The 72089-nt window shown below is 41.1% G+C and overlaps 1 protein-coding gene and 2 long non-coding RNA genes across 14 annotated transcripts in view; all 3 read right to left on the bottom strand.

Moving 5' to 3' along the window:
• Positions 1–1686, bottom strand: part of LOC113573802 (uncharacterized) — a 3374-nt gene extending 1688 nt beyond the window's left edge. Inside the window, exons 1-2 of the long non-coding RNA XR_003410243.3 lie at positions 1575–1686; positions 673–907 (exon numbers count right to left, since the gene is read on the bottom strand). This is a non-coding gene — a long non-coding RNA (uncharacterized LOC113573802). The remainder of the gene's footprint in view (positions 1–672; positions 908–1574) is intronic.
• A 27634-nt stretch (positions 1687–29320) lies between these two features.
• On the bottom strand, positions 29321–65394 carry LOC113573800 (uncharacterized). Of its 11 annotated transcripts, none has more exons than XR_014124772.1 (6): positions 65251–65392; positions 39076–39208; positions 38760–38922; positions 31612–31692; positions 30435–31223; positions 29372–30334 (listed from the first exon to the last, which is right to left on the bottom strand). It is a non-coding gene; the product is annotated as an uncharacterized LOC113573800 (long non-coding RNA). The 11 variants fall into 11 exon arrangements; XR_014124769.1 differs by having other exon boundaries at positions 29373–30334; positions 39117–39208; XR_014124779.1 differs by lacking the exon at positions 39076–39208 and adding an exon at positions 35878–35968 and having other exon boundaries at positions 29373–30334; positions 65251–65391.
• A 1017-nt stretch (positions 65395–66411) lies between these two features.
• myca (MYC proto-oncogene, bHLH transcription factor a) lies at positions 66412–69481 on the bottom strand. Of its 2 annotated transcripts, none has more exons than XM_027004387.3 (3): positions 69212–69481; positions 67992–68635; positions 66412–67460 (listed from the first exon to the last, which is right to left on the bottom strand). In XM_027004387.3, the coding sequence occupies exons 2-3, from the start codon at positions 68626–68628 to the stop codon at positions 66886–66888; spliced, it is 1212 nt and encodes a 403-aa protein (XP_026860188.2). In that variant the 5' UTR covers positions 68629–68635; positions 69212–69481; the 3' UTR covers positions 66412–66885. The 2 variants fall into 2 exon arrangements, with proteins under 2 accessions (XP_026860188.2, XP_081574826.1); XM_081718700.1 differs by lacking the exon at positions 69212–69481 and adding an exon at positions 68726–69197.
• Between the last annotated feature and the right edge of the window lie 2608 nt (positions 69482–72089).

Below are 72089 nucleotides of genomic sequence, written 5' to 3'. Positions count from 1 at the left end.
ATGTTGAACAACAAAAACTAGCTTTGGAAGGTGAGCATTCATCTGAAGCATGGGTGAGGGAGTCAAGTAGTAGTTTAAAATTATGAATTTATCAGACAATTCACTAATTTTGCTGTTCAAGCGATAAACTTTGTTATGCAATAAGTGGGAATTTTGCTTTTAGTTTCATTACAGAAAGTTCTTTGGAAGTGCAGAGATATGCTGCCATTCTTTGTGACTGTGGGTAATTGACAACATCCGTAAGTAACTCAGAGTGTGCTCCAAGGCAGGTGGCCTGGTTTATTTCATTTAAAATTCTGAAAGTGCCAGTATTATTATTATGATTTTTATTATTACTTATTATTTATTATTATTTATTAAGTGATAGTATTATTATTGTGTTATTTGTCTATTGTCTATCTGGAGCAAAACGTAAGATAAAATTGATAACAATGAAAAGCAATAGCGTAACACATGGTGCTCATCATAAAGGGAAAATGTCTCAGTGCTCCATGAGTATTATTATATTATTATGATGTTAAATAACACCCATCCCCCATTAGCCTTTCCCCTAACACTGACTGTCTACAGAGGAAGAGATCCATCAGCTCTCGGCAGGCTCTGACTACTGTGTGAGCGTGGGGGGTTGGGGGTGGGGTATTTCCACTCCTCTCTGTCCATCTGTCCACTCACCTCTTTAGGGGGCGTGCAAGTGCCTTGTTCCTGCTGTTCGACTTCGCAGGTTGGACCCTGGAGGTTAACTGAGGGGCACACGGTGATTTAGGAGGGGAGAGCCCCCTCTCTTTACCCCTCAACTCTGGAGCTCCACATCTCACAAGAGGCCTGCAGAGGGGTGTAGGTTTATTGAGGGTATGGCGAAAGCTTGGCTTCCCTGGTCTTGATTTCGGGGCTTATTTCGAGTCCCAGTCTGAAGCAAGAAGAGACATATGACGATTGAAGGATTTGTGTTATAACTGCCTCATTTGTGTGGATTATAGTTGTGTTAATATGATGAGAAGCATTTTGAGGCCGTGCACGCATGATCCTCTTAGTCCCTTTGTGAGCACTGAGGTTTGATAACTCCATTTGCTAATGTTACATTGCTTTTCATTGTTTTTTCCCAGAACAAACAAGAACAAGTCAGATTTTGAACATCTTAATCCTGTTGAAATGAAAATCAAATTCATCTTAAATCTCAGATGTAAATTTATCTCTTTTAACACCATATTCCTCTTCAAATGTGGGTAAATGAAGCCCCTGAAAATTTGTGGGTTTCCTATTAAACTTTCAAAGCAGCATCACTGTTTCCATGTCCATTTAACTCGTCCATGTCCACATTTATGCCCTATATACCAGCGCAAAATAAATTTATTTCTCCTTCCTGAAGAGTCTGAGAGCCGATCGGTGTGAAATCCACGCCGTGACAGTTGCAGGCCCATCCCCTCAGCATTTCTTTCCCATCTTCCCCATGCTTATCAGAATTAGCCTCGCTGCACCGAGCCCGACGCTTAATCGGGCCTCCGTTACCAGGAAACAATAAATCTCAGCCTAAGTGCTGGCTAAGTGGGAATTAGTCTCTTTTAAGGCTGTCTCACCCTCCGACGTTCCTATTTGCAGTCAGAGCAGCTGGGGAGCATTAAAAAGGAGGGAAGGGGGTCCGAGTTTCCTTCCTTAGGAAGACGCTGTCTGCAGCAAAGCCCCAGGGCACGGCTATTTTGGCTCTCTGGCAGACCACTCACATGTGGTGGTTTACATGTGACTACTGTGGTTCATTAATAATGCACTGCCTCACTGCCAGCTGTTGGTCTACTATGGTGAAGAGGGCTGCACTGAGAAACTTGAACGAGAAGATGTTTGGGTGCGGCAATCAGGAGGAGCTACTGCTCTGCAGCTCACCAGTGTAGAAAATGCAGACTTGAGCCTTTTCAAACAGATTCCACCATTTTTAAGATGAAAATGGCGAGATTAATATGCTGACTGGTATAAGCAAGGATACTTAACTAATAGGCTGCAAAAACAAACTGCCATTTTGTATACGGCATATGCTTCTACAGTATGTGAAGGAAAGCCTTCACTGAGAAATAAAAGATACTTTTGCTGAATATGCAATTCAACATCAAAGTAAAAAAAACAAATGTGGAAGTGTATTGAGCCCTAAAATTATCAAATTACAATTACCTTTCTAAATTTCCCTTGCAGTTTTCAACCATGAAATGTATTTTTGGAAGTGTTTTTGTATGGTAATCTACAAAGCTTTTAATATGTAATATTTCACAAACCCAGCATGCCTGCCTGTTGATATGGTTTTCACATAGAGACGTAGAATCGGTGATTGATCTGCTATTCTCTAACATTTTGTAACTGTTCTGCTGTAAGTAAAAAATTCACTAACACTTGGTAGCAAATGGGCATCTACTATCAGACATTTGAATAGGTAGAAAAACAGACACCCCACAACAACATTCTAAGAAATCTATTTCTAATGTTGTAAACAGCCTTTGCGATCTTGTGGTCATTGCAAGCAGCAGCGACCTTTTAATTTGGCCAGCAGATATAGACCCCATGCAAGCTTTAAACAGTGCATTGGTTTATTGGTCTGGCTGTAATGCAGTTCAGTTAGTGTGCAGTTGACCTTTTATGCATTTCTGAACTGGCGTGGTCTGAGTGGAAAATATATTCTGGTTCTCATGTCTTTATAGTTATGATGTCACATACTGCGCCCCCAGCACTTCACCTCCCACCTCCCAAAGGTTAGGAAGTGTTAGGGACTGGAACAGCTGGAACAACAGTATTACTTTAAGTGTCAGATTCTCATAAATAATTGATAGAAATTGTGGACAACCATGACCAATTTTGTTAGGTTTCTTATGAAAGAAAGTGTAAGAAAGATTGTGACTGCTAAACCTGACTGTAGCTAAAACGTGAAACATTCATCAAAGTTGACTTGAGCAGATTTGTATGAATTTGCACTTGGGAGGCAGTGTTGGTTTGTCAGTCTCTTTATGTGGTTCAAAACATGAAATGCAGGTCAGTTGAACAGTTCATCCTAACTCCCAATGTTTTAGCACCATATTTGGGAACAAATGTGTGTTTTGGAATAGAGAATTACTGACATAATGTGTGAAATGGTCCAAGTCCTTTAAAAAGGAATTTCTGAGAGGAATTATGCTTTTTGGAGACCAAAACGTTATCAACTACCACTGCCCCTGCAAGTCAGCAGATTAGATAATGGAAATGTTTGGTTGTATAAGAGGGACAGAAAGCTGTTCAAACGAAAGTGCTTTTCTAGAGGAAAATGTCATTGATGTGAGATTTCAGATATCGCTTGGCTTCAAGACAGACAGTTTAGGCAGGTTTATCTGTTTTATTATGTCTCCTGTCATAAATCTTTGAGAAAATGAGGCCCAGAATTGAACTTGCAGAATTTAACAGGATTTAACTAATTTTAGGTTATTAGCTATGGAGCTTTTTCATGTAGGTTAGTGTGCTTAGTCTGTGGTAATATGTGATTTGTGTCAAATCACTTTTTTATAATTTGTGCCTTCAAGTGCATGGTCCTTTAAATGACCCACTTAGGTAAAATGCTCTCAAGGTCAGCCAGAATTCATATCCATAAAAAAAGGCTATGGTTCAGGCCAGGTTCTCAACTGTTGTAGGCCTTCTGTGATGTCAGTCTGTTCTCGTCATGGAATTACTTAGGTCTTCTGCCTAAGTACGCTCCACATAAGCACATATCACCTGGTTTCTAGGGCAACAGAACCACGGTGGCTGCTTCCTTCCTGTGTGCGTTTTCATGTTACATGTCACGCGTGTCTCACTGCATTTGCTCCAGAGTGAGCCACTGCAGTTTTGAAAAGTCACGGATTCAAATGCTACAGTTAAAAGGAAAGTTATGATTAAAGATGGAAGTTTGGTATGAATTCATTTATAGAGAGATTCTCATGCTTTTGTTTTACTCGTCATGTGCCACTAACAAAGGCCCTGTGGTCCAGATCCAAACCAGTAGCAGAAATTGGTCCATTTACCAAATATGCCATTGGGTTGAGAAAGACCTGTTACTTCAAGAGGTTATTGCTTGTATCCCTAGAAGAGAAAAATTGAGTAAAAAATATATGACGAAACCTTTGTATTTATTTAAAGAAATATTACTATTATGAGATACCCAGTTGGCAGCATCAGTAATATTCCTCTCTGCTAAATTATATTGTTTATTTAACTGACAATAATAGCTTATGAGAAACATAGAACCCTTTGCTTACATAGAATTTTTGAAGTAATGCTCAATCAGTTCCAGAAATCCTTTAAAACACACACACACACACACACACACACACACACACACATGCACGTGCTCTAAACCACTTGTAAGACTTGGCTGTGATTTTAGAACAGCTGGTTAGGGCCGTTTATGGACTGGCGGCTTGGCTGAGGGTGTAGGTCATCTCTTTCTTACTGAGCCAGTAGTGGAAAAAGCTGAAAAACACACTGCGGTGGGGGCAGTGGCCTTGGCCCCGTGCTCCACCAAACACACACACACCTCTGCTCTCTCCACATATGTACACAAACATGTACACATATACAGACAGACACATGCATATTCAACATGAATGTGAACAGTCACACACCTGTTCTGAAAACAGCAAGAAATCAAATACACACATGTAGAAACACCTGTACCCTGCAACACACTTTCATATATAAAAATCCAAACCAACTGACACTCACTCACACGTTGTCGTGGCGATGTGCCAGACCTTATGCCCAACCAAGCTTGAGTGAGTATCTCCATGGCAACAGAAACGCCGGTGTTGCCAAGGGAGCAGCTGGTGCATGGTGGCAGATTAGCCACCAAACAGATTTACTGGCAGAGAGAAAGAGAGAGAGAGGGGAATAGAGGAATAAAGAATCATTTAACTAAAAACAAAGAATTTTCACTCACAAATAAAAACTTGTATTGTCAGTCCATCTGCTTGTGAAATTGAATTTTGTTCTTGACTGTGTGTACCAAGAATACTTGTAATATTAATAACAGGAAGTTAGAATCTAATAAAAATGTTTTTGCTTGGGGCAGGGGGTGGGGTCTGGGGGGAGCTCAATGAATGAATTATTCTATGAGGCCCTAGTAGGGTATCTTGATCAGGGATGTTCTGTTTGCTATTATGACTCACTGCAAAATGAACTTGAAATGAATTCATACTCAGCCTATTTTCCACTCACGGTGACGTCTCTAGTGCACCCATGACGTCCATGGCCAGATAACAGCATGATCCTGGCTGTCTGCTTTCGTCTTCCCTCACATCAGGGATGCAATGCATCACCAAGGACAAAATCCATGGCCAATGATCGACGCTCCAGGCACATGGGCTAAGAAACTCATCTCCTGCCCTGCATGGGTCTGGTCAGTGAATGTGAAGATGCCATATAACAGGCCCACGTTAATTATTTCATTATGGGTCTTGGAGTTATGTTCACACTAGCGGCATGGCCGGATCGACAAGCGGAGGAGAGGAGTAGCCTACTTTCACTCGTACATCCCTGGCCGTCTATCCACTGGTCGACACAGACAGCAAAAATAATGCAGCACTACTATGAATGTGTGAATAAATCAATTAGATGACACATTGACAATTACATGAAAACCACAAAAATTCTTGCATGTGCAGAACAAGCTGAGCATTTTGTTTTGCATTCAAACTGACTCCTGTCACAAAAAGACTGGAAGGGCATGAAATCCGTCTGTATGTCCCAGCTGAAAGATGAAATTCCCATCCAAAAATATGCTCTTGTTTAAGCTCACGTATGATCACATACTGCATGTTAATGGTAAACCACTTTTGTCACCTGCAGAGGCTTCCTCTCTCATGAAATGTTCTGTCTCTATGAACAATGGGAACGATTTCTGAGATTTACTTGAGTTTTATAGCACACTAAAACAAACAAAGCAAATTATGGATGTGCATTCTTTTCATTGCCAGTAACAGACACACATGCTGCTATAGGAGCTGATGACATCAATGGGTAGGCGTGAAGACAAGGGGTTTGTCTGCACTTTAAAAACCCTCCTTAATTCAGTTTACACAAATGGTTTGCAGCAAATGAGTATTATGGCTTGTTTGAGTTGTCTTATTTAATTGACTATAACCTTATAAGTAACAAATACACAATTAGACAGTGAAGCTGAGCTGAGCACTTGCTGTCTAAATGATTCAATGCGCTTAAAACATTTTAGTAAACACAACAACTGCATAAAACGAATGTTTGTTTTTTTTTCAGCCAAGGAACGTCTTGATCATGTCTGGAATGTCCTCAGACGTATATTTAGCCAGTGCACTTTTGTGTTATGGGCTTTTTAAGTGCCTGCAGTTAAATCACTTTAGTAGTTCACCGCTGGACGGAAAACTGCAGGAACACTCAGATGCTTTTTTCATTGCACTGTTACCTTAGTTAAGAAAGTAATAAAGGCAAGTCAGATTATATTTGGTAAACAGGGAGGTCTATAAAAAGTAAGGATTAGTTTCTTCCATTTTGTCCTAATGCAGGATAGCCATGTTCCTATGCAATCACATTATTCAGATATGCTGCATCTCTGAGACTGAAAAGCATTGTTTTACAGTCATTTTCTCACAGCAGATAAAACTCACGACAAAGCTGAATGTAAAACTGAGCCACACATACTTTTATCTGGAATGCTGCATGTAACCAATCAAGATATGGTTCTTTCAATCATGCTTAGTTGCATGGGCCAAGCCTACACCGAATGCAGATGTCATGAAGACTAGCTGTAGGAAGCACATGGCGGGGCATGGCTAGAGACTGACCTGTGTGAACTCCCACCAAAGGCACACAACCAAGAGAGAGCACAGCTGGGAATCCTGTGTCTGTGCACATGTGCGTGCAAGTGTGTGCACGTGTGCACCATTCATTCATATTCATGAAGCCCATAGATGCTGAGTATAGACAACAAACTGATTTATGTGTCAGGCAGAAGCTTCGTTTTGTGTGATGTTAAGCACTGAGTTAATGAAGCTTCTCAAGCAGTATATATATATATATATATATATATATATATATATATATATATATATATGAAAAGCTGCTTTAGAAATGGAAGCTGCAGTAATAAATGTTGTTTGGTGGTACTCTTGCAATGATTTCAGTTAATTTGCTGCAAGCTTTTCATGCTTTTTTTGGACATAAAAACCCCTCCCCCTGCACCTTTAACCTCTCTCTAAACAACTCTGTGACCTGTTTGCCACTAATGACTGTTGCTGGCTTTACATCCTTAATTTCATTGACTACTTCAATCTGTTTCCATGGCCAAAGGCTAACATAATTGCACTTTGATTGCTACATTTATCACCCCTAAGGAATGACTTGCTTCGCCTTTGCATGAAGTAGCCAAAAAAAAAACAAAAACAAAAACCATTTCGCTCTATATGAATAGTTGTATCGTTTGTTATTTTCAATCAAAACCACTAACACAGTCACATAATTGCATGAAAGGCAGTTAAGAAAACAGTGAGGGGCCACACGGATTCTCTTTTAATACAATATACTGCAGCCAGCTACCTAGTAGCTAGCTACCTGCCAATACCATTAGCCATACATGTGTATTCCATACTTGGCATGAGTAATAACCCGTATTTTTACAGTTTTGCATATGCTTATCTCCCCATTTCAGGGGACCATGTGTAATTAGAAAACATGTCGTAGGTTCTTGTCCAGATGTGTCATTGTATCATTCATTCATACCCACCTAAGCTAACAGGGAAGCTGTAGTAGTTATTCTAGAAGTGGCATTGGCACTGCACTTCTCCGTCAATATGAGGAGCAAAGGAGAGTCGGTCCACTAAAGGAGGCTGCATAAGACCAAAAAAATCTGGCTAAATCAAACAAAACATATGCTGAACTTTCAGTGGGTTAGAGTCAGTTGTCTGATAATAAGGACTCAGCTTGCCCAGTGACATGTGATCCCCTGAAGTGGGAGAACTTTGTTTAAAAAGGGCTGTGATTGATGTATGGCTCACCCAGTGGGCTATGATAAATTATAGTTTTATACCAAAATCCCCTACTGTCCTTTTTGCTTACAGGCTGCTATGTAAAACCTAGGCTAGAACTGGGGCAGAGTCTGACATCACAGGATAACCTTTGACCCTATGTCCTGCTATCAGTGTCTCCTCCTTGTCCCCCCTGGGATGGCTCACAGCTGTTGCTGCCATGTTGACTGTAGAGGTGCCATCATCTCGGGTGGAAAGCAATTAACCTGTGCACTAACCTTTCAGTGGCAACCACGTCATATAGCTCTTACCCAGACTCTTGGCTTTTGTTTTACTGGTTCCTTCCTCTGTCTGTGACAAAGATTGCTCTGCCACGTCCACGTCCCTGACATGACTTCTGAGGTCAGACAAAAGCACCGTCCGCCATCTCTGGTGCATGTCCAGGCTTTATGATTGATTAATATTGACCCTGATGGGCAGGAAGCGCATCTGTCAGGTCCGACAGGTTCACGTGAGTTCATGGAGCAGCATTCATGCCGAAATGTCTGGAAGCAATGAGTGGTAATGAGCAGGGCCAGCTTCTTGGATGTCATCGCTGTTATTTTCTAAGTTAGTGCAAAGCCTTAATCAGCTTTACGAAATATCATGTAGACGCCAGCTTAACACAGCATGGCATTTCTGAGCGAAATAAAAGACAAAAAAAAAGTCAATCTCATGTCTGGTGTGCTTGTAAAGATGGCGACTCCGACCCCGACTGGTTGGTGCCCCGCTGCGGCTGCCTCTCCCCTACCATGCAGTGATGGTGGTGATTTAGAGGCCTGCTTAGTGAAAGGAAGCTTTCTTCCCAGCGTGCTGGCCACGCGAGCAGGCTCTTTATCGGTCATATGTGTCAGGCTGAGGGGATAGGAACGCACTGCTGGCATACCACACCTACATTTCCAGGCCACATCTCCCTTCCCTGATGACTGGGCTTTGGCACACTGTGCCATTTATCAACAGCCCTAAAACATTGGAGAGTGAGGACTGCATGTGTCAGAATGGAAGAGACGTGCTCCTGATGCATATCTAGCCATCTGGGTACCAAGACAGGGGGTGTCTTTTGTATGAGGTCAAAAATAGCTTGAGGCTTCCTCAGAGACTATTAAGATTTTATTGTGGTCGCAAGTACGCCGTATTTGTATAACAGCACAAGGTACTTCCTTTTCGTGTGCCACATTAAAATGTATCACAGAAGATGCATCCTCTTTTCAGAATGCTGTCCATATACTCTCCATTTTAAAGCGGCCGTTTCCTTTCCTAAAGGGCACAGTAGTAGGAGTTATGTTCTTTTTAATTTTTTTACAGTTCCTCGGGGTTGTGTGGTTTTTGCCCAAAACAGCGGTGGGATTTCTGGAAGCGCATGGCCTGTGCTGTGCTGAGTGCTGTGGCCTCCTCTGTTCAAGCGGCACCGTGTTATATAATCGCGGTGGGGGCTTCGGCTGCCTCTTGGCACACGGCCCTGGGCAGAGGTGGGTACACCTGGCGCCGCTCCAGGCCAGACTGAAAACCCTCTGTTCTCCAGGCCTACTCTTGGCACCAGCTGTTCGGCCTGACGCCTCAGCAGCTGACACCTTTGTTACGCTAGCGGGTTTTTCCCGCATTTTTCCTTTTCTTGTATTCTTTGCCTTAGGTTCTCATTATGAACTTACAATGACTTAACCAGTTTTTGTTTTTTCTCTTCACTCTGCTTGTTTTGACTTTATTTTCCTTTGTAGTTATCTTAAATTATTATGTAGGTTTTTTTTAAAACAAATTCGTTTTTAATGTTCTTAACTTTCTAGTAATCCACCCCTCACCCCCACCCTGTCGCTCTCTCGCTCCTCTCCCCTCCTCCCTCTCTCTTTCTCTTTGGCGGCTGTTAGGGAAGTTGATCAATGTATTGCAGCTGACATGCACCTGCTCTCTTCAGTTTGTGTGTGTTTGTGTGTGTGTGTCTTACTATAGCCTTTCTACTGATTCACTGAAACTCTCCCACCTGTTCCATCTTGCCAGCACCCGTTATTGAATCCTCTTCTCTCTTTCTCTCTCTCTCTCTCTCTCTCTCTCTCTCTCTCTCTCTCTCTCTCTCTCTCTCTCTCTCCCCCCCTCCCCTTCTCTCTGACCCTCTCACACGATCTATTTCCCTGTTCTTATGTGGGCCGCTCTCCTTATGTCAACAGATGACGTAAATCCATAAGGGCTGCTGTTCTGGCTTAATGGCCCTCGTGCAAAACCTCTGGTCTTTTGTGAGTTTTGTTTTGAGCGCTATCTTTGTGTTTAACAGGCCTTGCTGTAAGATTTGTAGTAATCAACCAGTTAATAAGGAATTAAGTCATGATTAACTGATTAATGAACAAAATCTGTATACAGTGTTTAAATATCACAAATCCAAAGTCTGAAGGACCTCCGTCATTGTGTGGATAATGAACTATAGATGGTGCCAACAATTTATCACTGGCCAAGTTCATGCTGATTAATGTGTATTACACTGTAATTATAATAAGGTCCTTGTACAAGTGGTGCCATCTGTGGTGTGGAAAAATCTAAACTCAAAATATGCAAAGCCTACACAACTTAACATGGAAACATAAACAGTATAGTCATATGTTGCAAAATAATTGCATATTTGTTTTATAAATTATGCCTTAAATAACATCCCAAATACACTAATAAATTTACACCAATTGTAACAACAAAATAGACATTAAATAGATCAACGGTAAAGTTACAGTAAAAACTTTCATGAACGCAGTGTTAATTCTGCTCCCCAACTCTCTCTCTCTCTCTCTCTCTCTCTCTCTCTCTCTCTCTCTCTCTCGCACACACACACACACACACACACACACACACACAAACATCCATTACACCTTTTCCATGAAGTTCACTACACAGAGGAGACATGCACTCATTCTCTCCACAGCTGACTTTCATGTGCCCATGTCTCACTTTATTTTTCCTTTTTCTTTTTCCGCTCAATTTCTGTTATCTAAATTTTTTTTTTCTTACAGTCTCTACTTCCCTTTTCTCTTTGTCCAGCTTTTAAAAATGGTCTCTACTTTGTCTCTGTGCATCACATCAGGTCAGTTCAATTCAGTTTAGTTCAACTCAACTCATCTGAACTCAGATGAACTTAAATGTAATAATATAGCACTTTTTACAATCACAGCATTACACAAATCCCCATCTAGACCGCTAATGAAAAAAGCTCCCTTGAAGAAGAAACCTTGAGACTCTAAAGGGGAATCAAAACTCTTCAGGGCAGCACTGGATCACCAAGTTGTTATAACAGATGAACTTTACTTAAGCAGGATTAAAGCAAAGGAAAAGAACCTTGAGCTAATCCAGTGTGCACACAGTGAAATCCCCAGTGCTGAATGAAGGCTTACAGTGTTCATTTGTACACAGCAGGACTTAATTGAATGTTTTTATAATGTTTTCTTATTAATTACATCATTCAACACTGTGGGTGTTAATTGAATGCAAGTAATCTTGCTGTTGAAGGGAAATGCCTGCTATGTGTCAGGGACTACAGACTGTGTTGGGTGTATGTACTGAGATGTGAGAACTTGGTAGGTAGGCTATAGTAGACACACACCTTTCCTTTCCCAACCTCATCCTCTCTCTCTGTTTGTGAAGAATAAAGGAAGATGCTTCAGAGAAGCCCCATTATCACAACTGTACAAAACTGTGATAGTCAACGACAACTTTAAACGTTTCCTTTTGTCTTAATATCACATAATCGCTAGATGTGTTTAACTTCCAGAATATAGTGGTAAATTATGGTACAGGCATAGTCCACAGAGTTCATTTAGCAATGCAGGTCGCTTTGTTTATGCCAGCTAGTGTTCACTTTTAGCACCAAGGAAGGAATTAATACATGATGGTTCCTGACATGTTGTCTTGCCCTCAGAAGAAGAGGCTCTGCGCCTCTGCGACTCAGGTGACCTGTGAAGCGAGATGTTCTGCATCTTAAGACTGCTTTCGTGGTGAATCAGGGTGGGGTATAGATCAATATGTCTCTGTTCTACAGGGCTCCCACGAACCATCGTCCGACCCGCAGAACTATCTATCAATAATGCACATGGGCACATTGCCACTAGCTGCTAAGCTTGACCTTGGTGCATAATGTTGATGGGCTAGCACTGCGGCAGGAGAATAAGCCCCGCCCTCTCTGCAGGTGGGGCCCTGCTATTCTTTCTCATCGCATTTATATCACAGTAAAGGAGGGAGAGATATTAATGGGCCTAATTGCCATGGTTACAGTCCAGCCAGACATAGAAGCAGCTTTATGCTCTTGATGTGCAGCAGTGTATTCACTCTGAACTTTTTAATAAGCAGCAGTGTTTGCTGAATCAGGTCCGGGCGCGGGACGGAGCAATGCTAGGAATGAAGCGTGGCGTACCCATCCTGAGCGGAGGGCGGAGCAGGCCATGAGGCTGACCAGCTGGGCTGCAATGACACTTCCAGCCAAGAGATAATTACGGAGTGGCTGAGGGTTTGAAGAATTCAGCTGACATTTGTCACACAAAACTCCAAGCCGGAAACCTAAAAGACTTCAGTTAAGTTCAGTTTTATTTGATATTTTTAATTATAAAAAATGCATACATTCAAAACAATAGAATTCATTTCAGTGCAGTGGAACTCACTTAGAAACTAGAAATTTTTAAGAGAAACAGACAACCACACATACAACAGGACACTAATCTCACACTAGGAAAATAGCTATGTCTGTCTCATTGTTCTTGATGCAACAGACATATATCATCTACCATCTAAGGGTAGAAGATTAAGATTTTCCTTTGCTGGATGGTATCTATCTCCAACAGTGTTTAGCACAAGCAAAAGGATGCAGTCTGTACAGAGATTCTGAATAAGGAAGAGCACCACATATAATCCTCTCCGGTGAGCATACAACCAGAACAATTCAAAAAGCCATACCAAACTGATAGATGTTAAAATATAAGTATTATAAAAGCATGTGTTAAAATACTTTATATAATACAACTGCATTAGTATATGAAATTAAGTATCAATTTAAATTTTGATCAATTTAAATCTCTCTAAAGATTTTTTGGTATGTATTATTTTTCTATTTCTACTTTGTCAGACTCACTTGGACACGAGTCTGAGTGAGTGGTCAGCTGTGCTCCGATCTCTCGCTCTATCTCTCCTTCTCTTTTTTATTTTATTTATTTTTTATTACAAAATGCACCCTTTAATATAAAATGCAACTTTTATTTGAAAAACTTTGTGTGCTGATCAACTGATCAAACACAGAAATAGATGCCCTCCCACACATTTATGTTAACACAAAGCGTTTTTGTGAATCAGAGATTTTATCCTCCTCAGCTTCACAGAATGCCACGTGTGCACCCAACAAATACTCAGAAGCATCTAGCATCCTCCTCTCCTTTCTCAGGAAGAGAGGGTCAGCTCCCTGCCCTGGCGTGAGCAGCACCTGCTTGTTGGCAACGCTTAGTGGACCAGATGACTCATTCTTTCCCTTCCGTACTCCATATCAGTTACCGAGGAAACCAGTACCCATCTACACCCAAAAACAGCTGGCTGACCCAGGCCGAGATGGATGGCGCAGTGACGTGAGGTGACTCAGAACATACCGTGGATGGCGGGCAACGAGCAGAAGATCGGTCAAGCCTCTTGACAACATTAGATCCCTGGACACCTAATCATTTGCCACACATAGTGACCTTTAGTGACATTTTACCCTCCATTGAACGCTATCTAGCCTTTTTGGTTGATGGAAGTGGAGCGTTCATGCCCATGAACACAGGGCTCATGAAGGGTGCTTGTTTAGGCTAAAAGTCACATCAGATTCTGCATGGGGACTCATTTCTGAGAAGGCAGTATCATATCTCCCTGATTTGCATTTATACAACTTTCTGTTATAACGCTTTCCAGTCTTTAGGTACACCTCCTCCAGACAGGAAGTAGCATCTATGCTTCTTAGGCCAGCTTGTCTCAGAACAAATCTGATTCTGGTTTAAACGTCGACTCCATTAATTTAATTCATAAATAACGTGTGAAGTTATATACATTGACTGAGTTCACTGATTTCTTAGAAACACCTTGGAAGCATACAGCATACAGTCCATGTAACACATGTGTTGCCATGCACAATCTGCCTCAAGCTCTTAAACTATTTCATCTATTTCTGACCACAGGACCTCTGCTGGCTGGATATTTTTAGCTGGAGGGCAAAGCTTAATACAACAGTGGTGGTGAACCTTGTAAAAACTGCAGCAACGCTACTATGCCTAATAAAGTTGTCCCAGTTTAACACCCATGACGAGGTCACATGTGGCAGTGTTATTGATAAATTGAGAATGGTTCACCACTCAGTAATATCCAGTGCTTTGCTCAGAAACTGACTAGACATGAACGAAACAGAAGACAGCTGACAAATAGTGCATACCAGCAGCAGTTGGTAATTTTGCAATTATGAAATGCATGTACAAGAGAGGGGCTTCTAGTAGCATAGCTGGTGAGTCTATATTATAAATTATATTTTTTGTGTGTGTGTGTGTGTGTGTGTGTGTGTGTATGTGTGTGTGTGTGTGTGTGTGTGTGTGTGTGTATGTGTGTGTGTGTGTGTGTGTGCGTATGTGTGCGTGTGTGTGTGTGTATGTGTTTGTGTGTGTGTGTGTGTGTGTGAGTGTGTGAGTGTATGTGTGAGTGTATGTGTGTGTGTGTGTGTGTGTGTGTGTGTGTGTGTGTGTGTGTGTGTGTGTGTATGTATTGGGCAGTCTTTCTCCCTCAAGCCCAGGTCCTCTACTTGAGGCCTGGGAGCTTGAGAGTGCTGTGTAGTATTTTAGCCGTTCCCAGGACTGCACTCTTCTGGACTGAGATCTCGGATGTTGTTCCTGGGATCTGTTGGATCCATTCTGCCAGTTTGGGGGTTACAGCCCCTAGTGCTCCAATTACCATGGGAACCACAGTTGCCTTCACCCTCCACATCTTTTCGAGCTCTTCCTTCAGCTCTTGGTATTTCTCTAATTTTTCATCTTCCTTTTTCCTGATGTTGTTATCATTTGCGATTGCCACATCTATCACACTTCTTCTGCTGTATATCTACCACTACTATGTCCGGTTGGTTAGCTGTTACCATCTTGTTTATCTGTATCGGAAAGTCCCATAGTATCTTAGCACATGTATATAAATGTATATATATTCTGCATTCCATATGCGTGTGTGTGTGTGTGTGTGTGTGTGTGTGTGTGTGTGTGTGTGTGTGTGAGTATACAATATTGTATAGTCTAATAAAAACCCTATTACAGCAGAACATTTGTAGCATCACCCTCTCTAATTTGATGTGCTTTCTTATAAACATATAAACTCATTTTCAGTGGTGTACAGTATTTAACTCCTTTCCAGACAGCTGAATCAGGGTAAGGTGTCTTAAAGTAGCTGAACTGTTTGGCTACTTTTCAAGCCTATGTTTGAACCTGAGCTCTGCTGACATAGTAGGAAACTGTACTGATGTAATCTACTTTAAAAAGCCACTTGCTATCTCAGTGTTTCTGCTTCTCTTGCTTTTCAATGTGGTGTGCATTCACATGAGCTTTACTGTCTGAGCCTTGGCAAATTTCCAGAACACTTACAAGAAACCTCCGCCACTTGATTGTAAAGCTATGCTAGAGTATAGCATATAGAGTACATATATATATATTTCTATTCTAACTTGTCAGATTGTCATTAGTACCCCATTGCAGTTCTGCATTTAACTTCCAAATTGCTGAGGGTGGCAGTGATGTATCTGTACATGTGGTGGGTTGGTTTAGGCTCTATAAACAAAGACAGGTGGTAAATGGTTGCCAGCTGTCACTGAATGTCCACAGATGAAAATTCAAATGGTGTCTCCATTAATAAGAACTGTTCATATTTTCATTAGTGAGATATTTCAACCACACTGAAGCAGAAAAAGGAGAAGACAAACAACGTAACTTGTGACAGAATTAAATAATCCATCATTAAAAAACAATCTTGATAAAGACGGGGCTTCCTGTCCATATGTCTGTGTCACTTCAGATACACTCATGTCACTGCAAATGGTCAGAATCCTTTATGTTCTGACATGCATATATCTAAATCATAAAACTGTGATGGACCCTAGTGTTAACCGCAGGGTTTTGTCATCACACCCTCTCTCTTCTTCCCAGACAGGTTAGCTCTCCCTGACAGATTTTTTAACAGCTGCAATAAAAAGGTTCTGATGCACTGGGGGAGCTTGACTGGCGAGAATGACTTCTTTTATGATTGATTCCAGAGGGCTCCTAGTCTAATGAAGGTGAGAAATAAGGCGAGCATAACGGCTCGGCATGAGACATTCTCTTTTGTGCAGTTGCTGAGGAGGTTTGTCTTTAAGGTAAAAGTAAAACTAAGAGTAGGTCAACAGAGTTGAGATCTGCAGAGAATTGCTTTATGACAGGAAATATATATGTGTGTGTGTCTCTGTCAAAGGAAGTTTAATGTGATAAATAGGGGACATATCTTGGTAAATGGAAACGGGCTAGAAAATCATTAGAAGCTTGTCAGAAGCTTAATCACTGAGCCATGTAGAATTAGTGCTGCTGTCAAGCAAGATCAATGTTCAACAAACAGATAAACAAAATAGTTACATGATATATGTCAGCTAGAATACCTCTGACAAAACCCAAACAACCTGACAACCGCTCAGCACCACTCAGATGCCTGTCTGAGTCTCTAAAGAAACAGCTCCCAGCAAAAATTACTTCCCGATGTCAAGTAAAAAACAATTATGAATAAAGAGGAAGTTGGTGCACAAAGTTCACTGTAAAGTCACACACACAAAAAAAAACCATTCACTATATTCAGAATAGGCAGACACATAACTGAAATACAGAGATGTCAGAATTGGCTGATAATGCCAAGACTGCTCAAAGAAGCTAGGCATTGTTTAGTAGCAGCACATTACCCACAGCAAAACTATCAGAGATGACAAATATGCCATTTATAATGATTGATCATCCTGAATATATCAGGAATACATATAGCGAACAACATATGTAGTTTATATGTGCAGTCATCAACACCATTCCCTGGGCTTTGAGTTCTAGGGAGGTCAGCATTTCTGTCTGGCAACTCAAAGGTGATTGTGCACATTGTGCACGTTTTATTTACTGGTTATACACCGATTTGTCTCAAGGTGTTGCATCTGTGCATTGTGGTATCTGTGTTGTGTTTTTCTATTTGTTCTCGTCTCTGAGGGTGCTTGCTCCAAAGCATGGATATATATATATATATATATATATATATATATATATATATATATATATATATATATACACACACACATACACCTCCAGAGATCTGAAAGCAGTCCTACTTACCGGTATTTCCTATTATCCATTTCAGGCCACACTTACACATGGCAAAGTAACCAAACTGTGATCAATATCACATTTCATGTATGGATTTTTAGCTCAAGTTTAATTGAGCAGTGAATGCAGGTACCCAGTGACCAAATTCACTGACCTTCATATGTGACACACCAAGTTTAAGGTTAGTTTTGGCCTTGGTCAAATATTTGCCAACCTTTGACCCCATTTAGTCTGCCTGTTTACAGTGGGCCCCTGGCGCAGGCTGATGACACGTGTGTCCCTGACTAGACGGGCATCTGATAGGCACCTTGTGGAAGAAAGGCCTCATGGGATAAGAGCAAGAGGTGAAGGAGGGGGCAACGGCAACAGATTGAATGTTCTCACACACACACACACACACACACACACACACACACACACACACACACACACACACACACAAACACACACATGCGTGCGCACACACACACACATGCGTGCCTGCACACACACACACACACATGTGCGCGCACACACACACACACACACACACACACACACGTGCGTGCGCGCACACACACACACACACACACACACACACACACACAAACACACACATGCGTGCGCACACACACACATGCGTGCCTGCACACACACACACGCACACACACACACACACACACACACACACACACACACACATACACAGAGCTTCCTGCCTGCTGGTTCTGACCTTCAGTCAGGCTGTTATTTCTTCTTTTATCTTTTACAGACTTTGTGATTAAAGCGTGTTCACGGCATGTCATTTAGAAAGTATTATAGAAATGAAAGTGAAATTAAGTGTTACTTTCAGTACTACACACTGTATGTATGGTAGAAAACTCTATTATGTCCTCATCTTTATTTCTACCTTTAGTCCATAATAATCCAACCATAATAATTCATAATTAAACCATAATCCCTAATTGTGTGGTTATTACTGATTATGCTGTGGAATTATTGTGGTATTGTGGTATTATTATTGTATGCTGTAATATTACTTATTACAGCACACAAGCCAGAACAAACTGGCTGATAAACCGTTCATACCCTCTGGCTATGCGGCTCTTAAACAGAATGTGAAGCAGCTACTCCAGTATCAGTTCACTGTGGCACTTTATTACTATTACTATTACTATATTGCAGCAGACCACAACTTGAACATTTTCACTTAGTCACTATTAATAATAATATCCAATATATAGTTTCCTTTTTTTATCCTTGTCTAATGACTACTTACTACTTTACTAGTTACATTTATATAGCGCCTTTCTCGAGCTCAATGACACTTTACGGACAGATATCAGCTTTTACAATCGCTCACACACACCGATGAGAAGCAGCAGCCAATTTGCAGACAGCGTACTCTCAGTTGGAAACCACAGGCCCCTGGGTGAATGCACAGGAAAGGGATGAGGTGAAGACCAGGACAGGGCACTGGACATGCATGCACACACATCTATACATATCTATGTATATTTACACACAGGTTGCATTCAGATATTCAAATAGCAGAAAGCTCTTCCTTAGGACCTTTCTGAAGTCATATGGTTTATTTTGTCTACTTGCTGTTGTATATTATTTATATTCTGTGTATATTTAGTTTATTGTTGTCATCTCATTATTAGTTATGTGTAACAATGCCATTACTGCTGCAGAGGAGTTACCTTTTCAATGTATGAATGTGCTTTTTATTTATGCAAATGACCAATAAACTTGACTTGGCATGATATGAACCGTGAAAATGTGATATCTGAAAGTTTCTATAAGGGAATTTATTTGGGGACATTTAATGCTATTTCCTGGATTTATAAAAATGTAGATGAAATCCCCCAACAGAATTAACTATATTCCTATCTCGATCTAAGAATGAGAAATGAAATATCAGTTTGCCTATTCAGATTAGGAATTGTTGTGCTCCTAGTAACTCATAAACACAAACGTACAAATTTTGATACCAGACAGTTGTACCTCATATTACCAAAACTGACTCATCTTCATCTTCTTATGGCAGTGTGTGTATATTCTCTCGCTTCAAACCATCTTTAAGTCGCTGGCACTCATTGTACACGTGGTACAATATTTCACAGTTCAAAAACACAGACATGTACAGTGGGTGTCTTGAGCCTTCGTTGCATGTTCTGGTGCCCATCCCATATGAGGCCTGTGGTCGGCTTTCCGAGGCAGGAGCCGGGACCGCTGCTCCAAGGTTCACAAGCAGGACCCACTCGGCTCAGAGCAGCGCCCACCACCCGGTGTTCTGAGTGAGCAGGTGCACCATGAGCCTGTTGCTCCTCCTTGGGAAGGCACCACATGTTTCCCATGGAGACTCCTGAGCAGAGTTAACTCTGTAGGCTGTTTCCACCAGGGCTCTGTGCCAATTTCTAATTTGTTGATCTGTAGATTGAGGCAACATCTTTACTCGTACTGGTGATGCCAGTAAAGCCAATGAGTGACTTACAATAACAGAAATGAAGACCCACATTAGTTGTATCATCATATGATCTTTAATGCATCTTAGGGAACTTGACTGTCTCAGTGTATGACTGTGTAAGTGTTAACTCTTTGTATTACATGATATTTAACTATTATTATAATTTGAGGACCACTGCATTTTGTTTTATGCAGTGCAAATAAATATTCTAGGACCTTTGTGTGTCCTCCTTATATGTATTTCCAAATAAATATAGATTGTATATTATTTGTGTGTGAGTGTGTGTGTGTGTGTGTGTGTGTGTGTGTGTGTGTGTATGTGTGTGTGACAGAATGCTCCCCCCCCTACGAGTCACGTGGTATGGCCCACCACATGCAGGGGACTTTATGTTTGTTGCCACGCCCTGCACGGGGTTAACGTTGATTGTATGTCTGTTTATTTAAACCTCCGTCAGTGTGAGCCTCATTGTTGGTCATTGTTAGTGTTAGTGTAATGTTAGTGTCAATGAGTGTGTAGCCACTGTTAATATAACCTGTTTATACTGTTTGTGTGTTCCTGTCTATTAGTGTTATTATGTGTGAGTGCCACGAGTGTCCTTTATGTTTTCTGTCATTAAATGTTTCATATCGTCAAGGGAGTCTGTGTGTCCTGCTCAACGCCCTGCAGCACTCGGGCCGAGACAGTGTGTGTGTGTGTGTGTGTGTGTGTGTGTGTGTGTGTGTGTGTGTGTGTGTGTGTGTGTGTGTGTGTAGTTTTCCAGCCTGACTGAAGGTGGTAGGCATGTGTGGGTTTTCTGGATAAAATTGTTTTGAACACCATGCTCTGGTGTTGGTGCTCTGAGCCTTTGTTGGCATGACCCCAAATGCACTTTTGTGAGAACTGCCTAAAAACAGGCAAGCTCAAACAGCCTGCCAACCGCATGGCTAGTCTCTCTATTCTCTTAAAGGCAGGTAACCAGTGGGAGGTAGAAAGGGCACCTGAGTTCACAAACATAAATAAGAACTCACACAGCAATCTAGATAGCCTCAGAGTCTATGTGCCAACATCACCTGAATAAGGTTTGTTCAGGCCAAAAATGATTTTAGAATAGTTGTTATTAATGATTTTCACCTCCATTGTATCATAGTAGGCCTGTTTTACTGATAAATGCTAAAAGTGATCAGATTTCACATACAGAAAATGTATGTATAAAAAGTACTGACTGTAGCTTTACAAGAGCAGAGGACAGAGAAACAATGAAATATGGGATTTTTCTGCTGTAACCTGAAAAACATCCATCCTGTCCTTCAGGACCCTGTGTTAGTCACTGAAGAAGTCATGCTAAATTAAAGCCAACATGTGCTGCACATTTCAGCTCTAAAGCTCTTCTGTCTTATTCTAATCATAAAAAGGTGATGTAAATGAATTGTGGTGGATGGTTATATTTTTATTTACCTCTGCTTTATGCTAGCATGTGCCATATGGTAGGTGAGCTAGGGGCAAATGCGGAGAAGTCATTTGTCATTGCATTACATGTCTTCTTGCAGATGACAGCAGTAAAAGAGAGATCAAGGCATGGGGTGGTCATAAATGTAACATATCCCAAAGTACAGAGGCACAGTAAAGCCAGTGTAATAATGCTACTGCTGTGGTCGAGAGCAGGCATTCAAGAGGAACGTATGGATGATATATTGCAATGCATCTTCAACATATTGAATTGTCATTGTCTGATTCAGATGTTCATAAAGATCCACCTTCAGCACCAACACATAAAAGAAAGGTTCATCTACATTATACACCAATTTATAAGAGGTTAGTTAATGTATAAAATTATGTTCATGGATATGACATGATGCATGTCTTTTTATATTATCTTATCTCTCTCTGCGTCTCTTTGTTTCTCTTTCTCATAAGCTAATAATCCTTAGCAATTTTAAGATTTGCTAATTTTAAAATTTTAATTACTAGTTAAATTAACTTAACTAACATAAGTTAGTTGACCCACTTGAGCCAGACAGTACGATTAGTTCTGTACTCTATATAGCTGTGTTTTCTCTTAACAAAGGGTTTTTTCTTCAGCTTGTCAGCTCTCCTTCCTCCTTCAGTCATGTTGCTCCTGCAACGGCATGGTAGCAGGTGCACTCTGGGCTGCACGCATGTGAGAGAATTACTGCAGACACTGTGATGGCTTTTGGGGGGGTCATTAAAATATCGAGGAGGTGTTGTAGACACAGGTGTGTTAGATTAGGGTGAGAGCAGTAGACCAGGACGAGGCCTGCGCTCTCCCACATTTAAATAGTGGGCAATGTAATGCTTTACCTTGCATCCAGAAACTGACAGGATCAAGTTTGATTGTATCAGTCATTAAAACGCATCATTCCACAACAGTCAAAATCCAACAGCATATACACTAAACCCCGTTGTATCCAAATATCTGAGGCCGTTGTTCTTCGAAAATGGTCCCAACGGTGATATTCGAGATGGCTCTAGAACACAGGGATGGCCATATGGGCCTGGGTAAGGTGGCACGTGAAGCTGAGATGCCATTTGGGACAGGCGAGAGGCAGATGGCCTGGTCTGCGCCAGGCCGCCGAAAGCGGCCATCTTGAATGACATTCACGCTCACCACGGAAGCCATTGTCACGATCAGATGCTCACTAAAGCAGGACAGCTCAGATGGACACCATAGCCCTAAGAGACTCCAACCAGTTCTCACGGAACTCAGTACCCTTTACACTTTCTGTTAGGGTGTTATTTCTATTTTTTTTTTTTCTATTAACATAACCCTGAATAATGCACAACACTTTGATTTTATGCAGTGTGCCAAAACTCAAGCATTTTACATCTGGGCTTATTTGAACTGTAGTTTTATTTACAACTTTTCTGTTATCAAAAAGTCTTCAAAGGTCCTCAAGTTCAAAATAAGAGATGGTTTAAATACCCAGAATGCAGCTCTCTCAGTTGGGATCTGACACTGGGTATGTGTCAGTCAGCCACCTCCTCACACAAGACTCACACCTGCCATTAATCCCCATTAGTTAATAACCAACCTCTGGTTAAATCTCCTCTAAGCTCTCCAGCCTCCACAGTGGAGGAGGTCCATGCCTCCAGCTATTGCACTCTAGGCTAATGTACAAATCTACTATAGATTCATATAATCTAACTATCTGGGAGCTAATATGCTGGACCCATTGATGGATTTCAGGATCAGTGTGGTCCTATATGCTCCAACATCTGCTGCTGCGCATCATGCCACTGGAGGCTCATGCTAACAGATGGCAGCTATGCTGGCAAATACATTAACACATTGTGCATTGTTTAGGCAATTTCACAGTTAATGGGTGCAGAAGCCCATGCCAGGTTTGTGGGAAAGCAGTTTAAGGGGAACTGAATTTCCTCATTTCATTGAACGATGTGAGCTGAATAAGGAAGAGTTATTCTTCTTCTAACGAAAAGACCAAAAGAAAAAAACAAGAAAAAATAAAATTTGACCTGGACTTGCCCACAGAAACTACATATCTATCTAACTATATATATATATATATATATATATATATATATATATATATATATATATATATATATATATATAAAATCGATCACCAAATCTATGCTAACTTGGGACTTTATCTAATTTAACCTATCCTAAGTCTATATCAAAGCTCTCAATTGTGGGGCATTGTGACCAAGAACAAACAGCTTTGCTGGAAGCTGAACACAGAATAAACAGAAGAAAGGTCAGAGGTCATTAAGCCTCATTATTCCATTGTCATTTGTATTGATTTCTCATTAGCTAATGTTTACTCTCACATGTTTAAAAAGGAGGGTTAAAGTGAAGTGATGGGATCAGATCCAAGGACACAATGTATCTGAAAAGATGTGAGATATGATGGAAATGTTATATATTTGCCATAAGCAATGATATGTCATTGCAAAGTTCAGTGCTACCGTGTTTGTATAGTCTACCCAGAATTCTCTGGGTATGATTAATAGGATGAGCATTTTTGAAATGTTTTTATTTATGTATTTATATATATGTGTGTGTGTGTGTGTGTGTGTGTGTGTGTGTGTGTGTGTGTGTGTGTGTGTGTGTGTGTGTGTGTGCGTGTGGTCTTTGTACCAGATGTCTTGAGTTCCAATGAATGTTTAGTTACTAGTAACATTTTTCTTTGGAATATAATATGGTGTTATCTGGTTGGTGTTTGATATCTTTGGTCTTTCAGCAGAAAGAGCGGCCTAACTGCCCAGATAACCCACTGACACAACCCCCCTTCCACCCCTGATTTTTACTATCACCCTAACCCCCCCAAAAAATCTTGTTGCAAGCAGTGTTAGCAAATCAGTTATATAGCCAAGCATTTAGCAGTGAATGTGCATTTTAAAGTTGCTAATGGCACTGAACATTAAAGAGTGAATTTAATTTTCTCAATAAAGGACATAAAAGACATATTTAGGATTCCTCACTTCCAAAAGAGACAAATGTTACAACCGACTAGCTGTACAGTGAGTAACCATTTACAAAACACTGAATTCCTGTTTGAATTCCTGTTTGAATCCCCACCTCATTTTCCATTCCTGGAAAATATATGACCAGTGTCACTCAAGAAGGAAGGTCGATTCCACACTGGTACTTCTGTGTATACAGGCTGTAATGTATCACTTGGAATATGAGGCTTGTGTGTGTTGGGAAGTTGAACTATCCTATGGAACTCATGTAAATACATATTTGAAAGGGGTTAACTGCAAATCTCCAGTTACATTTTGCACAAGAAACACTGTAAGATCCTGTGTATGTGTGTTTGTGTGTGTGTGCACAGAGCTGTGTGCTAGCCATACTCAGTAGAACCATTCATGGTGCTTGGCGTCTGGAAACCCCTGTGTGGAATACTTGGAATGTGCCACATTTCTCTCTCTCTCTCCCTTGGCCTCGTGCTACAGTTCCAGACTTCCAAGAGCATAACCTGTCAACTGTAGAGCAGCTGAGGTCACATGCATCACTCCCCAAGTCTTTAAAGCAGCAAGAGGCTATAACCACCTCCCTCATGGCCACACAGACGCGCACACATTCACACACATCAAACAGTATTACAAACCTTTTCAGCAATCTAAGTATGTTTGTTTTACTCTGGCACTCTGGTCTACAATGTATGAATGTAGGCGTGTGTGTGGGTTTGTGTGTGTGTGTGTGTGTGTGTGTGTGTGTGTGTGTGTGTGTGTGTGTGTGTGTGTGTAGTATAGTTTTCCACAATCGCAGAATGTTTCATGGAAATTAAGCTTGTCCATGGAATTTGGCTTTACCCCTGGAATACTGACTTTATTGCTGAACCTCTCTGAATTCTCACAAAGTACAAGCTGTTCCAGTGCCCCACTGTTGCCTCCAGTGCCTAAACTGAAAGCTATTATTGTAACTATTCCCTCTTGTCAAAATGATCAGTAAGCCTGTTTTTAAATGATTTTATTTTAGATTTCAAAATTCAAAATGTTTTTAAACTGTAACAACTATGACCCATAATCACACTGACATTGAATGAGTGGTGTGTTGAGAAAAAAAATGTCAATTTGAAATATGTATACACTCAGCATAGATGCATAAACGATCAATACCAACTTTTGGTGCAGTAACTTGACCACTTTGCCAGCACATGCACAGGGTGTGACCTGTGTTTGTCCAGCTGGATGGCATCTGGGGGTAAGGATCCCAGGCCTTCAGCACGAATGATCTTCGCTGATGCCTTTCACAGTGCGGCATGAAAGCCGAATGCACGTTAAGGTAAAACAAAGATTTAACAATCACGCATGCTGATTCACTGGCTTATCTGCTATAATGCAGGTCGACTTCAGACCGCTGGTTCCCTTTGATCGCCCGCCACTCTCTTATTATCTGCGTGTATTTGTTTATCTGGATTAGGACAAGGTGGGTGGAATGGAGCAGAGGTTGCTACCACTGTCGGGTTTATTGGAAATGGTGCTCTATAAGGAAGAGTAGTTTGTGTGTGTGTGGGTGTGTGAGTAAATCTTCAAATACTGAGTATGCTAACTATGTATTATGGGGCTATAGTGTGTGAGTGTTATTGTATGTGTGTATGTAGGCTAGTGTGTACAAAGTAAGTGTGTGCGTGTAAGTGAGAGGACACTGTGTAGCAGCTGTGTGTATCTGTCTGTGAGCAAAGACAGTTTCCTGCTGAGACACACAGCAAATTTACAGCATCTCAGAGAATCATTCTACAGAACTTGCAGGAAACCTTTGAGCACGCGCTCAAAGTGTGTGTGTGTTTGTGTATGTGCGTGAAGAGGTTTGTATGTTCATCCCATAAATGTGTGTGTGTGTGTGTGTGTGTGTGTGTGTGTGTGTGTGTGTGTGTGTGTGTGTGGTGTACATGAGTCCCCACATGTGCAAGTTGGCAGCTAAAATCAGTCCAGTGTAATGAGAGGTTCTGCCAGCTGTTTGATTTCCTGTTGAAAAAAAGCAGAGCATCAGCTGTTCCTCTTACTGTACCACATATTCACTGAGGGTTTTGAAATCATCACACAATGCCTCTTACACATCCTGTAATACTGTCAATGAAGAGATGCTGCCACAATGTGAGCACTAATGTGTTTCTGCTCTTGTAAATGTCAGCCTTTTTTGTCTTCTTCTGGGACTAAATTCCCTCTTTGCTTTATAAAAAGTAGAAACCCAGGCTAAGTTTTCTTAGAAATGCAAAAATGGTATATAGTTAAATTGTACTAAAATTGTACTAAAATGAAAGGTTAAGATTACCTTTGAAAGGTCATATTTTAAAAGTGGACTGTTCAACTTCAGAGCTTCAAAAATGGTCACACTGAAACTCATTTATTGTATATTTGACAATCCACAAAGAAGATCACAGGATCAAAAGTCAAGAGGTCCATCACTGGATTTCAGACGTTGTCTATGCTTTTTATAAGATCATTTTGTGTGTACTGTAAATTCACCTTTTTAAACAGTCTTTTTTCATATCATCCCCAAACCTCCCAGTGAGGAGAGATTCATGTTTAGAGGACAGACTCAAGAACATTACAGACCGCTGGTGTTCAAAGCAGCACTGCTATTATGGAGGGAAACACTGTATTTATCAAGGCCATAATTACACTGTCACCCGTCCCTGTCCCCGAGACGCGGGCGTCCAGGCAGAGGAAGGGAGAGGAAGAGAAGGAAAGAGAAAGAAAGAGGGGGAGGAAGAGAGAGAGTGAGACAGAGTGAGTTATTTCAGGGAAGAGTAAGCATTTAAGCGCCCTTTTTGCAGCAGCAGCGAGACGTTTCTCTTGTGTGGTACAGCTGAACCGATCTCTCTCTGCCTTCTGCCCTCACAGAGTGGAGCATTCATGGACAAGAGAAGCAGCCATTCAGCTGGGGCCCGTGCACGTGACAGCACCCACTGCCTTGCTAATGGCTAACACACAGAAACGCACAGACACCAGCTGCTGCCAGAGAAAACCATACACACAATCATTTACTTATGTGATCGAACACTGGCGATTCTTACTATCATTTAGAGGAGGAGGAGAGAATAAAAACGAGCCATTCAGGCATCCTGAGGCAAAAGGAAGTGACTGTGTGTGTGTGTGTGTGTGTGTGTGTGTGTGTGTGTGTGTGTGTGTGTGAGACAGTGAAGTAGATGGACAGAGATAAACTAATTTGAAATTTGAAATTGAGAAATCATTTGAGATTTGATTGACTGATTTCATTCAGGTGTTAAATTCAGACTGCTGAGGGTAGATGAACTCATTGACCTGTTTTGGGTGTGTAAAGTGCATGTGGGTGTGGTGGACATGGTTTCTCATGGCAGCAGCTTGTCATTTGTAAGTTCACATTACTGCCTTCTTTTCATGGCATCTTATGACTAGTTCATGTTCAAAGAGATTGAACGGCCCAGCAGCAGTAGCCAACTAGTGATTACAGTTAGTTTTGGTGAAGAAAAGAATTCTGTGGCATTGCTTATGTCACATGCTTGTCACTGACACTACAGTAATGTTCAATTTTCAAAGAATGTTTGGGAATCCAGTGTGCAACACACCCACCCACACACACAGCTGGCTGCACTGCATAATGTAAAAAAAAAAAAAAAAAGATCAATGCAGCGTAAAGTAAATCGTTTTTTTTTTTCTGTCCTGAATTGCATTTAAAAAAAAAAAAGAAACCTCATATAAATAACATGAAACCCCCTGGAGGAAGGGCTGCCAAGTGAGGACTCCGCTACCACTTGTCCTTAACATGTTTATATGGGCTCCGCAAATAAACGGGAGCATCCCTTGTGTTCTCATTGCTGAAACTTGAATATTCATAGTTTGCTCATGTTGGCATTGGCTCTTTGTTGAGGGGACCTGCCTTTTAAAGGACTGTGCCACCTCTGTCTGGAAGAGCAGGTCCGCTGTGGTGAATAAAGGGAAGGCTCTCAGCACAACCTCCCCCTTTTCGTCTCTGCAATCCAAACGCTCACTTTTGCCGGTGCCCCATAAAAGAGAGAGACATGGGAAGCTGGCTTAGCCGAAACAGTGAAGACCAGCAGAGGTGTGGACACATCCCACCCACAGACACAGACCCGCTCCTTCAGACACACCCTCACAGAAATAAATTATTTCAAATAATCAGGAAAAATGGATGGGTGCCTCACAAAACTTCATAATTCATGCCTAGTCCCAAGCTAATTTTTTGATTTAATAATTTTATGGGAAACTGTACAAAGAATATGATTATAAATGATAAATGTTCATGATCACCCAGTAAAACCACAGCATGGCCAGTGTTATGCTGCACATGAGTTAAATAAACTCTTTGGAATCACTGTTCTCTGTTAGTAAACCTCATGAAGCTCAAGCACTCTTTGTTTCAGTGCCAATAAAGGCACAATATGCAACTTCACTGCTGGATGTATAATAGCCATTTTAAATTCATGTCAATTCTAAAGGAGTTAACTGGAGGTTTTACACTGTGCCCTCATAGTTTGTTGTTAGTCATATGCCGTGTTACAACACCAGCCAGAGAGAACATCAAAGCGCAGGATCCATGAACTATTCATATTGTGTCACCATGCAGTGCATAAAAACCACAGGTTTAACGAGTGTTGGTTTGCAATAAATACCACAACTAGAACCATAAACTACAGTGTGAGAACAGGGGCATAAATCATGAGTCATTAAACTTCATTAAATTACCTTTGTATTGTTTAGCTATTCTTAGTAGCCTCTCTTTAATCCATTTAATCCAAGTCTCTTTTTTATTAGACTTTAAATAACATAATTCTATCAAAAACATTTTGACCTAATTTTCAGTGACTGCTGTACTTAAATCCACATTAGCAAATATTTAGGACTCCAACTGTAGATAAAATGGACTTAATAGAAAATGCAGATTAGTTCATTAAGATTTATAGATTCATAGATTCACATTATGACAGATGGAAAAAAGCAAGGGATTGTTTCAGACAGGACTGATGGCTGGGATGATTGCTGAACTAACTACCAAATGACCACAGGTGGAGCTGTCACACAGAATGTGGGTAAAGAACACTGAACTAGGGGACTAGGTGTTAGAAGGTGTGAATGAGGAAATAGAAATGTCAGAATGGAATGTTCCTTCGTTAAAGTAAAAAACAAAACAAAACTTGCCAGTCTTCATACTGATAAAGAACAACTAGAACAACTAAAACACATAAGGACACACATATCATCAAAAATGTGAGCTTCCTTCGCAAATGAGTTGGTGCATTAGAAGTGAAAAATGATTGATAAAACTTTTAAAGCTGATAAAAATATAATCTATACCATTCAGCAGACTGGAATCAGTAGTCGAAATGTATTTCACTTGCACCTCTAAAACTAGTAACACTGCAGGTAATGTTATCGTTAACATTAATCTCCAGACCTCAAAGGATGGCCTAATGCTTGCTCGTCACCGTTTCCTTTTATGAATAATCTCTGATGATGCTTTACTGTGGAAGAGTTGCACTATTTTAAGAGACACGAGACTCTTCTGAGATACATGGTTGCTCTAGATTCTTAGAAATGGCACTAAAGAACACAAAGTCGCTGCTCTGCAACGTTCTATATTGGGTGCTGTGTGCAGAAATGAGAGGTGCATATATCCAGATGACAGCAGCATGGAGCCAACATTCACTGAAATAGCCGTTTTTAATCTATAATCTCACTTCCCTTGCTTTGTGTGATACTTTCACTCATAGCTAAAAACAACCGCAGGAAGTCTTTGTCACGTTTTTTGTTTATTTATTTATTTTTTCATAGAAGGTTCCCAAGTAGTATGACGGTTATATGGCTAAGCATAAACTAAAAACTTTATTAAATTCATAGCTTGTCTATATTTTTGTTCTGTTGCTGTCTTTTTTAACTTTAAACAACAAAGATATAGCAAAAACCTTGTAATCTCCTCATGGTCAGTGATCATTAAAACTGCTGTATATAAATCCACACTATATTCTTGTAGTGAAAGGAGAGGTATCTTCCCAACTGTTCAAGCGACGACATAATCACCATCACTCATCATTATCATCACCATTTATCTGGCCTTCACCTGTCTGAACAAAAAGGACACATGCGTTAGACTGCTGTTCAATTCAGCATTCAAAATGATCATTCCTCAGGATTTGACTGAAAAGTTGGGACTGCTGGACCTACCTCTGCAACTGTATCCTGGACTTCCTGACTAGGATACCTCTATCAGTCCAGATCGGGAGCAGCACCTCCAACACCAACACACTGCTGTCCCCCACGGCTGTATGTTCAGTCCACTGTTGTTCACTCTGCTGACTCAACTGTACAGCAATACACAGCACCAGCCACATCGTCAAGTTCGCTGATGACATGACTGCTGTGGGTCTGATCAGCAGGGACGATGAGTCAGTGAACAGAGAGGAAACTAAGAGATTGGTACAACATCGACCTGTCTCCGAATGTGGACAAAACAAAAGAGATGGTGGTTGGCTCGTCTGTGGACATCATCAAATGCACCAAAGTTCCGTGGTGTTCACTTAGCAGAGAACCTCACCTGGACCTTCAACACCAGCTCCACAGCCAAGAAAGCCCAGCAGCGACTCTATTTCCTAAGGGGTCTAAGGAAAGCTCATCTCCCGCCCACCATCCTCACCATGTTCTTCAGAGAGGCCATAAAGATCATCCTGCTGGGTTTGGGAATTGCACCATCTCAGACTGCAAGACCCTGCAGCAAATAGTGAGGACAGCTTAGAAGATCATCGGGGTCGCTTTCCCCTATATCACGGACATTCACACCAGATGCCGCATCTGTAAAGCCTCCAGCATCGTGAATGATCCTACACACCTTTCACATGAACTCTTCTCTCTCCTGCCATCTGGGAAAAGGTACTGAAGCATTTGGGCCCTCACTGCTAAAGTGTGCAACAGTTTCTTCCCCCAAGCCATAAGACTGCTATACTCCCAGAGATTGGACTAAAACACACACACACACACACACTCAACTAACACCATCTCACCTTTTCACTCCCTTGCTTTGTCTGCTCATCTCTTAATTAATATCTGTTGTAAAAATTCTAGATATAACAATGCTGAATCTCACATCTCACATTTCTTCATATTTCTTAATATATGCTGCTAGAATATTGTTATATTTGTTATAATTTAACAAATGTTGTATTCTATTTAATAAATATTCTTTTTTTACTGTTGTACTGCTTCATCAGTGACTGCTGTATTCATATATGCCTTAAGCTATCGATTAAATTCTTATGTCATGATATTTTAGGCTTTACTCAGTACTATGTACTGGTCAGTGTTGTGCTGTCTTATTGTGTCTACTGTTCCTGTCTTTCATACTTACTGTATTGTTTGCACTTGTGTTTTGTGTTGCATCATGGTCCTTGAAGAATGTTATTTCACTTTTCTGTATACTTGTATATAGCTGAAATGACAATAAATCCACTTGTTTTATAACACCATTTCTAACTACAGATATTGTCTGTAAATGTCTGGTTGCAGTGATTTAGGTGTTATTCTTGACTGTGAGTTGATGCACCAGCAAATTGATATTGCCTTCTTTTTTCACAGCAGGTCATTCCACGTTATTCCTAATAATAATACAAACAAGAAAGTCCTGGGCTGCAAGCCCCTTTATAATTTGCGTGACTGACGTGTGAATTTCATGTTTTTTAATGTGTACATTAAGCAAAATATACATTTAACTAGCCAAGTTCTAGAATGTTCTCAATGTACCAAGGATGCATACTAGTTCTCTTGGCTTGGTTTTGTTATTGTTTTCTATCTGCTGATGGCGTGTGTGTCTGTCTATCTAAACTAATCTATCTATCTGTATCAGAAGAAACATCAAAACAGCACTTAGATAAAAAAGATAAAAATGAACTGAACTCAATTTAAAATAAAAAAAAATTATAAAAACTATATAATTAACTAAATTTTAAATTAAAAAAAAACTTTGACAGGGAAAAAAATATTTAAATGACAACAGGTACATATTGAGGTAAAAGCAGATTGACAGTAAAAGTTCCAGATTATTGAAAAAGGCTCACACACTTTTCTTTGGTTTTTGCATTGTCTCTTTGAATATTTATCCAGATTCAAAATGTAAAATAACATATCTCAGTTTAATAATAATTTATTTTAGTGCCATTTCCAATGAACACTGCAATTAACTAAATAAGTGAAGGAATCATTCAAATTCTTTTTTATAGGAATAATGGAAACCATGATATTTGAGTTGTGGTTAAAAAAAGTAGTGGGTTAAAAAACACTATTAAAAAACATTTTAAAAAATTCTTAAAACTGTACACTTGCAAATCATATAGTCAAATTTGTATTTTCCAAGAACTTATCCTTTAAAACACACAATCCCAAAACTGTATGATAGCAATACGCTAAGTGCCGAGACAGAACAGTTGTAATTTAATTTTAAATAAAAATTTGGTGGTTACAAATAGTTGACTATTTCCTCTTTTGTCCACTGTGGTGGTGACAGTTGATTATTTCCGCTTATCCAGTATTATGTTAACATGTTTAATATTCATTTAAATGTTAGACCTACTTACTGAAAAACACTAGCATTCAGGATACTCCTGTTGATCTTGTGTACTGGAGGGACTGGTAACCAGCATGCAACACAAACATCCTCTGGGAAGATTTCTAACAGCTGAAGCCGTGTATTTACTCTCTAGATTCGGCTGTTTTTCTCATTTGTTTCCTTTACCACTTAATGAGTCATTCCCCCACCCCCACCTTCCAACCCCCCCCCCCTTTCTTAGTGCCACTGTCAACATCTGTCTAAACAGGTAGCACCCAACCCCCACCTCCAATGATGAGAAACACCTAACATGACCCTTAAAAACAAAATAGGTTGAGCACGAGAGAGATGTGAAACCACTACACCAGGATGTGGGAAGGGCTTTGTCGTTCCTTCCTTTCAATTTGCTTTCTTTTATTTGGGTTTTATCTACTTTCCATTCCTGATCCTCTTTCTTGCTCCCTCATCCATCTAGTCTAGATTCATTTTAGCCATGCCACACTGAATCATATATTTTCAAAATAATTTTTTAAATAGTATTAGTGGAGTAAACACATGGGAATATGGAATCTTTTTCTGGTTTTGATATGCAAATTGGTACAGAAGTAGACATACCAAGTTCGTTAAGAAAAAGTCCAGAAGAACTCCCATCAGCCTACCCACAGCACTGTGATTGGTCAGATTTTGATTAATGCATCGAAGGCTGACGGTAGTTTCCTACTGCTGACACGGTATATACGTAATGTCAACCTCACATCAAAACAAGTTGTTTTTTTTTTATGAGGTTTTAAGCCCTTTGCCATCACCAACCCTCAGCCACTCGATTCAAAGTGTGCGACTTTCTATGCAGCTTTCACTACGCCAGAATTGGCTGGTGAATTTTATATTTGCTTTTCACTGAGGATAAGGTGACAGTAGCAGTCAATTGGTTAAGTGTGAAGTGCAACACCTGCGAGTGTAATATATCTGATACCCAACACATCTTTTAAAGCTACTTGCTAATTCTGAATAATAACAGTGGAATGTGAGCTTTGACCTTATGACGCCAGAATCTATACTGAGAACTCTTTTCTTTCAAGAGCTCTTAAACCAGTCATGAAATGTCTCCTTTTCATACCACGAAAGATGTGTTTTTCCCCCTCCGAATCGTAGATGACCTCCTACACTTAAACTCTGCAGCCTTGGCTACTAATGAACTTTGAGCTGTAGTAAATAACTAAACAGTAGATAACTAAAGCAAACTCAAACTTAAGCAGTTTGTTTCATTCACAGATGACCACAAAAGTCCCATGTACGACCTTCAACTGTAGTACCAGTCCCCATCTTATGCTGGTTCAACCACTAATACATCTGTATTAGCCCAATGCCAGTCCAGTGATTGCTTAGATGTGCAGATGTAGCAAGGCATATTCACACAAATAGCACTTTCTCTGAATATTTTTAGGTACTCAGCAAATGTACAAACATACTCAGCTAGAGTACTACATTTAAAAATCCTAAATTTGCATCAACTCACATTCCAATGTAAAAGCCTGCATGTAAATATCCTATAACAACATGTATTACTTTTCTTACTGCTGTGAGCTACTCAATACGCAAAAAGGATGTGCCCAGAGGATTGGTTTAATTGATTTAATTACCAGTCTCAGACACTGGTAATAAAATTAATGTTTCTTATTCAAAGGAAATACAGGATTTGGAGAATGAGGAAGGGTATGGTAGAGGAAACTAGGTATGACTCCAACAGGAGTTCCCACATACGGGTGGATCCACAGAAACTTCCAGAGCAGGTAGCGGCCTGCCGAGCTGGCAGCGAAGTGGGATTCAGGAATCTTGGAACGTTTTCTGTCCAAGCGGAACACAGCTACACGCTGCAACTGCTGCCCAGACAGAGATCCCTCCAGTAGGTCATGATGAGGTCAGCAAGGTCAAGCCATTACCTGAAGGCAGAGCTCAGAAATCTGTCTGTGACTAATGCATTTCTGTCAGTGTTTGCATTTATCTTTTTCTCACTGCTGCCTTAAGCGTAAAAAAAAAAAAAAAAAATCAAACAGGACGTCAAAATGGCAATGCTTAAGTTTGGAAAGTTTCAACAAGTAGTGCTTACATTTTTGTTTTCCACTTCAAAAGAAACCCAATTCATGACAAAGAGTTTTTGCTTTACATCAGAGAAGGAATGAGAGATTAAGTCGCTCTCTCACTAAACCAGACGCACGCAGCTGGGCTTTGGTCCATCTGATAATGAGATTAAACGACTGATGGTCTGTCCTGCCAGAGTAATTGAGGATGAGCTGATAAAGACATATTAGGGTTTAATGGGCTGGTGCTATTTTTACTGGCCTACTGAGCACAGGGCAAAAGCTACTGTTATGTAGACCAGTCTGAACTCCCTGGGAGGTCAGCCCTGAGGTTACCTCTCAGATGTCCTCTGTGACCTCTGTCACTTGTGCTGTTGTGCACACTGTATTATGCTTTAACATGAATTAGGTGACATGTCCTTCCTTTCTTTCTTTCTTTCTTGCACAAGGACCTAAGTGGTTGGTTTCTCTTTGGTTCCAGGTTCCTGCTTGCTAATTCCAGTGCTGTGTTCTCATTGGCTGCAAAGTGCATTGTTTAGGTTCAAATCTCTCTGAGGCCCACTTGCGTCCTTGGGCTGCTGTTACAGTTTGGTTAACGATGAGTGAAACCGATACTACTAAGATGAGTATTGCGGTATTGTCCTCTTGCTCGTGTGAGTGTGAACCCGCCTACATCCATTCAGAACGAGAGCAGCTGAATGAATCGTACTTGTGTATATATATAGTTTTCCAGCTTTAGACACATTTTGGGGTTTTTTTCATTCAGAACACCAAATATGTAAACTACTGACAGATTTTTTTCTTACTCTGTTTATAAGTTCAGTCTGAACTGGAAAGGATAACAACTGTATGCAGTTTTTAGATGTAACGGTGAAGTACTTGGAAGCAAGCTGTGCATACAAAATTAAAACCATATACAATTATATAGTGACTTTTCAGTTCTTGATCATTTTTCTCCTTTTATCTGAACAAGCTGCTAACAGATGGAACCCACCCTGAATGGTTAACTGAAGGCTGGACAGTCCTGATCCTGAATGTCCTCCAGAAAGGGGCAGTTCCATTCAGCTACTGGCCATAACCTGCCTCTGCAAAATATGGAAACTCCTGTCAGGCATCATTGCAGCTGAGATGAATAGGCACATAGCTCAATATATGAGCGGGACCAGAAGGGTATTGGCAAGAACATCAGAGGAGCCGAGCACTGTCTACTAGTGGATAAAGCAGTTACTTGAAACTGTAAGACCAGACGGACGAAACTGGATTGACTACAAGGACGTCTATGATTCAATGCCCCACACATGGATCCTGGAATGCTTGAGGCTATCATCAACAGGACTTTAAGAGTCTTCCTCAAGAACACAATGGGGCTGTGGAAGACAACCCTAAAGGCCAACTTTAAGGCACTACCATGAGTCACCATCAAGTGCGGGATTTACCAAGGAGATGCCCTGTCCCCGTTGCTGTTCTGCACAGGCCTAAACCCACTTGGTGAGATCATCACCAAGAGTAGCTATGAATATTGGCTATGGAATGGAGCAGCTATCCGCCATCTTCTCTATATGAATGACGTCACGCTGTATGCCAAAACTGAATAAGACATTGACTCATTAATCCATCACACCATTATATATAGCAATGACATCGGAATGTCACTTGGAATGAATAAGTGTGGTCAGATGGTTACAAGGAGCGGAAAGGTAGCCAGAACTGTGAGAATTGTACTACCAGAAGGTAACATAGCAGATGTTGAGGAGGTAGGTACAAGGTACTTGGAACCCCACAAGCAAGTCATGAAGAGGCCACAAGGAATGCAGCTACAGCCAAATACCAAGAAGAGTAAGGCAAGTCTTGAGAAGTCAGCTGAATGAGAAGAATAAGATCTCGGATTTCAACACCCTTCTCTGTCTGTCTATACCCCTCTCTCTGTCTTTATCACTCTTTCTATATATATATATATCTTTCTGTCTTTCTCTCTATTCCTTATTCCTGTGTTTCTCTCTGATTTTTCTCCATTTCCTGTTTGTTGAGAGTATCTTTACCCATGTTGCATCCTATCCCGATCCAGTATCAAATAATTTAGAGGAATTCTAATGTGTGACAGCAGTTTCAGTGGATATCACAACAAATAAGCCATGAGAAATTGCTTCCTAGTTCATTATGCAGCTGTTATGAGTAAATAGCAAACACCTTTATTGTTCAATTAAACAATAATAAATAATAAAAATGATTTAGGTTTGCTAAATAAATAATACCAAAGTTTTAGAAAATCCAGTGCTACAGCCACTGTACTGATGTGCTCACTCTGCTGCGCTGAACCGTTAGGCTTGCTCATTGTAGGTATTTTTGTATCTTCTTTTATTACTATTTCAGGGTTTTTTTCAGGCTTACAATCAGTGAGCTCATTAACTAACTGTTTAAAAGCAACTGAACACTCTAGAAAAGTAAAATTCCCCACTGGTTTCACCTTAGTCAGGTGGCAAAAAAAGAAGATTTGAATCAGAAAGCACTGAACTACTACAGGAATGAATCATAAAGCCTTTCTTAGTGTTAAAGTATAATTTCCACTGTAACACTGTCCAACTGTTTTTTTGTTTGTTTGGTTGTTTTATTTATTTATTTTTTTATTTTTTTATTTTTTTTGCTTATGTACAGTTACTAACTGCTTATGCACAGTTACTAAAAGTGAAGAATCTTCACTTCTGTCTAGACCACACATGCATAACATTTTAAAAGGGCTGAATTTCACTGGAAGTATTTAAGACATGGTTTAATAGACAACACTCAGCACTCGTCTCTAAGCATGGGTCTACTGCTCTGCTCAGTGACCAGATTTATGGTTTCTTTTGGGTGAGTGAAGTAACTTGAAAATGGGTCTTTCCAGCTGAAGGATCAAGTGTAATAAAATTAGGGAATATAATAAGTTGGGTTAAAATGAGTACTTAGCACTACTTTTGCATGTTAGATTTTTTTAATCCAAATGCTTCAGAAACATGTGAAAGATTTGCATAACTCTGTGCAGGACAGTTTTACAATTCACCTCAGTTAACGGAGACCAAATTTACTATAGGCTCTCAGTGAATTTATTAGTGCAGGAAAATAGAAACTATTTTGTATTGTGCAGCACTGACTACATCATTGTTCTTTCATGAACAAAAAGGAAGAAGATTTTTTAATCTACAATAGAATTTCTATTCATTTCTACAGGTGCTTCATAGTCTAATCCAAATGTGTGACATTCAAACATGCGAAGAGGATTTTATTACATATTGTTTGGGGAAACTAAGTTGTGGAATTCTTTGTTCATTCCTGAAACCTCATTATAATGATGTCTTTGCCACTTAGGAAGACAGAAAGAAGCCATTGGCACAGACAAGGCGTCACAGTGCTTTATCAACTTTATCAGTAAAAGCATGGTCACATGGCCTGAAAAAGGCTGGAACACAAAGCATAACAATTTCCTTTCATCACACAGGATCAAAGCTGTTAGCTGATATCCGGTTGTTCTTAATCCAACTGCTTGTTTAAGATATGTTAGCAAACACTGCTTAACCCCTGGCTAAAGCAGGTCGTTGTGTGTATTGTTTTATTGTGCGTATACGGAATCTTACTGTAGGCTCTTGTCCTGGAAATCCGTTATGTTAGGCCATATCTCCAAGTCAATGTAAACTCATGAAATATTTTTGCTTGTCATGCAGTTATACATTCTAACAGGCCTGAATAATGCACCAAGAGTATGACAGCAATAACCTTGACACCGCACTGTTCCCACGGTCAGCTTCACAAAAGCGCAGGGTTGCACCAGTCAGCACCTACAAACAAAGCATTCACCGAAACAATAATGACCAAGTGCTTGGTTAGAGGTGATGGGTTCATTACCTGACAGCTATGTTGGTGCTGGGTTACTTCTTGCAGTGGTCATTCTGAAGGATGGAAGGTGGAAGGTGAACGTGGAAGGATGTAGTCAATGCCCATCTTCTCTGCTAAGCCTGATTTTCACCACTGGTTCCAGACACTGTATTCCTGCAAGGGCTCCTTAATCCTTAAGACATAACAGAGAGAAAGAACGCATCCTGGTATCAAAGTGCATCATGATATCATAGTTCCACATCATGTCAAGTATTATTAAAATGAAAGGTTTATGACATCAAACACACACAAGGCATTTTGAAAGCAACAAATGAAGAGCTCATACTCTGCCCTAAGCATTTTCAATGTCTAGTGCCTTTATTCCACCTGTATGGTTTTGCGCAGACATGTCAGGTAGTGCAGCAGGTTCACTATGAAGGTTAATGAAGAGGGCAGGGAGGCTACTGGACAGATGTACTCTAAAAAGATATGAGTGAAAAAAGAAGAAAAAAATTAATGGAGAGAAAGAGGTACAGCTTGTAAGAATGAAAAATAAAAACATTTTTAGGAAAGTATGTGGTCAGTACCAGTATCACTGTTAATCAGAATTAGAACTATTCTCGGGAGGTATTAGGTATCATTAACCAGAGAGAGAGCGAGAGAGTATGAGAGAGCAAGCGTGAGAGAGAGCAAGAATGAGAGAGAGTATGAGAGAGCAGGTGTGAGAGAGAGCAAGAGAGAGAGGGAGAGAGAGAGAGAAAAGACCAGAGGCACTGGCACGTATTCATCAGAGTTGATCAGTGTGTCATCCACCAGTGAAAAAATGAGCACAGGTTCGAACAGTAAGAATCATGTGCAGTTGCTTCAGTGAATTCTCTCATCCACAAAACTGTCACATGACACCAAAATAATTTCAAACCAATTACTGAATTGGTTTTGAATATGCAGACCCATATTATATCCAGTCTCTTATTTACATATGCATACAATGTGGCACAATTTAGCCCTATATACATATCATTTACATAATCTACACCCTAATTCATGCAGGTGATACAACATTCAGCCAAAAAAAAGGTGGAAGAAGGAAAGGAAGTAGGCCATAAAAGGAATTTAAAAAATGGGTGAAACTGAAATAGAAGTGCTTCTGTCTGAGGTCGATGCAAATGGAGACATGCTCTGGGCAGTTTCTGAACCGGCATTAAAAATGAGACCCTCGTATAAACCATAAATCCCTCATCCTGTCTACTTATGAGTGAACTGAAAGTCTAATTAGCTAAATGTTCAAGCCTGTGAAATTCCAATTAACAATTACCCGTCAATTACCAGCATGCTGATATTCAAACTTCATTGTTTATCAGATACATCTCCAGCTAGTCCAACCACTGATAATACTGAAAATGCTGGGAATAATTGTTATGATTTAACTGTTCATTAGTCAGTTTTCAGGTTGTGAGAACACACAAAGTCTCTGACCAAGTGAGAATTTGATTCTATAAATATATCCAAAAATGACATCCAAATGAATACTGAAATTGTTGGTGAAATTTTCACATGGTCATTGGATGAGAATGAGCAATTTACGAGTACTATAAAATGAAGCACATGCATTGTTTTCATGTACAAAACTCTCACTTAAACAGGTGATTTGAGCTTTTATTTTACCATGCACACACCTTATCCTTTTGTCTTCTGCTTCGAGCTCCTATTTTTTTGCACAAACTCATCAGGTACTTCTAACATATTTTCATGAGTTAAACAGCCATTAGTGAATTCCCCTCATTACAGATTTAAATAGTAGTGTTATTTAACAGTTATAAAGCATTAATAAGATTGATATAACAGCTATTCCTTAAGTTATTACACCCATTTTAATTGATGTTGCATTTATCAGTTCTGGGACTTTGTTGTTGAGAAATCAGCACTTTAGCACTCTCAGTTAAGAGCAGTTCAGCCTCGATCTCTTAGGTCTCAGAAGGCTTCTGGGATTATCCCCACAGTAGCACCACAAAGGAAGATATGATGGTGAGATTTGAATAATCATCAATCAAACAGAGAGAAGGGAAGAGCCCTGCTTGTTTCAGCTTACTAAGAAATGACTCAGTAACTGAAAAAATAAAAAATTTAAAAAAAAAAGCTTGAGAAATGGGGCTCTGTCTGTTTGCACACCCTCCTAATGTGTCTCATGCATGGTACCAGAGTATGACCTAGTAATGAAAAAGTCATGACATGTAATTTCTTTGTCATAGCAGTGGTTATTCAAATGTATATGTGTACAGCAGAGCATGTGAGAGTGGTTATGTATGCTGGACATGTCACCCTGCATCAGTGGGGCAGCCCCACGAGCTTGAGCTGACATGGCCACACTGCAGATGTATAGAGCACTGTATTATTCCATTTTGACATATTTGCTGGGGGAACAGCAGATAAAAAAAAATGCAGGATATAGCATTTTTAAGGAGAGGGAGAAGTTAATTCTGAGAGCAGTTAAAATGTTCGTGTCCCTCCCCTGTAGGTTTTTGTTCAGAAATGAGTCAAGTGACAATTCAGAGTTCACTTTCTCTCTCTGTCCTATGCGGTAGTGTTAGATAACCTCCTGACAGCTGCGGATGTCAGCTGAGCTATGAGAAGCACTTAGGGAAATATGGGCCTCAAGGTGGCTTTCATTTTACTCGAACCCATCTGGGGTTTGGAGAAACAAACCTAAGACATGATTTTCAAACCCAGGTCAGTCAACTTTTGGGTAAACCCCAAGGTTTTGAGCATGACTCAGCCAGCGGATTACTAATTTAGTGCACTCATAAACTGCGAACTTCACAGGAAAACCAGTGTGTTTTCTTCTGGGGGAGCCCGTGTTGTGTTCACACACACATACACACATATGAACTATAAATAATGTCCTGTAAGTTCTCATCATCTCTCGATGCGATATGAGGCATATATGGCCAAACGTTTTATAATCTTTTTTCTAATCTTTGACTATCATGTTAAGTAAAGTATTTGTTGCCATGAATTTGTCGCATGTATCCAGACGGTGTTTTTAGCATGCTAACCAAGACCAATCAGCTGGTAACCATAACTTAGTATATCCCAGTAAAGTACATGCAGGTGAGTGGGAATGTGAACGACAATGGCCTCTTCCTGCATCTGCCTGTCTGACTGGGTCTAGAAGAAGTGATGCAGAAATACATTTGCATGCACTTTTGTTTTGTGCTGTGCTACAGTGTTCTGCATCCTCCTCAAGGTAGGAGGGTTGGCTCGCTCAGTCTAGTGGGAAAGGAGCATCACTTACTTACCCTGATCATTCACTTCCAGATGTTATCACCAGATCATCATACTCACACACTCACACACACTCACACACACACACACAGACACACACAGACACACACACACACACACACACACTTGCTCTCTCTCACAAACTCTTTCTCTCTCTCACTCTCTCACACACACACACACACACACACACACACACACACTTGCTCTCTCACACACTCTCTCTCTCACTTTCACACACACACACTTGCTCTCTCACACTCTTTCTCTCTCTCACTCACACACACACACACACACACACACACACTCTTATTGTACGTTAGTATGGGAAAGCAGGATAGGACACTCCTACAAAACTGCTGAACTGTGTTTTCACTGGAGAGTTGTGTGGTTTACCTGATCTGGGCTGGGGCGGAGGAAGCAAACATCAGTGGGAGAAGGGGATGTAGCAAAAGAAAGGGGGCAGGACTGATGGAGATGGAGTTGTCATACTTCAAAGACATATTTTTGATTCAGTCTTATTTGCCCACTCATCACATACATAGAATTCACAGAACAGATATAGAAAATAGAACTGTAAATGGACAATAATTTAAAATTTGCAAGGAGGCTACACCTTGTGTAAATATCCCAGAATGCAAAGTAGTATGCCATGTAAATATACAGTAAGGCTTGGGAGTTGAGTTTGCTTACGATTAATTGCATTTCGTAACCATTAAGAGTCTTTACACTCTGCGTTTTGAATCATTATTAGAATGTTGATTCATCCAGATTTAGGGAGATGAACAGATATGAAACTTGCAGAACATTCTGTTCATTTAGAGAGAGGGTGGAGCTTCTGTTCGTATGCAACATGCGCATACCAACCTATTAACATCACCAACTACATCTCTCTGTCTCTCAGACGTTAAGACACAGGAACTTTGTGATTACGCAGTCTTCTGCCTTGTGTTTAACATGCTTGGTTACTACTATGATGAAATCTTGCTTTTTTATTTTTAGGATTAACAGGAAAATAATCTTTTTTTTTTTTTCTCAACCAAGAAAAAGTCCACATTGTTCAAACAAACCATTGTTTGAATATTGAATAGATTAAGTGTACATAAATGAACTATTAATTAGATGATCAATCATGTTTAATGAATAATTTACACACACTGTGCTGTTATCATGCACGATCAACAGAAGCACCCCCACAGCACAGAAAAGTTCTTTCCTTAGTTTTCTTTAAGCAACACTGAGGCCCAAATGATGAACCAAATTGTCGTTCTTCACATTCCAGAGGATACTCTCTCTCACACCTCCTGTCAGTAGACATGGGAAAGCTTCAGATAAAATCTCTGAAGCAGTAAAAATCCTCACAGCTTTGACGCCTCAGAATGTGTTTCATAATCTTGTTCTAGAGGTCTGAAGTGCTTGCATAACACAGCACAGGCAACTGTTGGACAACTTGCCCCTCACCTATAAGTGAGTCAGCCTATTTGTTGTAATACATTAGCTAAGGAACATGCAGCAGCTTGCAAATTACCCATGCCTCAGGAGAGATTTAATCCAAGAGGCGGCAAACACAATCCACTGCTTTTATATATTTACTTTTTTATTTGCATTGCAGATTGCATTTGTGAACCTTTCACAACCTGCTCCATTTACTACAAAGCCAACCAACTGCCACGTGAGCACAGCACAGGGGCACATGCTGCTACGCTGTAGCTACTGCACAGTAGCTCCATTACAGTAGTAGTCCCACTGCCCTGCCCTGCCCTGCCGTCTTTACTTGAACCGCACTGTACCTGTTTTTTCCCCCCTGCTTGCTCTTTGTACCGGGGCCCAGTTTAATGCCTGTTTTGAGTGACCACTGTGTGGAATGCTGGAGTACTGTGGTGTACTGCTACAGAGGAGTTGTGGCATACATGCTTTTGCACTTCGTAACCCTCCGGGAAAAGCTGAGCCATAGCTAACATTTAAAACCCACAATATCAGCTCCACTTCATCTCTACATCGCTAGACCATGATCACCACGCTCTTCCCACGTCAGACCCCTCCAAGTCACCAACGAGGACGTTTTCTTTGGCTGCCATCTCGCTATACTGTCCAGGAAGTGGGATTCTGAGCTCGTCCAAAAGAACAGAAAGACTTTTGAAAGCTGCACTTTTTCCATGGCCTAGTGTTCCTTCCAGCATCATATCATGGCACATGAGATCAACGTGCCATGAAAGTTCTTTCTTTCCCTAGCTCTGGCTTGCTGGTTTTCCCCACTGCATTATAGTAAACATCAAATAAGGCAAGAACATTTTATTGATGAGACTTACTTAGAATTCATGAGTTCATTAATGAGCTTTGCTAGAAAAAAAAAACTTGGAGTTTCACTTCATACTTTTCACTTCCATTATGCTGCATGTATACATTCATGTTGCCTGTATACATGGGACTATCATGAGCATTCTGGCTGACCCTTATCGGAAAGCTTTTGAAACTCTAGGGTTGGAGTTCACAGTGTTCAAGGACTTTGGTGGAACTAAGTCGTCAGCAGTGCAACAGCTGGACAGCCTGGGAAAAAGGGAAATGAGAAGAATGTGAAACTAAAATGCGAACTCCTCATCATACGTGTCCAGTCCAACCCCTATTTGATGTTGTGCAATGTGTCATTTTACAAGGACCTGGTAACTTTTAATAGGTACACTTACATAGATCATAACTAATTATATGTAATGCAATACACCTTACCTACAGTAGTTGAAACAATTTTAAACTGTTTGAAGCTTGAGTTTTCAAGTACTAACTGCCATGTCTGCAACTCCTCAATTATTGCTTGTGAGGGTATTATCTGATATCATTCTGTTTTGATGGAGACTGGTTAGAAGAGCAGGCAGAGGTGCGTGTTATGCTGTAGTGTATAAATCTACAGAGAAAATGAAGAAAATGAAGTCTAACAATATTATATTTTTGTTAACACAGAAAAAAAAAAACACTGAGGCATGGCATATTCTCATTTCTAAGCTATTTTAAATTGCAAGAGGGTTGTCCAGTCAGTATGATGAATGACTAGTGATACTATATTTTTCCTCTCAGGTGTTTCCATTCGTCTCTTACAGAAAATCAGCTGCCACTTTCTTTGAAAAAGCAGCAGCATGTCATTTCCTTTTGATGTCTAATTACAGCAACACAGACTAAGTGAAAGAATGAGAAAGGCAGAGTCAGTCAGTCTAAGGGAAAGTTTGTCTCTGAACAATACCTAGCAAAATGTCTCTTACATGACTTATACATCACATTTACAAGTTTTTAACACAGATCTACCCAAACCTACACATACCTCCAGTTGTGTAAAATAAGTCAAGTAGACCAGTTAAGTCTTTGGTTGCATTCAATCCTCCATGCCATGGGCAATCCATGTAATATCCATGCCATCAAGAACCCATGTAACCTCCATGACATCAATGACCAACCAGCATATAAAACATGGATGCTCTTCTTCTCTGCCTTCCTCTCAGCCCAATGTATATGGAGCAGAGCTGATGGTCAGCTGTTTAGTCTACCTTGTAAACCTCTCAGTCACCACTTCCACCAGAAGCAGTAGCATGGACTCAATCAGCTGACAGCTGTTTAGGGTTACCACACTATTGTTAGCGTTAGTGAGAGCACTCACAGTGGAAAGATCCTCTGCCATAGCCATATGTGGATCATAGAGGAGGATTCTACACAGGCTCAGTCTTAATGCTGCCTGGATCTAGGTCACACCACCCATACTCCACACCACCCATACTGCATGCCACCCATACTGCATCACCAATACTCCACACCACGCATACTGCATGCCACCCATACACCACATCATCCATACTCCACATCACCCATACTCCACACCACCAGTACTCCACACTACGTATACTGCATGCCACCCATACACCACATCACCCATACTGCATCACCAATACTCCACACCACGCATACTGCATGCCACCCATACACCACATCACCCATACTCCGGCACACATACTCCCTGCTACCCATAAACCACATCACCCATACTTCATGCCACCCAACACTTTCCTACCATTTGGCTTTCGAATGTAACCAGTGATTCTCTGAATATACTATTCAAGCTTTACAAGAGACTTGATGTCTTCATGGAACACATGACTTAATATTGATGAACCTAAATTCATTGACATTCCTTAGTGACTTATCAGAAAATGGATCACTTAATACTTTGCTTCAGTCTGATTAAGTCTGATTAAGGCTTCATCTGATTAAGATAATTGCAAAAGTTAGATTATAAGTGTAAGAATGCCGTAAAATTATCTTGAAAACAATGCAGAGTAAGAAGTTTATTTGCATGTAAGACTACCTGCAAATCACAGTCATAATGCATCTCAGTGAAAACTCTGATGACCAGTACAAATGTACACATTCCTTTAAGAGTCATATTTAAGCACTCAGCTGCCACTCAGGCAGTGTGAGTGTGGCTCCTGCTCTCAGTGCATCCACTCAAGCCCTCTAGCAGCACGTTCCATCACTACTGTACAACGCTCGATATGCTTCGTAACGGGAGAGGCAGGAGCCCACGGATCACTTCCAACAGGATATTCTTGGGATGGTGATGAGGTTTTGGCAAGAACGCGTGAGAAGGGGAGAGGCTGTTTAAAAAGGGACCGGCTTGACATGTTCCCACACAAACAGGCACATGGAGACGCACTTCCCCCCCCTCTGGTGCCTGTTCTAGTTATGGTGATCCGGTGCTTAAGGGCAACGTGTCAGACGTCATCTGTGTGGCTCAGAAATGCGGGTTACACCTCAGCACACACACACACATCCCACACACCCACACACACACTCACTCTCACTTTAGAAGACAAAGACCTTGGGCACATTATTTAATAGCATAGCACACTGTCTGAACATTTTCAGAAATCCTTGAATGATGCACGAAGGAGAAATAATGCTCAGATTAAGAAAATTTTGAAAACTCTTAAAGAGACAAGCCAGCTGATATGTGGTACATTTTGGAATTTTCCTGTTCCAGGAATCAGCTGGATTTTAGTACGTATGACTACTACATAAGCTTTTCTTTCTATTTAATCTGGAGGATGGGCAGGTGACTAACTCTGACATGAAGCAGACATTTGGGGAAAAATGCAAGTGTAATTTTAGACAAGCGCTCACACACACACAGACACACAGATAAAGCACCTGTCTCGCTCTCACCGCTATAAAAAGCCAGAGTCACCATTGCTATCATATGCGCACGTTTTATATATCCTCTTTCCTTTCTGGTTTCAATGTTTTCCAGAAATAGAACACAAGTGTTTCCTAGTGGTTACTCTTTTCAGCTTCTAATCAAATCCATTATTTTCCTTTCAGTTTTATATTTTGTAGTTCTATTTTCTGACTTTGATGACAAGAGTGTTTTGGCATTTGCCCTAGATATCTTGCAAACCTTATCTTGGTGTAGATCTACACCTGTCCTTTACAAAAATACAGTTAACAATATTTTCTCAAACTAGGACATATTTAGTAATAACACCCAAATTAGCCAAATATATGAGTTGCACCTTTGTATTCCATGTAAAAGAAAGCTTTCCCATTAAAGAAACCATTTGGTGTTCTTCAGATAGTGGTGTTCTCCTATTTTTGGTGTCAGGTAGAACCATCCCTAAGATGTTCTGTAAGACAACTAATCATAAACACTCTGAAAAATAATACATAGATAAATAAAATAATTTAATCTTTGGCTAAAGAGTCCTACAATGCCTGACCTTATTGTCTTTGTTCAGAGAAAATGAGCTTCATTCATAGACAGGATATGTGAGAGTGGTATGGTGGTGGCAGATAGACCCTTCTCTGTTCAGGAGTACTGTGCAATTAAATTATTCTAATCATGAGATATATATATATATATATATATATATATATATATATATATATATATATATATATATATATATATATATATATATATATATCACAGCATGACAAAGTCTGATTTTTTTTGTCTTGCTAAACAGCCAGGAACCCAGCTGGCCAGCAGACAAGCTGATGTTAAGCGTGGAGACTTGCTTTAAATATTGCCTTTCCGCACCCTCAGGCGAGCCTTCACGCTGGCCACAGGCAACAGACAAGCCTTATCACTTAACACGAGAGGGGCCCTTCCCGTTGAAGGCTAGAGTGCATGGACTTAAGGGTTAGTAAGATGTTCTTTCCGGACAACCCTGGTGTTCGTTAGAGATGACCTGAGCCAATTACAGGCAGAGCAGCAGCTGCCCCAATGGACCTGGAGGAAATGGAAACTCTAGTGAATAATTGGAGATGGAGGAATGCTAAAACAAAAGTTTTGTTTCCGCTTAATCTCAAGATTTGAATTTCTTGAAGTGTCTGGCAACCAAAACATGATAACTGGCATTAAGTCAATATCAGCAGAAAACTGTTTATTTCCACATGCAAATTGTTTTTAAATCCAATTTGATATTTCTATCCAATACTTAATCCAATCCTATTTTTATCCAATACTTTTTCTAACAACACTTAAAGCTTTACAAACCAACACTCTTTACTGTTGCTTGAAACGCAGTCTGAAGTCAAGGCTTTTAATCCCCAAAGGCACGTCTCCCACTGCCTGCAAGTACTCTGCACTGCTGGTCTCCCAGCTCCCAGTGCACTTGACTCATTAGGCATTTAACAGGCTCTTCATTGCAGTGTTAAAACAGGGGAAAACACTAAAAAATGCAGGGCATATTCTAGATATTCTAAAGCCTGGATTGGAAAATTACCAAGATTATTCATTGCAGGTTTAAGTGAGCCTGTGCTCTTGCCTAACCGCACTGGTTCAGTCAAGCAATGTGGAATGATGGGAAGACTCAGGAGTTTTGGCCCCTGACCAATGATTTTTTTTTAGCTGCACAGCAACAATAGGCTTCTTATTCCTTTATGCAAAAGAGAAGACACTCCTAAACCTTGTAAGATACATAAAAAAACAAAGCAGAATATAAGATCATTCTAAGGAAGTAACACAGTATGACTCGATAACACAGTGATGACCAGTTAAGTCAAACTTCAGGAAAGTAAATCTCTAAACTTACAATATGAACTCTTCAGGCTGAGTAAAATAATGTTTTAATTTGTTGTGAGTAACAATGACCTCAGATTGGGATTTTTATTGCAGGTTTAAAAGTGCCTTTGTTGCTGTTAACCCTGTCGCAAGACTGCATGAGAACAGTCATCAAGAAGTAAATTAGAGATTTAGAGAGAGTAAGATGTAAACACTGAACCTCGAACCTCAGTGTCACACACAAGACTAGCCTAACCAACTGAATCATGTCTTTACATAATTCATATATTATGAATGATATATGTGTAGTTCAGAGTGATTGGCCAAAAAGCTTTGTAAAGATCTACATTTTACATTTAAGGTTTCCTGAGGTTGCAAGCTTTATCTACTTATTAGTAACACTGGAAATCATATACACAGCTGCAGCCTGTAAATTGCACACATTAAAGTTGACTGACAGGCACCTCTTGAAACAGGTGCGTGGGACTAAACTAAAGGGGGAGGGTCTAAGATGGTTAGGCTCCTACATATCCAAAAGCATTATTTGGTCTTTAAAGTCCATTATTATTATTTTTTTGTTCCAATAAATAAATAAGTAAATAAATAAATGCATATGTTTGTAGACAGCAATGAGTACTTACAACACAAAAGCCACTGTTAGCATAACTAGCGCAATAAAACACATTTGTGTTAGATTTACAAAATAGGTCTACCTGTTCCATTGTTTTGATTAGCTAATCACAAGCACCTTGGTTGGCTAGCTGTTCTGAAAAGACTGTCGTTCAGTTACATTTTTCTGACATGCAACATGTCTCAGCAAATCAATGCCTCAGACTGAAATTAATCAAAATGTCATTTTATCAAACTATAACAGAACTAGGGGTTATCATAATGGACCAGTGCATGATGACTTAACTAGTCTGTGTCTCTCAATCTGGTGAGTCAGCGGCTGTGTGCGCCCTTTGAGGAAATAAACAGCCATATTCAGAAAGAGGTTTTCTGTAACATTTCTCAAATGTGTTCTGGAAGCGAAGAGGCAGGGGCAAGTGATGTGACCCACAGGGATGATCCCTGTTGTCCAGTCGGAAGTGTCTGAGGGCTGACTCATGGTCATGACCTCTGTCTTCCACACTCATTCATAAGTCCCTTCCTTCATTTCCGATCATTAACCTCACGCGCCATGTAAATCAAATGAGTGAGCAACGATGCTGTTCATGACCATAAGGCAGGCGCGACAGTTTCAGCTCACAGAATGACACTATTGTCTGCTTACAAGCTTTGAATAACACAGCTACGTCATCCGAATGTATACTTCCTCTTCAATTCGTTTGTGAACTTGAGAGGAGAAATCTTACTGAGCTCGAATACGCGCCTCTTAACTCAAACACATATACATTCAACCACAACTTCATACACGCATATCTCACATATGCTCGACTTTTCCCTTCTCTTAGTTCTCTTTTTCTCTTGTTTTTGAGGCCTCTCTTGTTCACTTCATAGATGAAGTCTAAGTATGAGATGTAAATACCACTACATGTTAGAATACGTGGGCGTACATTCACACATTTTCATGTACTATTGTTGTTGTTGCAGTTTGTTTGCTTTGTCTTTATCACAGTTTTGTTGGGGGGGGGGGGATCCTGGATTGGATTTGGATAACTGAATTGATGATTTATGCATATCTGTATTTAATGCATATCTTTATGCATATCTGTACAAAATCATAGTAGTTCCCCAGAGCTGGTGGGGTGGGGGGGCAAGTCCTCAAGCCCTGGGAATATTAAGAGAGAGAGAGAGAGAGAGAGAGAGAGATTGAGAGATTGAATTATGACATGACAACAAAAGAACACTGACATCACATCCTGCTTTTAGTATTGTGAAATGAATAACGTACTTGTTCTATTGGTACAGTTAGGCCAAATGCCTCACTTCTGAGTCTTCCTGGGAATCAGCTTATTGAATATTTATGTTGGCTCTTTGCGGGTAAAGGTCGCTGCATCTTCTGGAACCAAGCCAGGTACATGACGAGATAGGGTGATGTGTCCCAGAGTTCCCACAAGAACACTAGTATACAACTTGTGTTGCTAGCAGGATAAAGGTCCTGGTCATTCTTACCTTCATGGAGAGCTAGTTGTTTTTCCAGTGTTAAGCACCAAGGCTCATCTCACTTGCTCTAAATCTCAAATTTTGCTTGTGCAAAGAAATCAACAATTTCTGCTCTCATCTGTCCTGGTTAATTGCATTAGCAAACCACTAGCATGTGCTGGCTCTTTGAAAGTGGTGGCTGTAGACAGAAGGCTCTATTTCAGTGATGCAATTTGAGATGTCTGGATGCTGCCTTCTCGGATTTACTTTCTCCGAGAAATAACCTTTGTTACCGGTGGCATTACTATATCATGATACATGATACACATACATGATGTATGTTTTTTGCAGTTATTAAATATTTTCCATAACAATTCATCCTTTAAAATGTTTTAAGAGAGTGGATAATGTGGCATTTTCCACTCTCCATAAGATCTCTGGAATTATCTGTTACCTTGGAATCATTCAAATAGTTTTTAAGGGCAGAATTCTGATGAAAGGCATTAATATATAGCCTGACAATAGCACCGGTTGATAAAGTGGTGGCATCTGTACTGACAGACTGTGAAGTAAATGGTGGGGGGAAAAAAAAAAACAACCCAGTTATTATTTCCATAAATTTCTTAAAGGGACATGAGCAGCAGAGAGGGAGTGAGCAGGTCTGTGGCAGGCAAGTTTTACCTTAGCACAACTTCATTAGTGCTTCAGATTCAGTGAGTCAGTGCAACTGGTGTGGTGGAAAGTAAGCCCTGTCTGTCAAGATATTTTACTGGGACTGTGTCCTGGCTGGGTATACTCTTTCAGTTGCTTGCACCCATATGCTGGAAAGGCAAGCTCCGCCTCTGCCAAAGGCCACCCTGCAGTGGAGGGAGCAAAGCCTGTGGATGGATATGTTGGGCTAAGGGCAACGGACCAAGTGAATAAGGTTTTTCTCCTACTCGTAACTAAAGGGAGGTCGAGTGAGAAATTATGTGCACAAGTACCGCTAGCCCCACATACGCATCATTTTCCACCAGTGCAATGTTTTCATACACACACACACACACACACACACACACACACCCAGGGCCAGGGACGAGGCCACCAAGACAATGACCACAGTTGCTCCATTCTGCTGTAGTCTGGGCTGGGCTGGATTGCAGGGTTCTATTTTTAACATGGACTCAGTACGAATGCATTGGTGGCTTATGTGATTCACTGAGTAGTGAATAACTCATTTAACCTTCTAATCTTTAGTATAATCTGAAATTAGTATGAATCCCTTTATTCTCTAAAATGAAAGAGCCGCTAAAATGAAGCATATTGTCTGAGCTAATGAAAGATTCTTAATAACTTTTCTATGCATGTTGCAGATCATACGGTGTGGGTGTGACTCATTATTTTTGGCCTTCTGTGGCCAATGCACTGATCTCTATAAACTGCCATTGAACAGCTATTGAATTTCCAAGGTGAATGTAAGATGCTGGGTAGACAGTGTCATTCAGAACTTTGATAGTGTGCATTAGCATGAACCGTAATTCATGCACGATTGGTATTTGTATATTTGGACACTGATGAGACAGTGTGAAACATTTGTTTTTGTCACATATTTGTAAATGAGCATTTCACTGCTTCTTTGCTATAAGGGAATAACTGATGGATGTTTGCACCCATTTCCTCCAAAACGGTAGGGTTGCTTCTCACTGAGCTGTGCACTGTGTCAGGTGAGACATGACAACTGAGGGTGTTAGTCCTCCAATGCACAGAGAAAATCAATGTTTTCTAGAAAGCCTCCTCCACAGGTACTTCATTTTCAATCAAGCACTACCTTCCTGTTTTCTTTTGCAGCTATGCATCAAGTTTTGCAAGGCCAGTGTCAGAAGTGGCAATGGTCAGTTTCATTCATACCTAGAGGCTAATGTCCATCGGCTGGGAACAGCATGAACAAGCCCCTAGCAGATTTTTTTTAATAATGATACTTTTTAAAAGATATGTTTTGTCCACAACAGGAAATGTCAGATCCAAAAGATTCACATTTGAACTATTTATGGCAATATTTAATGATAAGAAACTAACTAATCTGCTGCTGCAGAAAATAACCCAATCATTCACATCAAAGAAATGAGGTCCCAGGTCCGCTTTACTCCGGGGTTGTGCCCTTTCACCAAATGCCCACTCAGTCAGGCTCCTTGTCTGCACCTTTGTCTGGCTCCTCCTTTTCGAGGTGAGCATGGAGAAAACTGCTTCATTCATTTCTCCAGGAGCCTTTGAACACTCTAAAAGTGAGTACTAAATATTTACACGAGACGCCAATGTTTGTTTAAAGTTTGGGAGACACTGGAGAGAGAGTGAGAGAAAGGGAGTGAGAGAGAGAGAGAGAGAGAGAGAGAGAGAATGAGAGGAGCGGTGAGTGAGTGACTGTTTAGACAAAACACCTTCAGCGCTGTGACAACTGCCAGACCAGACTGTTTCTGATGAGCACTCTGGCCTTGCTGACTCCTTTTCAGGGCATGGAGATAGAGGCGAGAAGAATCTACAGTGAGGATCCCGCGGACAGGACTTTCACCTGAAAAAAGCCTCACTAACATGTCTCGGTGTTATACTATGTCTCCTGCACACTAACCTGCACACTAACTACTTTGTAAATATTCGGTACTGTTCTGAGTTTTGTAGCAGAACCATGATTTCCAATTGTTAGATGAGATGAAATTATTATTTTATTTTCCTTATTAACTTATTTTCCTCACCCAGTCCCTGAAGGCAACGCAAGTCTTAGGCCCATGTGTCAAGGTCTGTGTACTCACTCTTGTTATCTAGAACATCAGTTACACAAAAGACCAGCGCAGACCGCGGTAAGAGAAACTTGCTTCACCTCTGCTTGGTCCATGGTGAAACTGACAAAGACTCAAACACACTAAATGCAAGGCAACGGGATAGAAATTCTTTCTTTCATGCAGTAGTTACAAGGTTTTCAAGTATATTATGCATGAAGAGCAGTGATGATGATTATGACAAAGACGATCAGGTTACTACTAGAAAGTTCATGTCTGGTGCATGTATGACACACAGAATGGTAAAATGTATTGTTTAGAAACCCATGATGTGTTAATGAATGGAGGTTTTACAGTGTCTGCAGCCATCTAATGGAGCTGCCACTTGATTAGATTTAAGGTGCTATTACTGAGGAATGCACTGACATAGTGAATTGGGTAAAAAAGCCACAAAGGCATTTGTGTAACTGGCTTCAATAGAACTAACTAGGTTAAGCGGCAGACAGTGTTGCAATAGTTGTTTTACTCCTGTAACTGCACTGAACAAAAGTTGGTAAGACAAGCCTAAACAAGGCAAATCCAGTTATGATATACAATACGTTCTCTCTCTCTCTCTCTCTCTTTCTCTCTCTCTCTGTCACACTTTCTTTTTGTCGCCCTCTCTCTCCTTCTGTCTCAGTCTCCCACTCTCCCTGTAACTGGTTCCCCACACCTTCTCACTCTGCCTGCTTTAATGAAAAACTGAGAAACACACAGCTCACTTATTCTTGTCAACGCACCTTTTTCTCGAGTTCTTCTCAAAGTGTCATGCTGAGAAGCCCCAAATGTCCCATTTGCCATCATCACCTCTCTGCCCTGACTGTTGTGGCTCTGTCGGACCCCCACCGAGTGGCTTTTGATCTCTGACCCCTTCTCAGTGGGTAAAGACCGGTAGACAAAAATTCTACCACTGATTTTGGCCCATTTTAAATAATGTAAATTATTTAATTTTAGAATTTAGAATGACTTAATATTGGCTGGTGCATGGTAGAACCAATTGAACAGTTAAACCAAGCTGCTGTGATCTCTCTGTAGCTAATTTTCCATGAATGAGTATGAACCACATTCACACTTCTTGACTGCATACCACCAGTCTGTCTGAACCACAAACACAGAAGTGATTGGCAGTTAGCATAGTCACGCATGTGGATGCCACTGGATCCCTGTGGCATGTTCCTGCATCCTCTGTTTTGTTTCAATTTAAGCACGTAGACCTCAGGTCAAGCATAAAAGAGCAGGCAGACTGATCTGGGTACAGCTCCAATCCTCACCTATGCTGAAATTTTGCAGTTCTAAGTCCTCTCAATTAACATGATGATAACTGACTGGTGAGGCCAGTCAGACCAGGCGTGTTGGAGCAGAGGTAGCAGCAACAGGGCCCTCCCCTGATCAGAGCCTGAGAAACGAGCCCTGCGGCTTGTGTCAATCACCCCGTCGCCATGGAGTGCTGCCAAGAGGTATGGGCGTTATTTCACAACTCATGATGACTAATGGCTTTCCCCCACAGTCCTGATGTATCTGTCATGCGCCCACCCAGCTCATTTTCACAAGTGTCCCCTGTGTGAACCACAGCAAGAGGACACTTTTCCAGATGAGGGCTGGGAGAAAGATTAACACAGGGGCTTTGATGGAACAGCGATGAGTCAATGTTTGTTTGTGGTTTTGTCAGTTAAGAGGCCCCAATGTGTGTTTACCAAGGAGAGGAATGCTATGTCTAGGAGAATGTCCATGAACAGGTATTTTTAGCAAACTCATGCTAAGTATTGGTTTACTGTAGGCCAATGGGAAAAACTGCAGGGGAATGTATTTTCCTGCTGTAAGCCTATGGGAAAGCCTGTAGGGGAATATGTTCTCCTGCTGTAGGCCAATGAGAAAGCCTGTAGGGGAGTATGTTCTCCAGCTATAAGTCAATGGGAAAGCCTGTAGGGGAATACATCCTCGTGCTTTAAGCCAATGAGAAAGCCTGTAGGGGAATATGTTCTCCTGCTGTAAACCAATGGGAAAGCCTGTTGGGGAATATGTTCTCCTGCTGTAAGCCAATGGGAAAGCCTGTAGGGGAGTATGTTCTCCTGCTGTAGGCCAATGGGAGAGCCTGTAGGACAATATGTTGTCCTGCTGTAAACCAATGGGAAAACCTATAGGGGAATATGTTCTCCTCCTGTAGGCCAATGGGAAAGTCTGTAGGGGAATTATTTGCACCTTGTTATTAAAAGTGTGCAGAATTCCATAGTGTGTTGGCATAACACAGGGATGAAGGCGAGGTGGGTATGCATATCTATAGGTCCTTTAATTCTTTTCAGCAATGACAGAGAAAGAATCATAAAAAAAATTTGTAAAATTTGAAACCATAATATTTCATTCTCAAATATCTCCTTTTTGACACTTTACCTACAGAGCAAAGTAATCACTTTATAATGCTGTAAGCCATGTCTTGACAAATAGAGGCGCCGCATTCAGTATACCTTTGCTGGAGTTTATCTCAGCATTTTACAATATCATTCCCGAGCTCCTGCTTACACATGCTGCCGGTTCCTCACCTTAACAGACTTCCAGTTCAGGAGCACCAGGCTGTGTGCTCGTTCAGATGCTCTACTTATTATTTAAAAATGACTATACCGCTCATGCTCCTCCTGTCAAAACTGCATTAACACATGCACTTTCTCCTAGAAAAACTCAGCATCTGAGAACATTCTGGTACGGCTTCGCAAACTGATCTATTATGATCTTATTTGTTATGAAATGCTGCCCAGTGAAGGTGAGTGTTTGTCATCATATTTCTCATGACTTCCCAGCCACTGATGACCTGTATGAATCCAGAACATTGAAATGAGTTTCAAACTTTCATCATAAGCTCCCACAAGATACCACCTGTTCTAGATACTTCCCATGCAAAACCTCTTATATCCATCAGACACCTGAAGGGATTTTTTGATCGGTTCTCTGGTTATTCAGCAGTCAAGCTGAACTTCAGTCCTACTACAGCCCCCAGTTTCACTCACTTAATCTCAGCAACTCACTGTACTTGAACTCTATCATCAGTACTCCTGCACTACGGAGCAGGAATGATACACTGGGCATGTTTATGTACCTGCATTCCTGTCTGTACACTTGCACGCAACTACCACATCTACAACAGTACTGTTGACTGCAAAATGCAAAGTTCCTTTCTTTTTGTAAACTGTCAATGTTGGTACAGTTAAATTGTAAATTGTAAATCTTCACCCAATAAAGGTTGTCCACCAAGGTTAATATATGTTACACAGATTGCACATTATAATGTGAATAATTCCTCTTTATGTATGTTGTGTACCCAAGGTAATCCATTTCTGCATCTTGTAGTATTGTAGTTTTTCTGTGAAGACCAGAAATCATAGATGCCAAGACGGACCTGATGTACAAGACATGCTGGGTTCAGTCTGAGAGCAAAAGCGAGAGAGAGAAAGTGAGATGGAGAGAGGGAGGTACCATGATTCAGCAGAGGCTCACTATCACCCCCTCCATATGGCATGCAATCTTCCTGTTTCTCGACACCGTTGGATGCAAAGGGCAATGAAATCCTGGCGAGCCAGTGCAGGAGGCGGTGGAGTGTAGCTCATCACAACCCACATGACTGCCACATGCCTAAGGCCCTGTCCCCTGTTAAGAAGGCACACGAGATGTACAATATACCATGTAAGATCTGCATGGCCAAGCGTCTGTTCCATCTCTTCCAAGGCGTGGTCTGCTGCAAATCTCACTCTTCAGTGGAAACATTAGTCATCCTTTCAGCAACCACTTTCACACTTCAGATAAAGAATGGGAAAAGTCTGAAAGTGAGTTTCACAGTTAGTGGAATGTTGCCTGCAGACAGCTAACAGGCTAAGACTCCAACGGCCCTGCACGCTTCACCGGGTTGAGGCGGGTGGTGTTTCCCCTGACCCTGTCACCATCACAACTGCAACACCCCGTGTATGTACACACCATGCACACACACACTTTCAATGTTTTTTTTTTACTGGGCTTTTCCTGTTGTCCTTTGCAATATTGTTTCAGAAGCTATATCAACATCTTAATGCAACCACAGCGTTACCTGAAGTAAAACACTTCTGATTTCAAAAGTTCAAGATTAATGTATAATAAGAAGGCATTTGCTCAGTGTGACCAACAAAATATCTGTTTTTCTTTCCTATCATTGCTTTCATGCCATTTCTCTACTATTATTTAGTTACCATAAAGGGAGTAAAACTGAATACTACACACACTCTCTCTCACAAACACATGCATACATGCAGACAGAGATTTGTCTCTTGCTCCACCAACACACTGGATCCCTTTCAGTAACACTATGGAAAAACAGTGTGAGGGATAATGTAAAACAGAGAGATGACAGCTCTGAAGTGTCATAAGAGATAAAGAAACTCCCCTCATTCATGTGGTTTTCTACTAATCGCTCCGACACCTTCATGGCCGTATTCACTTTTAGAGAAATACTCGTTACATAGCCACATTAAATGAGACTGGCCGAATGCACAATTATCCTTAAGCATGTTAAAAAGAGATGACAAGGTGGTTCTTCAAAAGAGCAAGTTGTTACAAGGCAGTGAAGTGAACTTCAAATACAAGAGGCTCTTGCTTCATGAACACATCCACACCCCTGCGAAATGACTGTAGCTGGGAGGCAGTTCCAATAAAATAAATAAATAAAAAAATTAAAAACACAACATGTTTTGTAACACTGCCTCTTTGCTGAACCAGAGCACACACCCTCTTCTTGTGGAAAGCCAGGTCTGCTCTCATGTGCACAGATTCATCAAAAATGAGGTCATAGTACAGGCTGTCAGTCATTTTGATTAACTCAAAGGAAAACAGGGGGAGAGAGTTAGGGAGAGAGACACACACAGACAAATAGAGAGGCAGAGAGAGAGAGAGATAAGGTCAGACAAGGACAGATATCACTCTCACCTTTGACCTTTGCAGGGACTTCTAAAAGTTACTATCTCTGATAAAAATAATAATTAAAAAAACCCAGAACAGTTAATATGATTTATTCCAGGGTTTGTACAGGTTTTATTGCAAACAGGTCCCCACCAGCTGTCTTCCATGCACCACATTGTGACAGATCTTGTTTTTTAAGAAAATTAAATCAGTCCTATTAATTAAAGCCAAAGCAAAGAACTACACATTACCCCAGAGTGGCTGTTTAACCAAATGAATTCACCCCAGCATCCATGACCCAAAACTCATTATACAAAATTCATGAAGCAGCACCTCTGCTCCAGAATGCTTCAGTGCAGCTAGACGCACTTTTTGCTAACCCCCATGCCTGGTAAGTAAAATAAAGCAACACCATGTACAAACTCCTCAAAATAATCATTTCCAAAATGGCCCATCAAGTCAAAGTACGATTAACTCAAACAAAGCAGTTTTTCCCATTGCACTACGTGTCAAAGTGTCAGCATCTTATATGGAGTTTGTGTTCTTTGTGACAAATACAAAGCAATGAGCGTGTTGATGTATGCACTCTCTTAACCCCTAATATTTTCTGTTATATAATGTCTCAGCAGCCTTTATTACTATCCTGGTAAACTATGTAAAATATACATATGCATAAAAATATACATTAAAAAATTCTCAAATATAGCCTCATTCCTAACACATTCCATTGTCAAAATGTTCAGTACGATTTATTCTGACTGTATTAAAATCCTCCTATTCCAGTTTAATTCCCAGTAAACAATACAGACTTCGAGAAGCCTCCAGTGTAATGTCTAATCTGCCTTTAGGACTCTGGCTTTCTGTAAAACAATGAATGCCTCTTATGGCTCATGGACTCCCCCACAACATGTCAGCTGGACAGCATGGCAATGAATCACTACCACTAGCTGTGGGCAGTGGGGTGTACGTGGGTGTGCGCATGTTTTCCTAGCATGTGGTGGGGCTGGCAAGGAAACAGACACACAAGCACGACCATAGTAGCTGTGAATCAGACGATAACGGCAGCTGAAATGGGACAAATGACAGCTCACACTTCCTCTCCCACTTTCTGCACAGCAGTTGCTCCCTTTCGCTTCGCTTGGCTTTCAGTACTGACTGAACCACCCCAAAACATTCGCTACCAATGTTTGGGTCCAGTTTCATAAATCCAATGTGTGTGTACAGCATCAGTGTGCTTGCCTGTGACTTCATCTACTCGGAACCCTGAAACTGTTCCTATCCGAGATTTGTGTGCGTGTGTTTGCGTAAGAGAGCTGGACTCTCACAGTAGGGCATCGAAACTAATCTCATAGACCAGAATTCAAACTTCTTGCCAAGGTATACAACAACAAACCCCACCCCCTACACAAACATCCTCTAGCCAGAGTCCTGTAGCCATCCAGGAGCTGACTCTACCATGCTGGACCCCTCACAGCCATTCAGGGGCTGACTCCGCCACGCTGGAGCCCTCGCAGCCATCCAGGGGATGACTCCACCACGCTGGAGCCCTCGCAGCCATTCAGGGGCTGACTCCACCACGCTGGAACCCTCGCAGCCATCCAGGGGCTGACTCCACCACGCTGGAGCCCTCGCAGCCATCGAGGGGATGACTCCACCACGCTGGAGCCCTCGCAGCCATCGAGGGGATGACTCCACCACGCTGGAGCCCTCGCAGCCATTCAGGGGCTGACTCCACCACACTGGAGCCCTCGCAGCCATCCAGGGGATGACTCCACCACGCTGGAGCCCTCGCAGCCATCCAGGGGCTGACTCCAACACGCTGGAGCCCTCGCAGCCATCTAGGGGCTGACTCCGCCACGCTGGAGCCCTCGCAGCCATTCAGGGGCTGACTCCACCACACTGGAGCCCTCGCAGCCATCCAGGGGATGACTCCACCACGCTGGAGCCCTCACAGCCATTCAGGGGCTGACTCCACCACGCTGGAGCCCTCGCAGCCGTCCAGGGGCTGACTCTGGCCCTCCAGCTCAGCCTGCACATGTGACTGCCTTGTTTACTGCATTACCACCTGCTGGGCTATCATAGGATGAGAATGTTGTATCTATAGTTTGTTCTTTTGCAGGAGACTTGAGGGAGCAGTGAAAGCTTTTGGGAGTGTGATTACATGATTATGTTTATCAACACATCACTGGCATGTGGTGAGATTTCAGCAATTACCCATCACTGGGCAATTCACGTTCCTGGAATCTGTCTGACTAAAACACTTGAAACTTACAGTATTAACTTACAGCAGCAAATGGCCCTAGAGCTTAAGCACATTATGTAATGTCCTTCTCTGTGAATGTGTCTATGTGTCTGTGTCTGCAAGTGTGTTTAGGGAGGCTACGGTAAACATCAGCTAAAGCACTATACTTCAATGCAAATGGCTTGCTAAAATCCAGACTCATGACATACTACATTACGTAAACAGCTCTGTCTGGAAAACATTTTTACTCTAATTTCACCCTATTAAAGCAACTCACCAGCTAGTATATATAGTGCTGCCTTTGGACTTTTATGCACACTGCAAAGAGGACCATACAAAGAAAAGTGAGGGACACACTCTGACCTATGCACACAATTTACACTTTCACCTCTTTGCAGATGAAACAGGACTGAGGAAATCTTCCAGGGGTCTGAATAAATATACTCTGTAAATATACTATAAACATTCAATTGCATTCCAGTGCCCTTGTGAGTGACTTAGGAGTCACTTTCAGGGTAAGGGATGTGATAAAAAGTCACAAAAAGAAGTTCACACATCATAAAAATTTCCAAAGACAGTCCAGGGAACGAGGAGGCTGACATCACAGCCAGGTCCTTCCGCAGTCTTTCCGTGGGATTATGACAGCTGGGAACCCCACTAGCTGATTCAGACATTCGAGCTGTGACACGCTGTTTGCCAAAACTGTAAGCAAGCAGGCTGCCAGGTAGAGCACTGCTCTTTGGTGGTCTCTGTGCATATGTGTGCATGCGTGTGTAAGTGTGTGTGTGTGTGTGTGTGTGTGTAAATGCATAAGTGTGGGAGGCCAAGTTTCCCAGCAGTGCGTTTCCGTGCGCAGGCTGTGCCTGCCCACTCCAGCTCTGCTACTGCGAGACTGAGCGGTCTGGCAGGCAGACGGCGTGAGGTCAACACGGCCGAGCGAAACACAGTCACAGCCGCCAACAACACTGCCTGATGGCAAAGAGTGGGAGATAAAGATATAATGGAGCGTTTTCTCATGTCAAGCCCCTGTGCACTTAATTCTTTAATTATTTTTGCTTGCATATTTGCAGGGAGGAGAGCAGGCAGGAAGATAGAGGGCGTGAGAGACAGTGAATGAAGCTAAGCTTGGGAACAAAGCCCTCAGATCCCAGTCCTCTTGCACATATGGAATTGGGGAGTGTCTGCGGCTTGGATTAAGGAGACAGGGAAATGAAAAACCAGGAGGAGAAAGACAAGAGGGTGTAAAGAAGGCAAAGAATAAAAAAAATTGCAAGTAATAACCATTTAGCAGAGAGACTGCTTGTGTGACATGAAGGCAGGTAGAAGGATGAGATCAACAGGAAGTGATGTTGCGGCTTAAAGAGGCCAGGGGAGTGGAGGAGAGAGAGTAAAGAGTGAGACGCGCCATGCTCTGCAATCTCCATCTGTCTGAGTGTCTGGCTCAGCAGGGACCTCCATTCCAGAACGGAGCGATTACATAACCCAGGGAAACCGGTCCAAAAAAGAGGCCAAACAAGAGTGCTTATGTGCTGGAGAACGGCTGAGTCGCACCCTCCCACTCGGCCTGTAACACAGCTGATAGCTTTCACTTCCTTTAGCTTGGACTAAGAGCTACACGGTGAGGAACTTGGACTGGGGCAAAGCTTGTCCACTCTCCAGCAACTTCTCACTGCACACAATGTTGTGTACTGAGCTCGCATATGTCAGCTATTTCCCATATGATGCAGTATTGAACTCTGAAACCCTGCAAATGTTTCGCAACAGCACTTTGCACATATAAAATAACATCTGATCTGCTTTGCTATAAAACCGACTTGTCCAGCAGGTGTAAGCACACCCAAAATTTCGTCGCCTTAGGTCCACTAACTTACGTGTTACATTTCAATAAATGCAGAATGAACAACTCACAGGTGTCATCCCCATGCAACAGCTACGTAATGTTATGTTTTAGTCATTAATTGTTCATCAAGTTAACACTACGTCAGTTCAAAACTGCAAAAGAAAAATCCTGACAGCTTTAGAAAGACTTCAGTAGATCATGCCTAGTAACTACTGTTGCTGGTGAGTCAACATGGGTATGCCCTTTTGTATGGAAGTAGTAGAAAGTTATATTTCTGCATCCAGTGGTTATAGAGGTACTTTAGCACATTGTTTAAGTGTTCTTCCAGTCATACACTCAGTGTACTGCCTAGTCTACCCAAGTACTGTCCAAACTTCACTCCAGATTAATATTTTCCACTAAAAAGGCATTGTAGCCTAGCAAATACCTTAGTATGAGCCTTGAAAACTTACATGGTTTACACAGTACTCAAAGCTAGACTAAGGCAGGCTGGTTTTTAAATGAGAATAACAGTAAAGGATCCAAAAGTGTCTTAATAGCTCACACTGGGCTCTGTGAGCACATATAGACATAAGCCATCATTAGCAGGACAAAAGACGAAGGAAACTTCTATGCTTAGAACAATGACAATGCTTAAATACCTCGGTATAACAACTCTGTCCCTGCACAGGAGATTATCCAAGGCAACAAAATAAGAGTTCTTTCAAAACACTTGAGCTCATACAGCCTTACATGCTGACTTATCTCAACCCCTGATACAGAGAACCAAAATCAGCAGCACTCACCCCGATAAACTTGAGCTTTAGACAGAGCTGCACAGACCTTTCACTTAACCTGGAGAGTGGCAGTGTAGACTGGCAGTGCAGTGGTAGGGAAAAATGGCAGTGTAGAGTAGCAGTGCAATGACAGTGCAGTAGCAGTGCCTGAGACACTGGCATGCAGACAGGAACCTGAACTTTAAATACTAAAAGAAAGTGATTTTTTAAAGCACTGTCTTCTGTGCTAATGAAAGCCTTGTTGGCTTACTTATGAGAGGACACTGCAGCATCTAAAGATTCATTCATGTAGCTGATACTTTTATCATAAGTGACTTACAATTATGGCTGAAAACAACCTAAGGGTTATGGGCCTTGCTCAGGGACCACAACAGTGGCAACTTGGCAGTGGTGGGGCTTGAACCAGCAACCACCCAATCAGAAGCCAAGCACCTTAACCACTGAGCTACCACTGTCAGCCACCGTTCCATCCATCCATCCTGCCTGCCACCTTTCCATCCATCCAACCTACCAGTGAACATGTGGTCATGTCTGCCAATTCTGAAATTCACGGATTCTTTTAATGCATTTCTCCATTTCCCTGCCCCAATGAACCTTCATAACGTGGAGCATAACTAGCACAAATTACTTTAATGTTAAAACATTTGCAAGCATATACACGTCTAGACTGTATAGATATTCATTCATCACACCAATTACAAAACAAGCCCTTAAACATTCATCCTTTCAGAAGCCATGCAGAATGTTATATATCAGTGTATTTCAAATTAAAACATAACTCTTGTTCCTCTGAGATAAACCTTTTCTGATTATTACAATGCCAAAATGCATTTATCTTTCATCTTTGCTGTGCACAAGCATTGTGAAAATGGATTTAATAAATCAGTACCTGGCTTTTTGCATAAAGCAAACCAGCATGGTGTACTGATACAATATGACTGTTGCCTACCTTTGTGAAATTCTATTAGTAAAACTGTGATTAGACAAACAGACAAAGGACATTTTGCACACATAAAAAGACAACAAACTGGTCTTTCTGAAGCTGTCCTACTTCAAAAGATGTCTTCGGAGACTGAACTCCAAAGAATTTTATTAATTCAGTGATACACACAATAAAGATTTACTAATAACATGACCAGACACAACACAAGCATGGCACTGGATCAGGACTTTCAGAATGAAACAAAGAAAAAGACTACAATATGAATACTGGCTGATCTTAGAGCTTGTTTTAGAGGACAATGTGCTTCAGACGAAATAATGCTGGGATTTTTTCATGAAAATTAACACAGATAGAAATGCTGAAGCAACTTTAATAGCCTTCCTAAGAAAGCACGTCTATTCCAGGAAGAACTAATCAACTTAAATAAACAACTGATTCCTGTTGCTTTACATCGGATGTCATTAAAAATATCAAATATAAATAAAGCGAATGTGTTGTCCAGTTATCACGTTTAAGGTCAGTAGGCTGAATATGCAAAATCAGGTACACAGATATGTTATTAGCAGGCAACAACCACTATACAAGTTGCACTGAAATCGAAAATAACCTACCATCTTTTGCCATGTGATGTAGTTGAATAGTTTTTCATATTCCACTTCCATTGTAGAGTTATTCTTTGTGGTACTGGACACTACGGTTCGCCACTGTGTCGACCTCTTTTCCATGTGCTCAGAGCACGCGCGGAACGTTCTGCATACAGTCAGATACAGTGGGTGACGTCATGGGTTCACCGCCGCGCTATCACGAGGGGTGCTGCTCGAAAATCTCTCGCAGTCTCGGCTAGCATTAACCCTCTTGGAAAAGGTTTTAATAGCTAGGAGGAGATATTTAACAAAGTTCAAGAATAGATTTTTTTTTTTATCCTGGACAAATCATTTTATCAAATGATGGGATGTTACGAAAACTAAAGAAGGGGCATTTAAGAGCATTGCGAAAGCTCTTATTTTGCTTCGCGTAGGTTAAGAAGATTAAAAAAATTACCACCGATTTCTAATGCACCGCTAATCCCTAATACCGCAAGAGTAATAGCTATATATCTGTCTTCCAGACCTGGTAAATCTCGGTGTCATATATATATTCAGATCACTGCACCAGTCTAAGTGGGTGTTGGCACCGGAGAGCAGCTGCGGTAGACTGCGTACACCTGATGAAATGCATATATACGGGCGATCAGCTGTGCTTTCAGGGTTAAAGATGCGTAAGGAAAATATTTACAACACGTAGCCGGATGTGTGCATTTAGGTCTAGCTGGTCGCTGCAATGCCTCTGCAGTTTAAGGTGAAATACTAACCTATTTTTCAGCGTTGCTTTATTGTTCATCTTAAATTTGCAGGCAGATGTTCAATCAGCTTTACCAGATAAAAAAAATGCTTTAGACATGTTAACTTACTGTAGAGGCAACGCTTTGCATTGCTATCTTGTATATGACAAAACACCTCTAATCTGAGGCACTGTATGTTACACATTCACAAATCTCCTGTGGCCAGTGCTTGCAACACTGCAGATGTTGAAATATTACACAGGAGAGCACTTTTAGGTTCGTTTTCACTAGTGGCAAAACAGAAAAGGCTTGTTTTGACTGCAATGCATGTCTAAACAATGCTTTTAACATAGCCCTGGGCTGGGATGTAAAGAAATTACTTAAAACATCAGCTCCCTCCTTGTGATGCTGAACTTCTTTTATGCAGTGTACGTAGTGAAAAGGAAAACACAGACTTTGTTTTCAGAAAGAAATGCATTTATGATTCAGAATCGTTAGAACATATGAATTAACGATACAGTGAAACAAAAAATACTGTCTGAGGAATACTCAGACCATACAGATCCAAAAATACATTTCTTAGTAAATATGAATCATTATATACAAAAACGTACAAATTATTTTGTTAGGGCTTTGTGCCCTGTTTTTTTTTTCTTAATTTTATTAATAAAAATAAATGACTTAAATACAAATTATTCTATTTGACCACCTCTTCAACTTTAAATTGTGGCAGTTTTAAACATGGACCAAGAAAACAACAAAAAAAAGCCAAACAAAAAAACAAAACAAACAAACAAAAAAAACAAATAAACCTGCATTGGGCATGCAACATCACAACAGCAACAGTCTTTAACTTGCATAAAAAGCTGGGTGGGGGGGGAACAACTTTTAAGATGTCTTTTTTTCTTAAGTCTGTCTCACAGGCTCAAAGCCGGGACCTCCGCAACTGCTGTAGCCTGTGTTTTAACTGTTCACTCTTCCTCCGGAGCTGCTCCTTGACAGTCAGCAGCCTCTGTTCATCTGTCTGCATGCTGCGGATGCACTCAGCCGCCTTCTTCAGGATGACCACCTTGGCTGCTTTCTCATTGTTGGCTACGTCAGGAATCTCGTCACGCAGTGCGAAAAAGCTCAGCTTGAGCTCATTCCGCCTCTGCCGCTCCAGCACGTTGTGAGTCCTCCGCTTGTCATTGTCCTCCGAGTCCGATGTACGGGGACTCGCACACTTCCTCTGCTTGCCAGGCCGAGCGCCGCCCCCTCCCCCGCCCCCCGGGGCGGCCTCCAGACGCAGGCGCTTGATGACAGGCTGCTCGTGCCGGGTGGAGGGGTGGGCAGCATAGTTGTGCTGATGGGTGGAGACGTGGCAGCGCTTGAGGACCAGAGGGCTCGCATGCCGTGTGTCGGACGCCTCAGCCTCGCTCCTCCTCTGCCGTTTCTCCACGGTCACCACGTCGATCTCCTCGTCATCTTCATCTTCATCCTCCTCCTCTTCCTCATCGTCTTCTGCAATGAGAAATGAAATATGGTCATGTGTCAAAGATCAACTCTTTAGTGCTTGTTCCCATAGATCAGAGCTGTGGGAAAATAGTGGAATGTAGCGAGTGGCATTCCACACGCAAAAAAGAAAAAAAAGAAAAGAAAAAATCTCTGCATTCCTGTCCCCACCCACTTTCTTCGTCAGCTGATATTTAAACGCTGCAGCCTTAAAAGCTTTGCTTATGGTTCAGACTTGTCTGGCTGGGCGGGGGGAGGGGGGGGGAAACGACACTTATGCAACGACCACATGCCCAGATCACCTATTGCAAAATGACTCGCGTACCCTCCGTGACACCACGGAACAATCCCATAACCGCTACACTGCACTTTCTCAACCCTGCGCCTATGACACGAATAGATAGTAGTTCAACTGACATTTGTGGGCGCCTGCCAACCACAAGCTTCTGTTAACCTGATGTTGCCCACAGGACATCAGGGATCACAGTATACGAAGCATGTTAATTAAAAACATTCCGATCAACGGGGAATTGAACGTACCTGAATCACTACTGCTGCCGCTGTTAGGTGGCGTTTCCAGCGGCAGCGTGGGTGGCGTTTTCACCTTGCTGCCTTTGGGAGACTCCGTAAGCGGGTATGGGAAGACAGCGGAGGGATCGATGCACTCCGAAGCCGAGGTACTGAGATCTTGCAGATAGCTGGCATTCAATCGACTGGCGTGGTTTTCCGTACTGTCGCTTGACGACGAGTCTTTCCTTGCAGCTTGAAGTGATGCAAGTCTTTCAGAAACCACTTTCTCCAACTTCGCGGCGGCGGAAAATCCGCTCCACATGCAATCGTGTATTATGATTGACTGGAGAAACGACTGGGAATAGTCCGCATCGCATATGAAACTATGATTAACAACGTCGTCTCCGAGGAACTCTGTCACCATTTCAAGTTGGTCCTCTTTGGAGGGCAACAGCCTGGAAAGCGAGGGTCGGCGGCTTGGGGAGAGAGGCGGTGTTGGCAACAACTCAAATTTCTTCCAAATGTCTTCGCTGGGAGCTGGTGGCTGAAGCTGTCCCTGCTGATGGTGATAGAAGTCCTCATCATCGTTATCGAAGTAGAAATATGGTTGGATGGAGTCGTAGTCGTAATCGTAGTTTTTACTCGCCAGACTCGTACTCATCGGCATGATGTCTCTGGTGAGCAAAGAAATAACGGTTAGATTAGCTAGCTAGCTAAATAGTCATTCAGTACCCAGTTAACACAGCTAGCAAATTACAAACTACCTGTGCAAAGTAAGATAAATCCTAGATTTAATAGTCTGTATTGGTATGCAGTCCTTTGCAGAACTGTTGCATTGACCTGCTTCGTCAAAAATCGTTTACGCAGTACCCAGACGTTCCCAAAACAGAAGACACTGCATGCAAAACCCCAGCTAACCTAGCTACCAACAGAATAGAGACTGCATGTAAAGCCCCACCTAACCTAACAACCAACAGAATAGACACTGCATGTAAAACACCAACTAACCTAACTATCAAACAGACAGGATCAAGCCCAACAGGCAAAACGGTCGGCATGTCGCTACCAGCTAATGTTTGGGTACACATAAAACTATACACCGCATTATACCGGAAAAAAACTAACTTCAGCAACATTCAACTAACCGTAATTTAGCATTTAAAAAATCAACTTGAGAAAATTATCGCATTATGCTCATCCAAAGAGCAACGAAAAACAACACTTAACTCATGTCTAGCAAAGACTCTTACCATGTATTAACAAAACCAGTTTCAGAATTTTTCAGCGTGACAATGGCACGAAATTAAGCAAAAAACCCTGAAGGACTGAAAATAAAATCCAATGTTTTAGAGTGGTCCCTGACAACATGTATAATTGCAATCTTTGCCCGAGATTGTAATTCAAATCCAAAGCAAGTAGCTATCTGTAGTAAACACTAAACACATGGACACTGTCTACTTCTTCCTCCTGAACTCTGGAAGCCGACTGAGGGGCGTCTGGCATCGCACTACGAATAAGACCGCATCCTGACTGTAAGCCTTCCTCTCAGTATTCATCCGCCTACTTTCCCGCCAAACCAAAATGCAGTCGTAAAAAGGTCACTTTCTGAACTGGCTGCAGAAGCTTCAGTTCTGATAAACCGCATAAAGTCTGTCCTAATGCTTCTGCAATCGTCTGTATTTCACAGAGTTGTTATGTCATTAAATTAAATGACAGAACTATTCCTTGTTGCGGAAGAATATCTGCAATTGCCTGTCAACGAATAAGTGACGAGAAAGTGAATGGGTGGGAGAAGGAACAGCACTTTAGGGGCAGATTGCCGTCGTTGGAAAACCGAATTTTGCTTGCATGATTTCCATACCACAAATTATTGCCCAAATAGTACGTCTTCTCCGGTGGTTAATTTGTTCCATGAACAAATAAAATATATTACCTGATAAATTCACGTGATTGTGCATGAAGGCGTTGCAAAATGTGTTCCACATCCGTGTAAATCCACGGATAAACCCAATGAACCAAAGAAAATGTGGGCTCACTATAACATGCTAAAATAAAGAAATGTGAGCTCACTTTGACATGCTAAACAAAAGAAATACAAAGTTCATATTGGATTTGCTGCTTTGCAGTAGTTAGCCGGCATAGGCTAGATGTCAGTGGCGTTTAAATGACCACAAGAGCATTGCTTGGATGTAAGTGACCGAAGTCCGTGATTCAAGTCGTTTGTCCTTCATTTGTTAGACATTCCGAATAACTGTCAGCACGCTTCAGTTCCTGGAACTCAAGCTCTTTCAGGGCATGTTACTATCACAAACAGATGGACATTTTAGGGTAATATCGCGGGACGTTATAGCTCAAACCGACAACGATGCTCTATTTATTTTTAAATGAACTTAGAACCTTCTAGAAAGCAAATTAAAATAGAAGTATTTATCCACTTTTTTATTTAGTTATGTAGAACAAAGCTGTGCTGTTCAGCTGCATGTCTTATCAAGCTGAAGGCTATTACGTTAACGAGCTCTAACCCCATTAATTAGACTACAATAGCCAGCTTTCACCATAATGTGTAAACGATGAAACAGTAAGTTATCGGGCTTTCCAAGACGCATTTATGTGTAAATTGGCAGTTTTGTTCATTCAATAGCACTTTGTATTGCAGTTTTTTTTTTCTACAAGTATTTATCAGGATACCTGCAAGCATTTAAGTAGGTACTGTTTTACAGATACAGAAAGCCATAATGAGATGCCCTCCATTTTATAACTCATTGTCGAGCATGCAAAATAAAAACATAGATTAATCACAAATTGATATAATCTGCAGTTTTCTTGACCCCAAAATTAGAAGGTTAATTTTGGTCTAATAGATAGGTATTTGCCGCCCCCTACTGTTGAGGACTTAATTGTAGAATACAACGAGGTGCAAGTTACCATGCTCATCAGTTAGATTTCTTCTTTTAGTGCTCTGCAAAAAGGGACACTAAAATTAGACATTTATAAAAATTATAAAATATACAATACTGGTAGGTAAAGTCATGAAAACCACATAAGCCTCTGTATGTATATTCTACCTTGTGCTAGATCAGTGCTCTCACTTAGGAGACTAACAAGACTAACAAGAGCTGGAGATGACTAAATCAGGGGAAAACTGGAATGACCAAAAAGCATTTTAGCATCAGTTCTAACATGTTCAATGTATATTCAATGTAAAAGGTAAAAAAAATTTCTATATTCACATCTGAGCCATTCTACCGTAGCAGTACCCTCCATAAATATCTTTGTAAAAGTGATTTTTAAAAAGGTTAGAAAAATGTGATCATACACTGAAAATCTGAGGAATATAAACTTTTTCTCTGTGGAAAATTGGGAGAAAAATTCTCAAAAACATGTCACAATTACTGAAATAAACAAATACAGAAATTCTTCTTATTTACCTAAAACATCTCTAGTATTAGGGTAATGTTTCATGTACAGTGAGGAGAAAGGACCACTTTAGGACAGTTGCGGGAGTTGTTTGTGTCCTGGAGTCTCCAACACTACAATTGGACACCCAACAAGTCATTCAGAAGGCTAGCAAGAAGACAGCCATTGTTGTTATCAAACCACATACATAGATACGTAGAGTTTGCAAAACAGCACTGAAACTTTGGAATCAGGCTAGAGGAGACAAAAATAGAGATTTGTATATGAGACAGAGATTTTTGGCAGCAAACACCAGAGTGGCTTTGGCACAAGAGTCAAGGCCACGCAGAGAAGAGCCTAATCCCCTCTGTGAGATGTGGTGGTGGATCTGAGATGCTGTGGGCTGTTTTTTTTTTTCTTCTAGAGACACTTGAGAGCTTGCTAGTAACTATGGCATCAACTGCATCAAATATCAACAGATTATATAACAAAATCTGGCCTCTTGCGCCCAGAGGTTAAGACTGGGTTGTTGTTGTTGTTGTTTTTTGTTTGTTTGTTTTTTTTGCAGCAGGAAAATAATCCAAAGTATGCCTTCCAATCCTCAGAAGAATGACTGACTGACCACAGAACCAGTGGCCACCCCTCTCCCATAACCTAAACCCCACCGAAAGCTTGTATGGTGAGAAACAGGTTCTCAGTATTATCTCACCAAAAGAAAGATGTGCTATCATC

This window comes from Electrophorus electricus, chromosome 1 (genome assembly GCF_041902795.1).
Source record: "Electrophorus electricus isolate QZ-2024a chromosome 1, ASM4190279v1, whole genome shotgun sequence".
In the NCBI taxonomy this organism is placed as follows: domain Eukaryota; kingdom Metazoa; phylum Chordata; class Actinopteri; order Gymnotiformes; family Gymnotidae; genus Electrophorus; species Electrophorus electricus.
This window is presented reverse-complemented; position numbering and strand designations above follow the sequence as displayed.

Coding starts and splice junctions, on each gene's coding strand:
- myca (XM_027004387.3), bottom strand. CDS start 68,628: ATGCCGATGAGTACGAGTCTGGCGAGTAAAAACTACGATTACGACTAC. Junction 67,461..67,991: donor CGGCAGCAGTAGTGATTCAG/GTACGTTCAATT, acceptor TTCTCATTGCAG/AAGACGATGAGGAAGAGGAG.